General features: G+C 36.1%; 3 protein-coding genes and 1 pseudogene across 3 annotated transcripts; 2 read left to right on the top strand and 2 right to left on the bottom strand.

Annotated features, from left to right (window-relative positions):
- LOC133852607 (putative calcium-transporting ATPase 13, plasma membrane-type) overlaps positions 1-3546 on the top strand; it is a 4032-nt pseudogene extending 486 nt beyond the window's left edge.
- A 5111-nt stretch (positions 3547-8657) lies between these two features.
- On the bottom strand, positions 8658-12657 carry LOC133852020 (putative calcium-transporting ATPase 13, plasma membrane-type). Its single transcript, XM_062288682.1, has 2 exons — positions 11663-12657; positions 8658-10832 (listed from the first exon to the last, which is right to left on the bottom strand). Exons 1-2 carry the CDS (start codon positions 12509-12511, stop codon positions 8658-8660), a joined length of 3024 nt encoding a protein of 1007 aa, XP_062144666.1. The 5' UTR covers positions 12512-12657.
- A 10384-nt stretch (positions 12658-23041) lies between these two features.
- Positions 23042-29665, top strand: LOC133851018 (uncharacterized). The gene is made up of 2 exons (XM_062287307.1): positions 23042-23257; positions 29465-29665. The coding sequence occupies exons 1-2, from the start codon at positions 23101-23103 to the stop codon at positions 29617-29619; spliced, it is 312 nt and encodes a 103-aa protein (XP_062143291.1). The 5' UTR covers positions 23042-23100; the 3' UTR covers positions 29620-29665.
- A 25817-nt stretch (positions 29666-55482) lies between these two features.
- On the bottom strand, positions 55483-58825 carry LOC133851601 (calmodulin-like). The gene is made up of 4 exons (XM_062288089.1): positions 58597-58825; positions 56762-56919; positions 56513-56593; positions 55483-55685 (listed from the first exon to the last, which is right to left on the bottom strand). Exons 1-4 carry the CDS (start codon positions 58670-58672, stop codon positions 55551-55553), a joined length of 450 nt encoding a protein of 149 aa, XP_062144073.1. The 5' UTR covers positions 58673-58825; the 3' UTR covers positions 55483-55550.
- Between the last annotated feature and the right edge of the window lie 10141 nt (positions 58826-68966).

The following is a 68966-nucleotide window of genomic DNA, read 5'->3' as shown; positions in this document are numbered from 1 at the left end:
GATATAACTATAATCGTTCTTTTGTTAAATGCTATATCCCTTCTAGGCAGTGGTATCATCCAAGGTGGGTGGAAAGATGGGTGGTACGATGGTGGGAATATCCTTGTTGCTGTCATTTTGGTTGTTGCTGTGTCTGCTGTGAGCAACTGTAAGAAATCGAGGAAAATTGAGAAGCTTTTAACAAAGAGAAGTGATGTAAGAGTAGAAGTTGTGAGAGATGGTAGGAGCCAGCCTATATCCATCTTTGAAGTTGTTGTGGGTGATATTGTCTGCTTGAAGATCGGCGATCAGATTCCGGCAGATGGGTTGTTCTTGGAAGGGCATTCCTTGAAGGTGGATGATCAGTCTAACAACTCCGGTGGTGAAAGCAACCATGTTGAGATCCATGAAACAAGAAATCTCTTTTTGCTCTAGTTTAATCATATTTCTATAATATTAAACAAAGCCTTTTTTTTTCTTCTTTTTTTCTTTTTTTCTGGTCTGCCTGAAGTCTCTTTCAGAAGATGTCATATCAATCCAGCATTCACTGAAAGTTGGCATTTCCCTACTATGATTCTAATTTCTATCCGTCTCTCTACTATTTTGTTGCGATTGTCCCACATATCTCACACACTCAGCAGAAACGTACATAAATTTGGAAGCATTTGGAGGCATTCATGTGGCATATACAGTTTAATTAATTAATCCCAACCATTTAATAAATCGGCATGGTCTAGCTGTGTGTGTTTACTGTTTGTTTGTCATTTTTTTTTTAAATGGAGATTTAAGGGTATAACTTTTATTACAAGTTCCTTAATTAATTGCCAATCGATGTATATAGTATTCATGTAACATTTATTACGTCAATGACTAAACAATTAATTTTGATCGTGGCTGATGTACCTGATAGTACCATGTAGACTAACTAGCTAGCTATTACATGCATTAGTTTATAAATCTACATATATAACACTTATCGGGTCAGCTAGTACTAAATAATGCTACATAAAGTGTTAGGACGTTATACCATATTATAGCACTCTGCCCTTTATTTACAATGGAGAAAGTTAAAAAAATTATAAAAATTTTCAAGTAACGCTACTAGTATTACCTTAAATAAGATAGGCAGAATAATTTTTTGCTTTTACAATAACATCAATTTCATTACAAAATAAAACTTTTAATGTTTATTCGTACATAAGCATATATTAAAATAGGACACATGTGGCATATATATATATAAACAAATTAGTCAAATTGACTAGACCGATTCATCTCAAAGTCACTACTCTATAAGCTAGAGACTCTTGAGGTCCTCAATAAAAGACATCTCGGCTCGCAAGCAGATCTACATCAATTCTTAAAAGGCAATAACAATTGTGTTTATCCTAAAAATTTGAGCTTATAAAAATAAATAAATTTAATTATATAATTTATTTTCTACCAGGTGACGGATGGCTTTGGTTTCATGCTTGTCACTTCTGCGGGCATGAACACTGTGTGGGGCGAGATGATGAGCTCAAGAAAAGCCAATGAGAAGATACCAATATTGCCGGCAGGCAAGATAAATCTATATTATATATTGTGACGACTGGGTACTTTGTGGCTGCACAAGTTCTGGCAGTTCTGCTGATTCAATACTTCTAAGGAAAAACAGAAGATGGCTGGGGAAACAGGAAATTTAATGGCAGCAAGACGAAGTTTAGTGATGTGATGAATGCACTAGCGTTGGACATTGCTACTGTTGTTCTCCCCATCATGCTAGTGGCTATTCCGAAAGGCCTGCCTCTGGCTGTGACTCTAACTCTGGCTTATTCTATGAAGCGTATGATGGCTGATCATGCCATGGTCAGAAAACTCTCTGTTTGGGAGACGATGGGCTCCGCCACAACATTCTGCACGGACAAAACAGGCACCCTTACATTAAACGAAATGGAAGTAACAGAGTTTTGGCTTGGAAAGGAAGCAGTGACGGATGAATCATCTGTGGATATGCAAGGTAATGTTCTCAAACTACTTCAACAAGCCGTTGGTCTAAACACAACAGGCACAGTTTACAAGCCAAATTCTGCATCAGTTCCTGAAATTTCTGGTAGCCCAACAGAGAAAGCCATACTTTCTTGGGCTTTGTTTAATTTGGGTATGAATATGGAGGAAGTTCAGAATAATTATGAGATCATCCATGTAGAGGCTTTCAACTCTGCGAAAAAGAGAAGCGGTGTTTTGGTGAAGAGCAACAGGAAGAACACAATTCATACTCACTGGAAGGGAGCTGCTGAGATTATACTGACCTCCTGTTCATCTTATTATGACAAAGCGGGGATGCTGAAAGCAATGGACGCGGAAGAAAAACTGCAGCTTGAGACTATTGTTAAGAATATGGCAGCAAAAAGCCTCCGATGCATTGCCTTTGCTTACAAAGAAATGGGAGAAGAAAGCGGGCAGGTTCTTGATCCGAACCTTGAAGAAAACGGGCTGACATTATTAGGATTAGTTGTCATGAAGGACCCGTGTCGACCAGGTGCCAGAACATCTGTAGAATCCTGCAGAGCTGCTGGGGTGAACGTCAAAATGATCACCGGTGACAATGTGAACACAGCAAGAGCTATAGCTATTGAATGCGGGATTCTCAATCCTGATGGGGATTTGGATAATGAAGCTGTGTTAGAAGGGTACAGTTTAGAAACTACTCACCCGAAGAGAGAATGGAGAAGATCAGTAATATCCGTGCATGTAATGGCCAGGTCATCCCCTTCTGACAGACTTCTGATGGTGCAGTGTTTGAAGCAGGACGGCCATGTGGTCGCAGTACTCACAGGTGATGATGCACCTGCTCTAAAGGAAGCAGACATTGGGCTTTCCATGGGAATTCAAGGAACCGAAGTGGCGAAACAGAGCTCAGACGTAGTAATCCTGGACGATGATTTTACATCTGTGGTGGCAGTGTTGAAGTGGGGAAGGTGTATGTACACAAACATTCAAAAGTTCATTCAGTTTCAGCTCACAATGTTTGTCGTCGTCCTTGTCATCAACTATGCTGCAGCTGTTTTCTTTGGCAAGGCTCCACTGACTCCAGTCCAGCTATTGTGGGTGGACCTAATAACCACCACCTTGGGAGCTATAGCGTTGGCCACGGAGAAACCCACCAATGATCTCATGGCAAAGGCGCCTGTTGGCCGATCAGAGCCACTTATAACCAGAATCATGTGGAGGAATCTCACTGCTCAGGCTTTGTACCAGATAACCATCTTACTGGTTTTACAATTCAAAGGAAGGTCCATCTTTGGTGTAGACGAGATGGTTAACAGCACCCTGATTTTCAATACTTTTTCCCTCTGCCAAGTCTTCAACGAATTTAATGCAAGGAAGCTGAAGAAGAAGAACATATTCACGGGGTTGTTTGAGAACAAGATGTTTTTACGAATCATTGGAATTACCATACTTGTTCAATTGATAATGGTGGAGAGGCTGGAGTGGCGGCAATGGGGTGCTTGCATTGGGCTTGCGGCTTTGTCATGGCCAATTGGTTGGCTCGTCAAGTGCATTCCGGTTTCACGCAAGCTTTGAGGGTTTTATCATGTTTGATGATTTGACTTCTAAACTTAATTAATTAGTTTATTTACGTGTTTTATTTGGGGATTTTTAATTACTTTTGGATGTTTAAGTTGGCTTGTAATAGATATTATATTATTATATATGGTTTCTGAATTTTAATTTGGAGTATTAATATTTAGACACCTCGAGTTAATTAGTTTGATATATGTTGTTATTTGTTATTTTGAGTGTGTTGTGATTTTGATTTGCAGGCAGTTTGTGGAATATTGTCATCATTACAGTCGTTACAATGCATTTTGAGATTTGGGACGTATCATTTAATTTTAGAACAATGGTTGAATTTTTTTTTACCTCCTTCCCTTTTGATAAATTCAATTTTAATTTTTTTTACCCCTTTTTTTTTTTTTTTTTAATCTATCCTCATTTGTTTTAGGGTAAAATATTTTATGTCGGAATATTTTTTGAAATAAGTGGCTATTTTTTGTTGCTTGTTTTCAACCCAGAAAAATTGGTTGAATTTTTTTTTTAATATATTATTTTAATCGTCAATTATTTTAATACATTTTCATGTAATCTAAGGAGCTACTAGGAATAAAGAGAGACAGTAAAGAGGAGCTAAGAAGGAAGAGATTATGAGAATATAAGATCTTTGGGGGCAGAATTGAGATCCAATACAATTAATTAATTGCTTGCAAATTGGGTAGACAATGTGAGAGAGATTTTGTGAGGCCCACCTGCCGAAGCAAGTGTTTAGGCAGTTGAGACCTGCTTAGGCAGGTAAGTCTCATAAATGGTCATCTCACAATTATCTGACCAAAGTTTGTGGGAAAGTGGTAGAAAATTGTTTATGTAGATGAGAAGCGTAAACGATTTACGCCTCGTGAAGGTTATTTTCCTTGATCAACTTATAACAAAAAAAAAACATTGACCAATATTTTACGCTAAGCCAAACACTCAAGAATAGGAAAAACCTCTGTCATAAAATATTTTATGCCAAAACCAACGGGACATAATTAAACTTAAGAAGGACAAATAATTTACAAGCAATCCCTAAAAAATAAGATGACCTAAACATCAATGGAAATGGAGAACTTCACTTATAACTCGCGATCTTTCATCACTTTTGCAATTAAGTACTCAAACTTTAAAAAGTATCAATTTAGGGTATCCATCTTTCAATTTTTATTTTTTTTTTCAATTTCAACAAACCGTTAGAATTTCCATTAAATCCTGTTAAAATTCCCAAAGTACCTCTCCTTTTTTTTAGAAAAAATAAAGGAGAGAAAAGAATTGCGAGGATTTAAGTGTTGGTCAGAATTTAACAGAATTTGCAAAAATATCCATGCCTGAATCTTTAAAAAAAATTTATATAATTTTTTTTAATAAAAGAACACAGGGGTATTTTAGTAATTTTAATACGATTTAATAGAGGGTTGAAATTGAAAAAATTTTAAAAAATAAATATCCTAAATTGACACTTTTTAAATTTTAAATATTTAATTGTAAAAGTAATAAAATATCATAGATTATAAATAAAATTTTTCCTCAATAAGGTACACAAGTAAGTGCCTACAAAGGAGGCAAGCTCAGCAAGCAAAACTAAAAAGTTACATCTGAAAATTTTCAAAACCAAACCTGGTAACGATTAACAGGCAAATCGCGGACCGTCTTGAAAGAGTTGACATTCAAAATCTAACCCAAAACATAAATTGAGAAACAACGTAACAGGAATTTGGTGGGCAAAATCACTTATTCGATGAGATGAGGTGAATTTTATAAATAATTTTTTATAGTTATTTATTTAAATCTTTTTAAATTCGGACAAATAATTTCACATTGTGGCCGATTTTTCACGGCCAAAACAGTCCTGCCTGATACAGACTACAGTTAGTTTTCTTTCGAAAACAAAAAATTAGAAAAGTCATATTTATTTTTTCTGAACACTGCTTGATCAATCATCTATCTTTTCTTAAAGAGTGGGGGCTTCGGATTAGAAGTGTTATCTTTTTTCCTTTAAATTCTTTTCAGGTCGATTTCTGGTCTTCACTAATCACAATCACAAATAGGCAATAGATGAAAGAGAAAAAAGAAAACAAGGATTCACTGCATGCATGACATGAGAGCTTGGGTCCCCACCTCCAGAAAGATTGACTTCCGGGGCATTTTATATTGGCACCTCAAGCCATGAGTCCATGAGGTCAGTCCCATTCAAGTTCCTCTCTCTCTCTCTCTCTCTGAAGTTTCAATTTTTATTAACCCTTGTGGATGGATATAAGTATTAATCTGAATATATATGGATATCTGCAGAAAAAAATTGTCTAAATCCAGATCGTGTTTGTGTTGCGAAGAGAAATTCATCAGAAAGATCAAATCATGTCAATTCACTGTATAACTCATTGAAAATGACTTTTCATATTCTTAATTTCTTATGTAATGGACCCATTTGCACATTTTAGTCCTTTTGCTTCTGTATCATTAACAGATTAACAGGTCTCATTTGAAATGGTTATGTAATCTGCAATATCTGTTTATTTTAGAGTAAAATGTGGGATCGGATCTATATTATTTTCATACCCCAGATGTTAAAATGTTGAAGAACCTAAAGTCTTTTATCAATTGGGAGCTATAAGATCATAACCATATAAATTTAGGATTGATTTGTATTTGCCTAAAAAAAGTTGGAAAGAATAAAGAGCAATACTCCTCTTCACACCTATTTTACACAAACCGCTGATGCAACGTGCAGCTAGCATTACTCAAGAATAAATACCCGATATAATAGGCCATTATCCTAAGAAAGAGATTTAATTAGGTTGGGATATAGTTTATTAATGAACAATGTGATCGCTGAATTCTGTTAATGCAGCAGGGAATGGGAACTTAAGAAATGGAGCTTTCTGTTAATGCTTTGCTTTTCTTGTTCTCTTGTCATCTGCCTACTTGTATACCATACTAATGGTATACTTTTCTGAATCTAAAATGAAAAGAAAACAAAGTCCCTAGGTATAAGGAGAATCAATAATCCAACGTCCTACTTTGAGGATCTCTCTCCTGGAGATTTAATTATTGTTTGATAGGCTTGTATTATGTATATTACTATACGTAACCTGTGCAGTTTGTGTAGTTTATAATAGTTTAGGCTATTTTGCTTTTTATACAAAGTACTTTAGGCCCTTTTTTTTTTACTTGAAATGGGGTTCTGATTTATGCATCATCATTTTGATTAGCATTCAAGGAAGGCTAGAAAAAGGTGGGTTGTGCTTAATTCTCCTCAGTCTTAGTGAAATCAAGATCATCTGTCATGGGTTGTTTCTAGCCAAGCAGATTCTTAATTGGAATATGCAAAATGATGTGTCAAGCTTTAATGAAATGTACTTCCTATAATTTTTTTTATAATTGTTGGTATAATTTTCAGTATGGTGACGTGTCGCCTTGTGACTCATCTTTTGTCTTTCTAGATTGTACTTTCCTCGTACTTGCAACAACAACAAATAACTAGTCGGAGGTGTCGACTACACCACTCTGATGCTTAAGTCAGTTCAAACTCGTGACTTTCTATGGAGAATCAAAAATCTCAGAGCTTAGAGAATCTGTATGTAAATACCTGATGTTGTAGTCTTATTTATAGGCTCACAGTTACAGACTTATTGGAATTCTTGAAGCATAACCGGACTAAGTGTTTGAGTTCTAGATTGCATAGGTTTTAGCCTTATCTTCAGGTGGTAGAGTCCAGGTTGGGTAGTACTCTACCACTTCAATCTTGATTCCACATTATTAGAAGTCTTATCCCGCTGATTATGGGATAGAGAGTTATCCCGAAGTTCTCGTGATAAGGGCCTTATCACCTCATGTAGAGTCCTAGCTTCAGGGATAAACCCACACTAGTGTTTTGTTAATACTGAATTACTTGCTGAGTTTGAGAAGATACCTCCAAGAAGATTGTATTGTACTTCGACCAATCCTCCGAGGTGTAAATATCTGAGACATATTCACTCCAATCAGACTAGGAGATCTCAGGATATTCCAAGCCTTGTGGAGTCTTTAGGTCCGAAGTGATCAATCCCCGATATATGTCATGGTCCGAGGTGATTAGGCACCGAGATGATCTCTTCATGTAAGGTTGTGACAAACCTACGAGATGTTCTATCCGAGGTGATCCAGCCGAGTCAGGTCTGTGGGTTGAACCTCCGACTTGCTATGGGGTCTACGTGGCTTCAAAGTTGATTATTTTCCCAACAATAATCTTTATAATTGTACTTCCCTATAAAAACATAAGGCACCCTCAAGTACATAGAATGTATGCAAAACAAAACACCTTACTAGTATGGGTTTTTTTTTTTTTAAGTATATGTATATTCTTGGGGAAGCTTCATTTGTTATCTCTTAAATCACATTGTCTAATAATTTTGTAGATGGTCACATAATTAAACTGCTTTTACATGTTGAAGATAAAATTTCCTCTGAACTTTAGGTGGCGTGCTTATGAGATTTATTGTTTTTAGTGGCGGGCCAGATATGGGTTAGTTATGGCCGTGGCTCCCCATGGCCTTGAAAGTCAACTTTATCTAGCATCCCCACCTTTTCTTGAGCATCACTTTATCTGATCTCCTTTTCTCTAGGCTTGGAACCTTAGATTTCAACTTTTCAAATGATGTTCTCTGTGTGTGTGTGTGTGTAAAGGCAAAAAGAGTACTACCTTGCAACCTTGGTAATGGACATTTTTTTTGTAAAGGCAAAAAGACTAATTTTATCTTGAAACTTTGGTAGTGGACTTTTTTCTATCCTTTTCTAAAAGATAGTTGTTGATGGTTGTATCTTAAAGCCATTACTTTATCTCAAGTTGAGAGTATTATGAATGCAAAAATGAAAATAACTTCAAAATACCATAAGTATGTTTAACTTGTATATATATATTTGAATCTTCTACTCAAGGAAAATACCAGTCATTACATGAAGAGCTGATAGCTAGTAATTGTATTCAATATTTACTTAAATTTGAAATAAGAAACTCTTTCTTGTGATGAAAGCTGGATAACAAGGAACCTAAAACTTTCCTGTAACTTCTACAAAAGTAAAGAAAATTCGAAGTTTTTCAATGGTGAGAGCTGATCTTTGCTAGTCTTTCAGGATGCAGAAGCTCTTTGGTTTGCCAACAGCTTGGGTGAAACTGGAATGCACTTGACGAGCCAACCAATTGGCCATGACAAAGCTGCAAGTCCAATGCAAGCACCCCATTGCCCCCAGTCCAGCCTCTCAGTATTGGCAAACCTCTTCAGAATCTCCACCATTACCGATTGAAGAACTATGGTAATTCCAATGATTGCTAAAAACAACTTGTTCTCAAGTAACCCCGTAAATATATTCTTCCTCTCCAGCTTCCTGGCATTAAATTCGTTGAAAACTTGGCAGAAGACAAAAGTATTAAAAATCAGGGTGCTGTTAACCTTCTCGTCTACACCAAAGATGGACCTTCCTTTGAACTGTAAAACCAGTAAGATGGTTATCTGGTACAAAGCCTGAGCAGTGAGATTCCTCCACATGATTCTGGTTATAAGTGGCTCTGATCGGCCAACAGGCGGCTTTGCCATGAGATCATTACTGGGTTTCTCTGTTGCCAAGGCTAAAGCTCCCAAGGTGTCCATTATTAAGTTTACCCATAATAGCTGGACTGCAGTCAATGGAATCTTACCAGAGGAAACAGCTGCAACAAAGTTGATGACAAGGGCGGCGACATTCACTGTGAGTTGAAATTGAAGGAACTTTTGAATGTTGTTGTACACACACCTCCCCCACCTCAACACTGTCACCACAGATTCAAAATTATCGTCCAAGATTACTATATCTGAGCTCTCTTTTGCAACTTCGGTTCCTTGAATCCCCATGGAAAGCCCAATGTCTGCTTCCTTTAGAGCAGGTGCATCGTTGGTTCCATCACCTGTGACTGCGACCACATGGCCTTTCTGCTTCAAGCACTGCACCATCAGAAGCTTGTCAAAAGGGGATGACCTGGCCATTACACTGATTTTATTGATCTTTTCCATTCTCTCTTCCGGTGAGTAATTTCTAAATTGTACCCCTTCTAAAACAGCTTCATTACCCAAATCCCCATCAGGATTGAGAATCCCGCATTCAATAGCTATAGCTCTTGCAGTGTTCACATTGTCACCGGTGATCATTTTGATGTTCACGCCAGCAGCTCTGCAAGATTCTACAGCTGTTCTGACACCCTGTCGACACGGGTCCTTCATGCCAACTAATCCTAATAATATCAGTCCGTTTTCTTCAAGGTTCTCAAGAACCTGCCGGCTTTCTTCTCCCATTTCTTTGTATGCAAAGGCAATGCATCGGAGGCTTTTTGCTGCCATATTCTTAATAATACTCTCAAGCTGCAGTCTTTCTTCTGCGTCTATTGCTTTCAGCATCCCCGCTTTGTCATAATAAGATGAACAGGAGGTCAGTATCATCTCAGCAGCTCCCTTCCAGTGAGTACGAGTTGTATTCTCACTGTTGCTCTTCACCAAAACACCGCTTCTCTTTTTCACAGAGTTGAAAGCCTCTACATGGATGATCTCATGATTTTTCTGAACTTCCTCCATATTCATACCCAAATTAAAAAAAGCCCAAGAAAGTATTGCTTTCTCTGTTGGGCTACCAGAAATTTCAGGAACTGATGCAGAATTTGGTTTGTAAACTGTGCCTGTTGTGTTTAGACCAACGGCTTGCTGAAGTAGTTTGAGAACATTACCTTGCATATCCAAAGAAGATTCATCCTTCACTGCTTCCTTTCCAAGCCAAAACTCTGTTACTTTCATTTCGTTTAATGTAAGGGTTCCTGTTTTGTCTGTGCAGATTGTTGTAGCCGAGCCCATTGTCTCACAAGCAGATAGTTTTCTGACCATGGCATTATCAGCCATCATACGCTTCATAGAATAAGCCAGAGTTAGAGTCACAGCCAGAGGCAGGCCTTCCGGAATAGCCACCACTATGATAGTGACAGCAGCAGCAACAATGTTCACCACTGCATTCAGGACATCATCAAACTTTGTCTTGCTGCCATTAAACTCCCTGTTTCCCCTGTCATCTTGTGTGTTTCCTGTGAAGTACCGAATCAGCATAACAGCAAGAACGAGGGCAGCCACAGCCAGCCCAACCTTCCCAATATATGAAGCCAGCTTGTTCAGGCGTGCCTGCAGTGGCGTCTCCTCATCCAAGCCACCGTTTATTGAACCCATCATCTCGCCCCACACAGTGTTCATGCCCACAGAAGTCACAAGCATGAAACCACAGCCATCTGTTATCTGATAGAATATAAATTAAATGGTGAGATTCATCCTTTACTATTTTAGCTTAAAATTTTAGAATAAGTAGTAATTCTTTGGATGAAGATAATTAGTAGTAATTTAACATGGTATAAGAGCAAACACTCAGTTTGAACCTTAATTTTGTTCCTAAAATTATCACCTTATTGTCAATGTCACCCTAATTACTAATGGTGTCAACGTCTCTCTAAATTATTAAAAAATGTCAATGTTTCCCAAAAAAAATTAAAAAAAATTCCTAAAATTGTAACAAAAAACTGAAAAAAGAATTAAAAAAGAAAAAGAAAAGGAACAACAATTAAAAAAATAAATGAGTAAATGTGGTTTTTCAAATTTGTTTTTTTTTTCAGGTTTTTTCTTTTTGTTTTTTGTTTTTTTTTTTTCAAATTTATAAAGACATTTATATCTTATTAAGAAAATTTTGTAGTTTACTGGAGATATTGATACAATTGATAATTTGAAGAAAACATCGACAATGGGGAGCAATTTGAAGGGAGATACGTATATTTTATTCCTAAATATTATAGGGAAATGATAGCACAACTTGTGCACTACCCCAATGCGCATTGGGGTGACATTGGGTCCCACCCCAAAGCAATGTGCTTTGGGGTAGTGCACAAGTTATGCACTAATAGTGCACCAATTATCACCTTTATTCTCAAGGGGTAGTTTAATCGGCTGTGGACTACGCCTTATAAAATGGAGGTTACTAATTCGAATCTCGAATCCCTTATCCCCCTCTTGTGTGGACATGTAAAAAAAAAAAAAAAAAAACTTAAATGATTAATAAGTGCGTTATTTGACATCACCTTTGTGCCGGAGAGCAAAAAGGGATTTCTTGTTTCATGGATCTCAACGTGGTCGCTTTCACCAGTCATGCTAGACTCATCCACCTTCAAGGAATGCCCTTCCAAGAACAACCCATCTGCCGGAATCTGATCGCCAATCTTCAAGCAGACAATGTCGCCGACAACAACTTCAAAGATCGATATAGGCCAGCGCCTCCCACCTCTCACAACTTCTACTCTTATATCACTTCTCTTCGTTGAAAGCTTGTCAAATTGCCTCGATTGCTTAAAGTTGCTCACGGCAGACACCGCGACAACCAAAACGACAGCAACAATGATACTCCCACCGTCGTACCACCCATCTCTCCACCCATCTTGTTTGATACCAAAGGCTAGAGAGAGTACAGCACATGCCAAAAGAATGATTATTGTTGTATCTTTTAGTGCTTCAATGACGAAGCTAAGAAAGCTTTTTGCTGGTGGCTTTTGGTATTTATTGGCACCAAAAGCATTCTTCCTACGTATAACATCAGCCTGGCTACCATTAATGCCATCTTTTACAGCCGTTTCAAGAACTGAAACGAGTTCTTTAACCCCTCCAAAGTGAGTCAAAGAGTCGAAGTCTTTCTCCCTTACCATGTCACTTAATATTTTGGGATCAACGTTGAGAAACAAGGAGGAATATTGCTCGTGATCGGGTGGCTGCATATCAATGGCAACGAAAGAGAGGGTGCGCAAGAGAGGGCCATTCTTGTCAATTACTTTCTTGGACAAAGAGAGAAGAACCCTAGTGAAGTATATGGCTGTGAAAGCCGACCGACACCTCCGCTTGTGGGTCTTGGAGACTGAGCACTGTTCTTGACTGCACATGGCTAGATCGCTGGGCTTTCGACACCTCGGAGCAGCCACGACTATGTACGTTGCCCAATAATTAAGCAAAGAGATCGACTGAGAGAGAGAGAGAGAGAGAGAGAGAGAGAGAGAGAGTTTATAAAAGTGACGCTAGAGAATTTGGAATACTTGCGCAACAATTTGGTTGGTTCTTATAAGAATTATCAATTATATAAGGATTAGAAAGCGCGTTCAGAAATTTCAGCGTAATTTCTCAAAAGTTATTCATCCAAAAATATATATATATATATATATATATATATATATATATATATATTCTCAAAAGTTCGTAAGAAAATCTACTGTTATTTTTAATAAAAGAAAAAAAAAAAAATCTTCCTTAATAATCTTCCATCACTTTTACAAATAAGTATTCAAATTTTAAAAAGTGTTAATTTAAGATATTCATCATTCAATTTTTTTTTATTTTTTTTTTAATTTCAACCATCTGTTAGAATTTTTTGTTCAAATTCTCAAAATTCCCTTTATTTTTTTTAGGAAAAAAAAAATTGTAAGGATTTAGGTGTTGATAAGAATTTAATAGAATTTACAAAAATACCAATGCTTGAAAAAGTATATGGTAAAAGTATATGAATAGTAAAAGGATTTAGGGGGGAGGGGGTCGGTTAAAGGTTTCTCCTCTATCATTTCTCGAGAAAAAGTATATGAATAGTAAAAAAAATACTATTTTGGCATGACAAGCGACTTGCTAAACACGGCCTTTATTTTTTTATACATTTGAGATTGCGTGCAGCAAGTGCATATATGGTTCTTTGATTTGTTCTCTACTTCGAATTTTGATTTTGTCATTCATCTCTCATTTAAATTAAAGAATATACAATATTTTATGAAAATATGATTTTTTTTCATTCTCTTTTAATTTGAGAATTGGAAGTATTTTTTATTGGGTTAGTTCAAACTAAAGAAAAGGTTTTTATTTTTATTTTTTATTTTTTTATCTACCTTATTTTTATTTCGTGTTAGTGATTAATCACTCTTTAGGGTAAGCCACAAAAAATAAAAATAAAAATAAATAAATAAATAAATTGTCTCTACCATAAAAAAAAAAAATATCGAACACTAGTTATAAAACGACACATGTTCGGTTTGCTTAATTACTACCAAAAATGTACGTTAGACTTAATTGACAAGTTATCAATATTAAGTCACATATACTCGAGAAATAAATTTCAAACATGCATATGCCTCTTTCACACTTAATCTGGCGTACTTTTTTTCTTTTCTTTTTTTATCCACCAACTTCTAGTAACATGAGAAATGATATTTGTATATCTCTTTAATTATACAATTAGTTATATGGAGATGTACAAGAGATATACATAAAAGATGTAGAAAAATCATTTCTATGTATACTCACTCTTGACAAAAAGAAGAAGAAGAAGAAGAAGAAGAATAAAGTTAAGGGTACGTTAAATACATTTTAGCCTTCCAAACTATCACCATTTCTTTGGATGGTCCCCCAAACTACTAATGCTTAGATTCTGGTTCCCCAAACTACCACTTTCTGATTTGTTGGTCCCATCCGTCTATTTATGCCGTCAATTCTAACAGAAATTGGCAAAAAACTCGAAAATACCACTCCCTTAACCGTAGAAATTTCAAAGTGTAGGAGAAGTATTTTCGGATTTCTGTTTAGAATTGACGGCATAAATGGACGGATGTGGCCAAAAAATCAGAAAGTGGTAGTTTAGAGGGCTAGAATCTAAGCATTGGTAGTTTGAGGGGCCATTCAGAAAAAAGGGTAATAGTTTGAGAGGCTAAAATGTATTTAACCCTAAAGCTAAATAGTCCCATCGTTCATGGTCAATTAATTTCATTAGATGGAAGCTGAGTAATGCTATACACAATTACACATCAGTACCCCATTATTATATCTCTCTCTATTCTCTAAAGTCTATCTAAATGGTCATCACAATTTTACTTTTAACTTGATGAAGTCGATCCATCGTGTTTTTTTCTGTCGCTTTTGGGTTTGGAGACTTTTAACCCCTAGATGGAAGACTTTACAGCACTTAATTAACTACGCCTTTATAAAAGAGTCTTTGTTTTGTCGAAGCAGCCACATGCACGAGACAGCAAACTGGGAAAAAGACTCCAGTTAACCATAAAGTTCTTAGTACTACCAATGTTACCGATCCTTGAATTGAGAGATATATATTGCTATTTGTAATATATATATACATACATGACCAAACTTATATGTACGTAGTTAATAATCACTGATATTTATAAGTAGAATTAATCCCCAATTCAAATTGAGATGTATAATGATATAGTACATATCCCAGCATTCCTCAAAAATATTAAGATTAAACTTTATTTTGGTCTTTGAGTTTTGACAACTTTATTTTTTAGTTTTTGAATTTTAATTCGCATCACAGATGGTACCTCAATTTTGAAAAAAGACCAAATTAATACTTCAGTTAAGTTTTTCGTTCAAAAACTAACGGTCCACCACGTGTCAACATCTTAGGTTGACACGTAGCACTATATAAAAAAATTAAAAATTAAAAATCTTGAAAAATTAATTAAAAAAAAAGGGGGTGGCTGAGCCACCAACCACCCCATTGTTTTTTTATTTTTTCAATTTTTTTTAAATTTTTTTTTTAATTAATTTTTAAAGGTTTTTAATTTTTAATTTTTTATATAGTGTAACGTGTCAACCTCAGGCGAGCTGTTAGTTTTTAAACGAAAAACTTAACTGAGGTACTGATTCGGTCATTTCCCAAAACTGAAGTATTATCTGTGATGCGAATTGAAACTCAGAAACTAAAAAATAAAGTTTTCAAAACTCAAAGACCATAGGTTTATTTAACTCAAAATATTATATATAGTTAGGGAAAAATACATTTAACTCTCCTAAAATTATTCCTTTTTTTTTTTTTTTGTTTTTGTTTTTACAATGTTTAAAAATTGGCAATGTACTCCACTCCCTCCCCTATGAAATTTTTGAGATTGTCAATATTACCCATTCATTAATCATTTCTGTCCTCTATGACAGAAAATGACCCACGTGTGAGTCTGTGACATGCCATGGTTGGGGTGGTTTCGGCCACCTTCATTTGGCCAAAGAGGTGGCCAAACCACTCCTATTCGGCTGGCCTAAGTCCTTGGCCAAATAGAGGTAACCGAATCACCCCCAAATCGTTTAGCCAACCCCAACTCTTTTTCTTTAGGGGCATTTTTTAAAACAATTTCTCTTAAAAACTCACATGCATTTTTTGTTTGAAATTAAATGACTAACAGATGGGTAATATTGACAATCTTATAAACTTTGAGTGGGTACATTGTCAATTTTAAAAAGTGGAGGCAAGATCTAAATAAAATAAAAAGGAAAAAGACTAGAAATGACAATATAATAATCTTCCTTATGAATCGCGAAATAAAGACGTGGAAAACAATACAGGTGGGTCAAACGTTGTCAGCTTGCAGCTTCCATGACTGTACTTCATACGTTAAGGGAAAAGAAAGAATAAATTCGATTGCATTAATTGAAAAGCATTAAAAGTAAGACTAATGATCGATCGAGTTCTCAAATTTAATGAGCTCAGATTTTGAAATCAATTAAACTATTGTTTGTGATTTTAGACTTAAAATAAATTTTGTTCCTTTTCCCTTTCAATTTACAACGAAAGGAATAAAGTTTCAAGCATCTGCTTTATTTTAAAGCTACATATATAACGCAAGGAAAAAGAAAGATTCATCGATTAGAATCGAATGAAAACATGGAAATATTGATCAAACAGAAACTACGCAGGCAGTTTCCTTGAAAGCAACAAATTAATAGATTTTGTTAGAATATATTATATAGGAGATTCTATTACAATACATATGAGTTATATTTTTCAGGTTAATAATCACTGATTTATCCTCGTTTGGTAAGAGGAAGAATAATCAATGTATATATTAAAAAAATATATATTTTTCACATACAATATTAAGAAAATTTTGTGTTTCTAGGATATAGTAAGAGACACGTAACAAATTTATAAATTGAATTAAAAAAAATTCATCCAACCATTTTGGAGAAAATTTGTGAGTACGTACATGAATGTACGTCATGCATTCTTGGATCGGAGTGGAAGTACGAGTCTTCGTCTTCGTCTTCGTCTTCGATCCTTCCTCCTTTTCCCACTGGGTACGTGGAAATTGCACGAATAGTACTGCCAAAGAGGACGAAAAAGCAGGAAGCCAGGAACCAAATATAAATTAATTAGAGAAGATTAGCTTGAATATATCCTGAATTTGTTTATCTTAATCTTCACAAAAGCTCACAGTAATCTTGTCTTTAATTAATTAATCCCTTAGTAATTAGTTCCTTTATGCATGCGACGACTTCCTAGTACGCTCCTGCATGCAGCTTTATTCTGATCACCTTTAATTGGAGAGTCTTTTTTGATAAGATCGAATTATTTACCTCTGTTTTCACATTGAAATTAAAAAAAAAAAAAAAAAAAAAAAAAAAAAAAAAGCACAAATAAGTTCCTTCCTTTTATATTTTGTACGTACATTCAAAAGGAAATTAATTTGCTACAATATTATAGATTTTTTTTTTTTTGTAATTTTAATAATTAAGAGAATGAAATCCTACTCATTGATGCAGCTGTACGTGCTACGCGTTGCTTCAAGCTGGGACTAGTTAATTAATCGTCACATAATTTAACACCATTGAAATTGAAGCACCGACATCGATCGTGCCATATATGCATGATGGAACTTAATAATTATGATGTGTTTTTTTTTCCTAGCTAGTGGAGCTAATTATGATACGGTGCCGCTTAATTTGAATTGAAATGCATTAATGCCCCACATTATTGAAAACTTTGTGTTAAACATAAAATCACATGATCTACAATAAAAGATATCAAAACCGTTGGTATCACTTAGTATACGTTATGTCCGTTTAGATTACTATATGTGTTACATTTTTATGTATTAATTAGTAGCAATCAACTCAAAAGTCATTAAGTTTGTACATGAGACCCTTTCATGTAATCTACACTAATTTTTCCATTCAATGTAGAAAAGGGAATGGGAAAGGATCGAGAATGAATTTCCTTTGCTTGATCCCAAAGTAAGCTTTCCTTTTCCAAATTCAACTTTTTCCAAATTGAAAAGGGGGTGGACCTGGTGGGTCTACCTCCCCAATAATGAAACTTGTAGTGTAAGTGACTTGTATTTCACAAGCCTTACAGTGGGCTCCACTTGTTTTGACTTAATTTTGTCCACACACGTGGCCATGCATTGTGCAATGCTTCCTTTGGAAGCTAGAAGCTTGGTGTAGCTTCTTGTAAAAGCCTTGAAAAAGAGGAAAAAAAAAAAAAAAGAAAAAAAAAAGGGGGGTTTTTTGTTGGCTTGCTGCATCACTACAAAAAACACTGCAAATCGTCGCGTGTCTACAGTACCGGTTACTGTAGACACGCGGCCAGATGGCTGCGTGTTTTGCTGGCCACATGGCCATATGCGGCGTAGAAACAATTGGCCGCGTGTATTTATACACGTGGCCAACTGGTGTTTTTTGAAAAAATATTTTTGGAATTCTTTTTTTTTTTTAAAAAAAAAAAAAAACAAACAAATAGTATGTACATGATAATATTACTATGTACCCTATACCAAATTAGAGTTTATAAACTAATTAGTTTTGTACAGTACTTGTATTTAAATTTTTTTGAATTTATTTTTATAAAAAATTCTTATTATATACCCCAACAATAAATTTGTGCTATATTTAGTATGTATTATATATAGTATGTATTGTACTTATGGTTATGTTTTAGGGTTTACATGCAGGTTGAGTTTCTTGAATATGGTTTATGCGTTAGGACTTAATTTATTGTATGTGTAGTACATACTCTCAGGGTTAGGGTTCGTAGAACATCCATCTGAATGTGTTGGCCTTGTGGTCCCGATCATTATAGCATACCTTACACAAGTATAAAATTGCATGCCTCTATCATTTGATCCAGTTCAATGTTCAAAACTTGGTCGAACTATCATTTGATCCTAGAGTTAGGGTTTATAACTATATATATAATATATATATTTAGGGTTAGGGTTTATAGCTATATATAGTACATACACTTAAGATTAGGGTTAAGGTTAGGGTTTATGGCTTACATATAGTACATACACTTAAGATTAGGGTTAAGATTATGGGTTTTAGGGTTCAATTTTATGGTCAGGGTTTAGTATAGTATATATATATATATATATATATATATATATATATATATATATATATATATATATATATATATATATATATATATATATATAGTTAGGGTTAGGATTTAGTTTTAATTTATAGTTTACGGTTTAGTTTTATGGCTTAGGGTTTAGCAATTTGTACAGTACATACACTTAAGGTTGCATGTGTTTGTGTTTGTGTTTGTGTTTGTATTTGTATTTGTATTTCAAAACTATCTTGTCATATTTGTATATACATATATATAATATATGCATGCATGCATGCATGTAAACGGCGTGCCGAAACTATATACATTTATAGTTACTTGTATATACCCTAACATTGGGGTTTATGACTATATATATATATATATATATAGTATACTTATATAGCTATATACAATATAGCTATGTATAGTATATACACTTAGAGTTAGGGTTTATAGATATATATAATAGGTATATACACTTAGTGTTAAGGTTTATGTTTATATAGAGTACTAAATGCATAATTAAACCAAATTTGTGCTATATATATATATGCATAATTATACAGCGAGGAACAAAAAAAAAATATGCAACATAACAAAGTACATACACTTAGGGTTAGGGTTTATGGCTATATATAGTATATAGACATAGGGTTAGGGGTTATGGGCTATGTGCAATATGTTTATAGTATATTTACGTTTTACGTGTTGAGTACTTTACATATATATGGTATACTTATAAGTAAACCCTAACTCTAATTAGGATTTGCGTTAATAGAATACTAATCTAATAAAACCCTAACCCTATATATATATAGGACCTATATATATATATATATATATATATATATATATATATATATATATATATATATATGAACCTTAACACAGACTTAAGGTTTAAGAATTAGTTTTAGGGTTATCGTTTAGGGTTTAGTTTTATGGGTTAGAGTTTACGTAAACCTTAACACTATATATATTACATACACTTAGGGTCGGATTAGGGTTTGTGTTTGTGTTTGCGTTTACAAATACAAATATATATATATATATATATATATATATATAATTTTTCGTTTTTCAAAAAAAAAAAATTAAAATAACAGATAGATCGAGACGTGTATCAGTATACACGTCTCTAATTGGCCGCGTGGTATTACGCCACGCGGCCAATTTTTGGCCAGGTGACCTGCGTGGGACAATTCCCGCGCGCCACCTGGCCTATTTTTTAAATAAAAAAAATTTAATAATAAAAAAAAAAGGGTAGCTTCCTCTGGAAGCTACCCTTTTTTGATCAACTCTCTCACTCAGCTCACTCTCTCTCTCTCTCCCTCTCCGTCTCCGTCGATCACGCACGTCCGCACTGACCACCGCCCTCTGCTGTCTTCTCCGGCCAGCTCCCTCTCCGGCCGTCACTGCACCACGCGTGCACCAACCTATAGGTGCATGCTCTCTCTCTCTCTCTCTCTCTCTCTCTCTCTCTCTCTCTCTCTCTCTCTTTATCTCTCTGTCTCTCTCTCTAGCTCTCTCTCTCTCTCTCTAGCTCTCTCTCTCTCTCTCTCTCTCTATCTCTCTCTCTCTCTAACCGAACCACAGTAGGAACCCTAACCTTAGGTCCGGACCTCTCTCTCTCTACATTCGTCTCTCTGTCTCTATCTCTCTCTACATCTCTCTCTCTGAAACCTCTCCCGGTCTGTGTGTGTGTCTCTCTCTCTCTCTCTGCCTTGTACGTGATTGCTATTTTGGGACTTGTTTTGGGATATTGTTTTGGGACTAATATGTTTTAATGCAGGTACATTTTGGCTAAGGAGCATAAAATACACTCCAAAAAAATATTTGTGAGTAATTTTGGCATTAATTTTTTTTCTTTATTTTTGGCTATAATAAACTTGGTGCATTTAAATTAATTTGTTTAAAATCTGTTTCTAATTGTTTTAATAGTTTCATATAATAATTGTGGATTTAGCAATTAATAATGGTCCATGCAATGCTGTTAATTTTGTTGGGTTTGAATATCTATTGTTGTGTAATTTTATGTGTTTTGATGTGGTTGGTCGTTATGCATGGAAAATATTCGTACAGCTGTGTTATTTTTCTTTTTTGTAATATGTTTTACTGTACTACGAATTGGTGTGGGGATTATTATTTGTGGCAATTTATGCTAAAACATTTGAACAGATTAAACAATCTCGCCATTATTTTATTAACTTCATCATAAAATCAATGATGCAAACCAATAAAATATAAATAAGTATGCGGTACTATTTCAACAATTTTTGGGTTTTTTAAGAACAAAAAAAAAAAAAGTTTAATTGTTCATTTTCAGGTAATTTTTTTACAAACAAAAAAAAAACATTTCAAAGTAAACTCGCCATCATTTTATAATAAAATGATCGTATCCAACAATTATTGGATAGATACAGAAAATTAAATTTGGCCACCGTCTACCATTTATAATAATTTCTTTTATTATTCAATTTATAACAAAGGTCTAAATAATAAACCATATACCCTAAATCAAAACCAATACAAAAATCCCTATACTCTAATCTCAAAACCAAACCCCTAAACTTTATACTCTAAAAAACAAGCAAAAACCATAAACCCTAAACCCTAACCCTAAAACCGTACACCCTAAAAACCCTAAACCCTAGAAAAGAGTGAGATTTTTTTTTTTTTTTTTTTTTTTAAGTTAAACCCTAAACCCTAACCTTAAAACCCTAACCCTAAAAATTAAACCCTAAAAACCTAAACCCTAACCTTAACCCTAACCCTAAAAACTAAACTCTAACAACCGTAACCCTAACCTTAAAACCCTAACCCTAAAAACTAGAACCCTAAAAACCTAAACCCTAACCTGTTTAACCCTAACCCTAAAAACTAAACCCTAACAACCTGAACTCTAACCTTAAAACCCTAACCCTAACCCTAAAAACTAAACCCTAAAAACCTAAACCCTAACCTTAAAACCCTAACCCTAAAAACTAAACCCTAACAACCTAAACCCTAACCTTAAAACCCTAAACCCTAAACCCTAACCTTTAAACCCTAACCCTAAAAACTAAACCTTAAAAACCTAAACCCTAACCTTTTTAACCCTAAGCCTAAAAACTAAACCCTAACCTTAAAACCCTAACCCTAAAAACTAAACCCTAAAAACCTAAACCCTAACCTTTAAACCCTAAAACCTAAACCCTAAACCCTAAACCCTAACCTTAAAACCCTAACCCTAAAAACCTAAACCTTAACCTTTTTAACCCTAACCCTAAAAACTAAACCTTAAAAACCTAAACCCTAACCTTTCTAGCCCTAACCCTAAAAACTAAACCCTAACAACCTAAACCCTAACTTTAAAACCCTAACCCTAAAAACTAAACCCTAAAAACCTAAACCCTAACCTTAAAACCCTAAAACCTAAACCCTAAACCCTAAACCCTAACCTTAAAACCCTAACCCTAAAAACCTAAACCCTAACCTTTTTAACCCTAACCCTAAAAACTAAACCTTAAAAACCTAAACCCTAACCTTTTTAACCCTAACCCTAAAAACTAAATCCTAACAACCTAAACCCTATCTTTAAAACCCTAACCCTAAAAACTAAACCCTAAAAACCTAAACCCTAACCTTTTTAACCCTAACCCTAAAAACTAAACCTTAAAAACCTAAACCCTAACCTTTTTAACCCTAAACCCTAAAAAAAGAAACCTTAAAACCCTAAACCCTAAAAAAAGAAAGAAGAATATTAAAAAAGAAAAAAAATAAAAAAGAGAGAGATCTTTTTTTTTTTTTAATTACTTTTTTATGGTGAGGTAAACCCAAACCCTAACCCTACAAACTAAACCCTAAAAAAAAAAACCAAAAACCCTAAACCCTAAAAAAAGAAAGAAGAATATTAAAAAATATAAAAGAAAAAGGTTCGAGATCTCTTTTTTTTTTTTTTTTTTTTTTTTTATTACTATTTTATTTTAGTTAAACCCTAAACCCTAAAACCCTACACCCTAAAAACCCTAAACCCTACAAATATTAAAACCTAAACCCTAAACCCTAACCCTAAAAACTAAACCCTTAAAAACCTAAACCCTAAAAAAAATATGAAAAAACGATACTTTGAGTTAACTGTTTAAAACAAACATTAAACAAAAACAAGCACTTTATTTGCTGTAATCAAATAACATATTTCGTTTCAGACTGTTAACTCATGTACAGAGGAATATGGACAAGTCGTGGATGTCAGCACCTAGGGGTACGACACAGTATAACGACGGGTGTAGAGCGTTCGTGGCATTCGCGGTTCGTAATTGTAGGGACTGCCGGAATAACCAGCGGCACCCCCCAGATTACGTTCTTGCCCACCTGACAGGGGGGAAGGGAATGTCCACGGGATACAGTTTCTGGTATATACACGGTGAGACTACCCTAAACCCTGCTGCTCCTGTTCGGGGTCACGACCATCCCAGTGTCACAGATACGGCTGCCCGTGGCATTGAACATGTAGAAGTCACAGAACAAGGCGGAGACCTGGAACAAGGTGGTGACATGAACGCCATGTTGCATGACGCCTTCAGCGTGCACGAAGTAGGTGAAATCGATCATGTTGGCCAGCCCGGAGAAGTAAATGAAGGAACCTCTGCAAGGGACACATTGAAGTACCTTGAGTTGTTGAAGACTGCCGACAAGCCACTTCACCCCTGTACAAAGCACAGTAAATTGAGTGCTACTGTACATTTCTACAACTTGAAGTGCATTGGAGGTATTAGTAACAAGATTTTTTCTGATATTCTTGAGCTTGTCAGTCAGTTATTGCCTCTTTGCGATGAGGCCTTGCCGGTTAATACGTACGAGGCGAAGAAATTCCTCAGTTCCATGGGTCTCGGGTATGAGAAGATTCTGGCGTGCCATAATGACTGTATGTTATTCTGGAAAGACAATAAAGACCTAGATACCTGCACCGTATGTGGAGAATCTAAGTGGATGGCTGAAATACATTTAGATCATGATGGTGAGGTAATATCGCCGAGGAAAAAACGTCTAGTGAAGGTGTTGAGATGGTTTCCACTCATCCCACGGCTACAGAGGTTATTCATGTCGGAGCACACTGCGCACAATATGAGATGGCATGCAGAAGGCCGCACTAGGGACGACGTATTGAGGCACCCCGCGGATGGTGAGGCATGGAGATTGTTCAACACTCTACATTCGGATTTTATGGCAGACAATAGGAACGTGCGGCTTGGACTGACAGCAGATGCATTCAATCCATTTGGGAACATGAGTACATCCCACAGCACATGGCGCGTATTGCTTGTACCGTACAATTTGCCTCCTTGGATGTGCATGAAATAGACGTCGTTCATCCTGTCACTGGTTATCCTCGGACCGAGATCACCTAGTATGGATATCGACGTCTACCTTCAGCCACTGATTGATGAGCTGTTGGAGCTGTGGGATGTAGGGGTACGAACACTAGATGCTGCGAAGATGGAGAATTTCAATATGCGAGCTCAGTTGATGTGGACAATGAACGACTTCCCGGCGTATGCAGATTTGTCCGGTTGGCCTAACAAAGGTGTGAAGGCATGTCCTTGTTGCATGCATTCGACACGTTCTAAACATTTGAAGAACGGTTGTAAATTTTGTTACATGGGACACATGAGGTACTTGCCAACTGAACATCTGTGGCGGCTGAACAGAAGAACGTTTGATGGGACTGAGGAGTTAGAATGTGCTCCTGATGTGCCTTGTGGGGACGAGATCCTCCAACAGTTGGACGGAGTTGCGTTTGGGGATGAGAACGCGGGTAAGACGAGATGGAAGAAGCGGAAGACGGGTGCACGGGGTGCTGATGATGTTGTGTGGAAGAAGAAAAGTATTTTCTTTAGATTGCCATACTGGAAGGACAATTTGCTTCGGCACAATCTTGATGTCATGCACATAGAGAAAAATGTCATGGACAATATACTTGGCACTATTTTGGACATAAAAGGGAAAACGAAGGACAACTTAGCAGCTCGGTTGGATTTGCAGGAGATGGGGTTGAGACCTAAATTGCATCCGTTCACCGCCGCAAATGGTAAAACATATATACCCGTGGCTTGTCACACGATGTCCAGGGAGGATAAAGAAAGCTTTTTAAAGGTTCTTCGAAATGTGAGAGTTCCAGACGGATATGCCTCGAACATTTCACGGTGTGTTCGGATGAAGGACCGTACAATTTCAGGGTTAAAAAGTCATGACAGCCACATACTGATGCAGCAGCTTCTACCAATTGCATTGCGTCAGTCACTGCCAGACAAAGTGGTCAGACCTATCGTTGAGATGAAAGCATTTTTCAGAGGCATATGCTCGACTAAGCTAACTCAAGCTGAGATGGACCGATTGCAGGGTGATGTCTGTATCACACTATGCAAGCTGGAACAGGTATTTCCTCCTGGGTTTTTTACTAGCATGGTCCACTTGGTCGTGCATCTTGTGCGCGAGTATAGACTCGGCAGACCCGTTCAATATAGGTGGATGTACCCGACAGAGAGGTAAAATATATATATATATATATATATATATATATATATATATATATATATATATATATATATTCATGTAACTCGTGGCATTAAACGGGGACAAGCCCTTAATGTTTATGTGTGTGCACCAGGAGTCTTGGGGGTTTCAAGTCGAATGTGTGCAACAAAGCGGCTCCTGAGGGGTGTATTACGGAAGGTTACATAGCGGCCGAGCTAGTAACGTTCTGTTCGAGATATCTAGAAAATGCACCAACCTTCCACAACAGACCTTTGAGAAATCCTGATGGTTCCAAGGGGGCGGGAACGCGAGTTAGCTTGAACCGGTTGACGATGCATCAGATTCATCGTTATATTGTGTTCAACTCTGAAGAGTTTCTCAATTTGCGGATGTAAGTAATGTTTACATATTGAACCGGATTCAAATGATATAATTGATAATAATTAGTTTTTTAATTATATCCGCTGAATGTAGGATGCACAAAGACGCTATTAGGCGATCATGCGTTAGGGGTCGCATCACGGACGCTCTAATTGAAGCCCAACATCATGAGCAGTTCCGCGAGTGGTACCGCGCATATGTAAGGAAATAGTGATATTTTCGTATATAATATTTACCTATGTTCAGTGTCATTTTAAGATAGGGTTCGACAATATGCCGCTATTAACCGATGTATTCTTTTAATATATGAAATGATAACATAGGTTGATGGCCTTGACGATCAACGTAGGGAGGAATTGGGGCAGAAATTGGTTATGCGCAGTAGAGGGTTGAAGGAGACAGCAGTGAAGTATAACAGGTACGTGGTAAATGGAAAACTGTTCCGCACGCTAGCCCATGATGTGGGAAGGAGGACTCAGAACAGCGGCGTATGTGTGCCAACCGTTGAATGCGAAACCTACTACGGGCAATTAACCGATGTAGTTGAGGTCGAGTACTACGATAGGATTACGTACGTCCTATTTAAGTGCAATTGGGCGGACCCCACGATGGACAGAGGATTCAGAGTCAACGATTATGGCCTAGCGTTTGTCAACTTCACTCACCTCGTCCACAGGGGAGAACTGCTTACTGACGAGCCTTAAGTGCTTACATCTCAGGTAGACCAAGTGTTTTATGTCGAGGATGGAAGGAACCCAAAATGGGTTTGTGCCGTGAGGACTAAACCGCGCAATGTGTACGATGTTGGTCAGGGGGAAGGGAGTAGTGATGCAGATAATGCATATCACGAGTGTGTACCGCTCGTACTACCCACTGATGACCTGCATGATATGAATGATGAATTCGATCACGACAGGCCCGACATTGATCCGATTGAAGCTCCTGTTATACAATGATTGCTATATTTATTGTTGGTACAATTCGCTTAAACTCAAAATACTTTCTTATTTTGCATAGAGCTCATTGTATAATATGCATATTCTTTTTTAATATCAAAACTAATACGAATTTCAAATAATTTGTCTAACATTTGTTCGCAGGTTTCGATGGACCAGAGACCTTCTACTTGCACACATCGTGCACCACGCCTACCCGTGCCTTGCACAACTACATCCACACCGGCGATGTCAGCGGCACTACATACCACACCTTGGCCACACAACCCGAACGTCGTTTATAGACCATTGCCCCCGGGTACGGCGGGGATGAGCTCGTCAGATCCCGGGCAGACGAGCGCAGCTGGATATTCTCCTTCTCCATGCCCGCCTACGTCCACACCGGCGATGTTAGCAGCACTACATACTACACCGTGGCCACACCACCCGGACGCCGTTTATAGACCATTGCCTTCGGGTATGGCGGGGATGAGCAGGTCAGATCCCGGCCAGACGAGCTCAGCTGGATATTCTCCTTCAACATACCCGACGTTCTCGCAATTGGGGATCACCTCACCGGGTCATATTGATAGATGGTGGGCGCGAGAGTGTCATGATCCGAGCAGATTCCCGTTGTACTATCCATACCCCCTTACACCACCTATGCCAGTCAACCCTGATAGTGAGACTCAGGATGACAGATTCCCGCTGTCACAGCGGGGGGGGGGATGCCTATGCCGGCTATGCGGTCGGGACAGATGTCGGCACCGGCAGGGGGCCAAGGCCCGACACCTGGGGAGAGCCAGGTGCCTGTTTATGGACAGAGCCAGTTGCCGCTTTCTGGGGAGAGTCAGGACCCAGATGTGGGGGAGAGCCAAATGCCCTATGAGGGGGACGATGTGATGTTGGGTCTTGATCAGTTGGCCCATGATGTCTCCCAGGATATGCCTTCGGATGACGATCATCATGATGAGCCTCACCCGGCAGATGAGGTAAGCGAGGAGCATGCTGGCGACCCAGCAACCGAGCGCATAGCGATCGACCATATTCGGCTGATGGGTAAGTACATTTTTATACATCATTATATCTTAATTTAGTAAGTTCGTATAATATTTAAATTGAATTTTTAATTTATTAATATAATTAAGTTATTTAGTGTTAATATATTAACGTTTTATATTTATTGACTAGGGTATAACCCAGACGGGAGCATCTATTTTGAGGTGATTAAGGACCCAGAGAGAAATTGGGTGTTCCCGAGGGGGAAGAAAGTTGTGTTGCAGTACAATGCTGCAACACAACCCGTGGGACGAGCATCCAATCGTTATAGACAAGCTGCGGGCAAGCTTTTACGGAGCGGGTCCCACATTCACTTGCGGGACGAATGGGCAAAGGCAGATAAGCAGATTAAGCGGGCTATGTGGGATGCCATAATGGTATGTGTATGAAACTAATATATGTATTTAGTGAAATTAAAGTTAAGATTAAGTTTTTGTTGAACTGCTAAAATTAATCCTTAAATTGAATGTGCAGCAAGAATTTTATGTACCCGTATCCGTCGACCAGCGCCTGGCACAGAACAAATTCTGGGGTGATATGGGCGGTAAGAACCGTTCGTGGAAGTCGAAGTTGAGGACCCAGCTAAATATTCAAGACGGTGACACGCCATTGACAATACGTGCGAGAATGCCAGATACGTTTTTTGATAAGTATGACCAAACGGATGTGGAGGACGTACTGCACGAGTGGTGCACAAAAAGAAATCAGGTATGTAGGTCTTTGAATGTATTACTATAATGTTGTGTTTTTTTAATAAACAGTTCATTTAATCATAGCACATAAGTAATTAAGTGTGTCAATTCTTACATTTTTTTTCGGAATGTTCAATACAAAGGCGAGATCTGAACGAATGAAGCGGCTGTGGGAGCAGAATGACATCCCCCATAGTCTGGGGTCCAAAAGTTATGCCAGATTTAATCACGATGAGGTATGAAACAATATGTAAATGTTTTAATTCTTATTTGTGCGTAATTGTTCTTTCTTAACATTAAATGAATATCCAATGTTTGTTATATATTTATACTGTATGGCGACAGGCATCTACATCTGGCACGCCCCCCACTCGCGCCGAGTCGTTTGTGAAGACGCACACAAGGAAAGACGGCACTTATCTGAACGAGCGGACACGGGACCTATGCGTATGCTACTGTTCTATGTTATTAATATTTATTAGTTATGCGTGTGATAAAGTATTTATTAATTACCAGTGTATTGTATGTTGACGACGTACAGGAGCGGATGACACAGAGTTTGTCCACTGATCCTGCTGCCATGGATCCCGTTAAATCAGATACGGTGCGTTGGGCACCTGGCGAAGCGTACGAGCAGGCAGTTGGGCGACCCGAGTATAGGGGTAGGGTTCGGCAGGTTGGGCTGAACGTTACTCCTGTTCGCGGGACTTGTTTCTCGTATAGGGCCCACACACGGGGGGGACTGGCCGAGGGCACGTCTCAGGATTGGGCTGCCCACAAAATTGTGGAGATGGATATCATGTTACGGGGAGAGAGAGAGAGAGAGAGAGAGGAATGACGGGTTGGAGGGCATAGTGCGGGCCGAGAGAGAGCGGGCTGACAGCATGGAGCAGCGCATACGACAGTTTGATGCTATGGAGCAGCGCATGCGACAGATTGAGGCCTTCATGTCCTCTACAGGATTATCGTTCGTATGCCCTGGTGCTCAGCAGTCTTCACCTGCACATGTAGGTAGTACGTCGTCTGTTAGTAGTGCGCCTGCAGGTATGGTTCATATTATGTATACACTTAGGTTTATTTTTAATTTGTTCTCATTACTTGTTTAAATTTGCATATAATATTATATAGGTTAATTATTTTTATTACTTGTAGGTAATGCGACAACGATTGGTCCGTTGTCGCCTGTTGGACAATTGCTGAGCCAACAATCCCCTCTCGGGACTCCATCGCCCGTTACACCATCTCTTGCGGGACAATCGCCGGTTGGCGAGTTCACGCTCGGGACTGCACCTCATGATCCGCAGTGACGTCCTCCAGATTTGTAGATATTTTGTGTATTTTTTTTTTTTTGTTAGTAACAAATAACTTTATTAGATCAAGATTTTCAAATTTGTTGATATTGTTGTGTAAGTATTTGTTGTTAGTAACGAATACATTTATTAGTACATGGTATTCAAATTTTTAAATATTGTTGTTTTGATTAATTTGTGTAATTTGATTTTGTGATATTTTTGGATAAAATAAATTTGGAGAATTTTAGTAAAAAAAAAAAATATATATTAAATAAAAAGAAATTAAAAAACAGAATTAAATATTAAGAAAAAAATTTCACAGTTGGCCGCGTGTATTAATGTACGCGCGGCCAACAGTTAGCCGCGTGTATTATTATACACGCGGCCAATTGGCCGCGCATATTAAAATACACGTGGCCAATTGTGCAATTAGTGTCACTCGGATTCACCACGTGTATTTACGTGGTCACTTGCACGTGGCCAACAGTTCGCCACGTGTACAGTGACCGTACACGTGGCGAATTGCAAGTGGCAAAAAACAATTTTTTTTATAGTGCGTGAGGGCTGAAGCTTTTAGTTGGTCCCTTTTGTGCCTTTTTTTTGAAGACAATAAGAAGAAGCAGCCGAGTAGTAGTGAAGACAGTTGTTGGACCACAAAGGGTGCAAACCCAAGTGTAGGTTTTTGCAAGTAATAAATCACGGTAAGTTCGAGGTCGATCCAGAAGGAATGATTAGACACGAGAGAATAATTTTTATTATTATGCAGAAGAAAAAAAAATATGAATTTTGCTTATGGTTTTCACTCGAAAGTGGAGCAAAGGAATATAATTTAAATTAAAAAGTAAACTATGAAACTAAAATAAATAAATTTGATTTGGAAGACAATATTGGAAAAGATTAGGGTTTCGAGGATCCACCTAGTATTTTATTACGTATTCATGAGACATAAAAATATAAAATAGATCAAACATGGGTTGATTGAGAATTTGATTTCAAAAACATGAAACAATAAATTAAGCATTCCATATATTTTCGAATCATATCAAATCAAACAAAGTAAGCATTTGATATAAACAAAAATCATAAGGAATCAAAATAAACTTGTCTCATTAAATTACTCTCAAATAAAAATCATCTCCAGAATTTAATCATTCATCTATGAAGAACAAATAACATGGTCTTAAGAATACATAATAAAAATGCTAGGCTTCACCTCTAGCCCTAGCTAGAGGTTTAGCTGTAATAGTCTACCAACTAGAGCTCGTTACTGTTGACACGTGTAAGGGCAAGTGGACTTGAGGAAGTGACTTGGCAGCTACACAAGGCCATGCGTCATGCAGCATGTGCGCTTATAGTTAGTCATCCATTTCAGTAATTCTAGTATTACCGTTAAGACTCCTATTGATTATGTTAGTTCATTTCCGTTAACTCTGTTTGGATAGTGTTAGCTTCGGTTAGGGGGTATTGGGTTAGACTATAAAAGGGAAGCTAAGATGAGAAGGGAGGCATTGAAATTGATTGTAATCCTTTGGATTGTTTGGAGGTTCCTTGGCCCCTCGAAGTGCCAAGAACATGGAGAGTAGCAATCTCGAATTCTGCTATTTCAATATAGATTTACATTTGGAGACACATATCAGAAATTACAAATTCCAACATTAAATCCCGTTCCTATGAAGGTAGATGAGGTGTGTGACCGGAAAATCCAAGAAAACAAGAACGTAGGAAGCCTAGACAAAATCGAGGCAGGAGAAGAGGAGCAAAGAAACGGCGAAGCAAAATACACGTAGATTCAAGCAACAAATCTAGTTGCAAATACCTACCAACCGTTTGATGAAAGTCCTCAACCACACAATTCAGAATCCCTTGTGGAGAAGCAACTTCAAAATTGGGTTGCTTGTGATAATAATGAACAGCACTTATTTGATGAAAGGTCAGATGAAGTGGAATTAGTGGTCCAGAAGCACAAATGGCGTTGGAAACAAGTGGTTCAAGAAGGGGATGCGAAGGTTGAAGAGGAAGTGGCCAAAGCACATATTTATGGATTTGTTGGCCAGCTAAATGAAGGACACCATCTGAAACCCACTGAGTTTCGGGTCAACCAGGTCCTTCAGCCATTTGATGATTATAAATTCAATTTTACCAAAGTTGGCCAAGAAGTGTTGTTCAGGGTTGGTCATGCTTATAACGAAGAATTGATCATGCGAGCTTTTTTGCTGGCAGCAACATTTTTGGAAGGTTCTGGCAAGTTGTTTGAAGTAATGGAATTCTTGCTTTTCATGAGTATTGGAGATAGGATGGGACGCGGGCTAGCACAAGAGTTGTACCTGGACATCTCCACCGATGGGATTGCACTCTGTCTTATCTCTGTCTTTGAAAACACGGGCATGTTTGACCATGCCTACAAGGTGATCGAAGAAATGCTTGAGCTGAATTATGAGTGTACAACCAAGTCTTTCAACGCCCTTTTGATGGCTTGTGTGAATGCCACAAAATTTGATATTGTTGATGAGCTTTCCTGGGGACTACCTCAAAGGGTGTCAATAGAAGTGGATTTGGCCTCTTATAATATTGTTATCAATGCAGTTTGTGAACTGGATGAAGAAGGACTCAATGAATATCCTGTGATTGTAGCAAGAGAAATGGGCTTTGAGTTTTATGAGAGGACTCAAACAAGCATCTCGTTGTATGAATTTGATCCCATCTATGGTAGGAAACTTGAAAGATCTTGTAAACTATTGAATATCCTGGAGTTTAGTAGCTCAAGAAAGCGGATATTTGTGATTGTAAGAAATGAAGAGGGAAAGCTACTATTACTTTGCAAAGGTGCTGACAGTGTCATGTTTGAAAGACTTGCAAAGAATGGAAGGGAATTTGAAGAGCAGACTAAGGAGCACATTAATGAGTATGTTGATGCTGGGTTGAGGGCATTGGTACTTGCATACCGTGCACTGGATGAGGAAGAACACAATGAGCTCAACATGGAATTTACTAAGGCCAAGAAATCATTGAGTACCTGCAACATGGACTTGAACAGAGAAGAGGATGAGGCGGCTACACGTGAAGGTATTCTTGCTGGAACTGGTGAAGTTGGCGTTACTACACGTGATGAGCACACTGTGCTCTATTTTGAGCTTGTACGTGGTAGCGGGAGAATGAAGCATTTGACTGCTGAAGCATCATTTGACTGTTCCAAACAATTGTCGTCAGTGATTTTGTTGTCCTTCAGCATATGTGGCGTTGGAAACGAGTGGATGAAGAAGAAGAAATGAGAATGGTAGTAAAGATAGAAGCCGTTCTGCTACACTCTCGAAGCTTCAAGCATTCAGCTAACAACAGTTCAAAGGCTAGAACCCGGGCTTGGCAGCTGCGTAAGAAGAAGAACCTAGAAGCTGCATCAAGATTATAAGCACCCAGAAGATTCGGTTCCTTGTCCGCGAGTGACTGCAGTGAAAACTTGAAGCCCATTTGTGCGTTGTTGCAGGATGAAAGGAGGATTAAAGTCCCTGTTGGCAACAACTACAACATAAAATGGGCTTACTTTTGTTTTGTTCAACCGGCACCTTAAGGGCAAGGTGCTTAAAAAGGGGAAGGTATTGTAACAGTCTACCAACTGGAGCTCGTTACTGTTGACACGTGTAACGGCAAGTGGACTTGAGGAAGTGATTTGGCAGCTACACAAGGCCATGCGTCATGCAACATGTGCGCTTATAGTTAGTCATCCATTTCAGTAATTCTAGTATTACCGTTAAGACTCCTATTGATTCTGTTAGTTCATTTCCGTTAACTCTGTTTGGATAGTGTTAGCTTCGGTTAGGGGGTATTGGGTTAGACTATAAAAGGGAAGCTAAGATGAGAAGGGAGGCATCGAAATTGATTGTAATCCTTTGGATTGTTTGAAGGTTCCTTGGCCCCTCGAAGTGCCAAGAACATGGAGAGTTGCGATCTCGAATTCTGCTATTTCAATACAGATTTACATTTTCTTTGATCTTCCATTCATCTCTCTTTCCATTTTCTTCTATAATTCTCATTAAACACCTAAACAGTCAATTTGACTGTTACATTAACCACTCATGTTTATGAAAATAAATTCCATAATCAAAGTACTAAACATAAATTAAAAACAAAGAAAATAAAAATTCAAACTCTACGCCTCTATGCTCTTCTGTGCTCCTTCGCTCTTCTCTTCCTCTCCACATGATATATATATATATATATAGACTAATTTGCAAGGTCTTTTAGTGCCGCACGCATGATTTCTTGATTCTTTCCTTGTTAAGAATTTATTGCAAGTCTGGCCCTTCATGGAAACAAAATCATGTATCTCTCTAAATTAATGCAACACATGACTTCTCCATGTCTCAATACATGTGCCAGTGAGTTACATGGAAAGACTTGATTCAGCGCAAAGCAGTAATGGAAGGAATATCTTGGCAAATCATGGCTGAGTCTTGGTGCTCCAAGTTTGGAATATCACGTCTTAGTACACTGCCATTTATGGAAAATAACTGTTTCTCCTTCTTTTGTTTCTTTCTCTTTTTTTTTTTTTTTTTTTTTTTCTTTCTTGTTGCAGTGTCGTGCGGCACTCTTTCTTTCTTCTTTTATTTCCTACACAAAAATATAATTCATTGCATTTAAATCAATTTAAGCTCAAATTTAATAATTAAACAATACTCCACAATTAAATATAAAATGCAAGAATTAAAATAAAAAATAGTATGATAATGCTTATTTTAATAGAGAAAATATGCACTTTTAAGCCATTATCAACAGCAGCATATATATAGAGAGATAAGATCCCTTTTTGTCTCATTTTTGTATTCTCACTAAATCTATTTTGTGTGAGCATGAGATAAGGGTGTATTGGGGCTTTTGGGTTTCAGTGGTTATTCTTTGTAATGCACTTTGTACTCCTCATTTTTGATAATGAAATTATCCTGGATCGTCTCCGCCAGTGGATGTAGGTTTGATAAGCCGAACCACTTAAATCTTGGTGTCCCTTATTTTTGTGTTGTGGTTACTTGTTATTCTGCTATTTTTCTACTTCTTTGGTGATCTTGGAATATTAGTTTTGTCACAACAAACTGGTATCAAAGCTTGGATCTTTATTTTGCGGAATGGTTATTGCAAAATTTGAAGTAGAAAAAATTGATGGTCAGAATAGTTTCAGTCTATGGCGACTCAAGATGCGAGCTTTGTTACGACAACAAGGCTTGGTGAAGATTTTGGATGGCGAGGTGCCATCAACATCATCAACAGAGGAAATGAAGGGACTTGAAGAAAAGGCCCACAGTGCAATTTTGTTGTCTCTTTCAGATGGAGTTTTGAGAGAAGTTGCTGATGAAGAAATTGCTGCTGGACTTTGGAAAAAGCTGGAGAGCTTGTACATGAAGAAATCCCTTACGAACCGATTGTATTTGAAACAACAGTTATATACCCTCAAGATGAAGGAAGGTATGCCACTTTGTGATCATCTCGATGACTTTAATAGAATTATTTTGGATCTGAAAAATATTGATATTAAAGTAGATGATGAGGATCAAGCCTTAATTCTGTTGTGCTCACTACCGGATGTTTTTGATAATTTTGTTAATTCAATGTTGTACGGTAGAGATTCCATCTCCTTAGTGGATGTTAAATCTGCTTTGAATTCTTTGGAGTTGAGGACAAGGTTGAATGGAAAAGGTAGTGATAATCAGGCAGAGGGTTTATTTGTTAAGGGTCGTTCAGAAAATTCCTCTAATTTTAGAGGTAGATCCAGTGAGAGGGGTTCAAGAAAAGGAAAATCAAGAGGCCGATCGCAGTCTAAGTCAAAGAAGAAAGTCCAATGTTATTATTGTAAAAAATATGGGCATTATAAATCCGAGTGTCCGAAGCTTAAAAATAAAGAGGAAGGTGATACGTTAAGTTCCTCTTCTGTAGCTGGTGTTGTCGAAGCAAAATATGAGGGTTCAGACTTAGTCCTTGCTGTTACTATTTTTTATGGTGGTTTTAATGACAAGTGGGTCCTTGATTCTGCTTGTGCTTTTCATATGTCCCCAAAAAGGGATTGGTTTACTACCTATGAGTCAGTCAATGGTGGTTCAGTCTTGATTGGAAACGATGTCACTTGTATTGGTACAATCAGAATAAGGATGCATGATGTGATTGTGAGGACTTTGACAAATGTTTGACACATACCAAATTTGAAGAAAAATCTCATTTCTCTGGGCACTTTGGACTCCTTTGGATACAAGTATTCCGATGAAGGTAGAGTCATTCGGGTTTGCAAAGGCTCATTGGTTATGATGAAAGGCAACAAGGTTGATGGGCTCTACTTTCTTTAGGGCAGTGTAGTTACAGGTTCAGCTGCTATGTCTTCTTCAGATGACTCAGATTCAGAAACTACCAGATTATGGCATATGCGGTTGGGTCATATGAGTGAGAGGGGTATGACAATCCTGAGCAAACAAGGTTTGCTTTGTGACCAGAAAACAGGATCTCTGGACTTTTGTTAGCATTGTGTGTTTAGGAAACAGTGCAGAGTCAAGTTCAGTACAGGTATCCACAGAACAAGTGGTACAGTGGATTATATCCATTCAAATCTTTGGGGTCCCTCTCAAGTTCTATCAATGGGTGGTGCTCGATACTTTGTGACATTTATTGATGATTTTTCAAGAAAAGTCTGGGTGTATTTTTTGAAGAAGAAAAGTGATGTGTTTGTCATTTTCAAGCAATGGAAGACATTAATTGAGAATCAGACTAGAAAGAAAATCAAGCGACTCAGAATAGACAATGGCATGGAATTTTGTGGTAGTGAATTTAATAAATTCTGCAAGGATGAAGGCATTGCCAGACACCGAACAGTTAGTTATACTCCACAGCAGAATGGGGTTGCTGAACGGATGAATGGGACTCTCTTGGAGAGGTCACGTTGCATACTTTCAAATGCCAGGTTGTCTAAAGACTTTTGGGCTGAGGCGATCAATACTGCTTGCTATTTGATCAACCACTCTCCATCAACAACTATTGATTGTAAAACTCCTTATGAGGAATGGTCCGGTACTCCTGCTGATTATTCTTTTTTGAAAACTTTTGGTTGTCCTACTTATTGTCATGTGAATGATGGTAAACTTAAGACTAGATCAAAGAAGTATATATTTCTAGGCTATGCGAACGGGGTGAAAGGATACAGATTGTGGTGTTTTGATCCTAAATCACCTAAGTTTATAGTCAGTAGAGATGTTGTATTTGCTGAATCTACCATGCTTCACCCGAAAAAGGAGTCTGTTATTTTTACAGGAAATGAGCAGGGTTCTAGCAAGGAGGTGGAGCTTCAGGTGGAGGTTTCACAGAGGGTGCGAGATAGCACTCAAGATTATCCTGTTACAGATGTTCATGGTTCCACAAGAAGAGCAAGAGAGCAGTATTGCTGTTGGTAGACAGAGGAGGCAGATTAGGCCACCCTAGAGATATGGCTGTGCATATTTAGTAGCATATGCACTTACTGTGGCAGAGGATACTGCAGTTCAAGATCCTTCTACTTATTCAAAAGCTGTCACAAGTAGTGAGTCTGCACAATGGGTTGTTGCCATGAATGAGAAGATTGAGTCTCTTCATAAGAACCAGACTTGGGAATTGTTGAAATTACCTAAGGGCGCTAAGACTGTTGGCTGCAAATGGATCTTCAAGAAAAAGGAAGGGATCCCAGGTGTTGAAGATGCAAGGTTCAAAGCAAGTTTAGTGGCAAAGGGCTATAGTCAGAGAGAAGGTATGGACTTCAATGAAATTTTCTCCCCTATTGTAAAACATAGCTCTATTCGTGTGTTGCTTGCCATTGTTGCTCTATTTGATTTGGAGCTTGAACAACTTGATGTAAAAACTGCATTTCTACATGGTGAGCTTGAAGAAACCATATACATGCATTAGCCAGAGGGGTTTATTGTTGAAGGTAAAGAAGATCATGTTTGTCAATTGAGGAGATCTTTGTATGGTTTGAAACAATCTCCAAGACAGTGGTACAAGCGCTTTGACAGGTTTATGGTCAGGCATGGTCACACAAGAAGTAGCCATGACAGTTGTGTGTATTACAAGCAATTGTCAGATGGTTCTTTTGTTTATTTATTGCTCTATGTGGATGACATGCTTATTGTTGCTAAAAACAAGTTGGAGATTAAGAGATTGAAATCTCTGTTGAGTGATGAGTTTGAAATGAAGGATTTGGGTGCTGCAAAGAAAATCCTAGGGATGGAGATTCACAGGGATAGAAAAGCGGGAAAGTTGTACTTGTCACAGAAAAAGTACATTGAGAAAGTACTTGAACGCTTTGGTATGCAGAATTCTAAACCAGTGAGAACTTCACTTGCCTCTCATTTCAGACTTTCAACAACTTTAGCACCTCAGAGTGAGGAGGAGGAGCAATTCATGTCACACGTTCCTTACTCCAGTGTAGTTGGGAGCATTATGTATGCTATGGTGTGCACTCGTCCAGATATTTCACAGGCAGTCAGTGTTGTTAGTCGCTACATGGTGAATCCAGGCAAGGTTCATCGACAAGCTGTGAAATGGATACTCCGTTATTTACGGGGAACTACAGACGTTGGTTTAGTCTATGACAAAGGCAGTGGTTTCAATTCTAATGTCATTGGTTATGTTGATTCAGATTATGCTGGTGATCTGGATAAGAGAAGATCTCTGACAGGTTTTGTTTTCACTCTCTCAAGATGTGCATTAGTTGGAAAGCGACTCTACAGTCGACGGTTGCTTTATCCACTACAGAGGTAGAGTATATGGCAGCAGCAGAGGCAGTGAAAGAAGCAATTTGGCTGAGAGGTTTGGTTAGTGATCTGGGTTTGCAACAGGATGAGACTGTTGTGTTTTGTGATAGCCAAAGTGCAATACATTTGACCAAAAATCAAATGTATCATGAGAGAACCAAGCACATTGATGTTAGATATCATTTTCTTTGGGAGGTTGTGACACAAGGTGGCATCACAGCGAAAAAAATTGGTACAACAAAAAATCCAGCAAACATGTTGACTAAGCCAGTTCCAGTCTCAAGTTCAAGCATTGTTTGGACTTGATTGGTGTTTGTAACTTGTAATTACCCTTCAGGGTGTTGGAGTCGACGTCATGAGGAGATTTATGTTGAGGACTTGATGAAATTCAAGTCAAGGTGGAGATTTGTAGTGTAAGTGACTTGTATTTCACAAGCCTTACTATGGGCCCCACTTGTTTTGACTTATTTTTGTCCACACACGTGGCCATGCATTGTGGAATGCTTCCTTTGGAAGCTAGAAGCTTGGTGAAGCTTCTTGTAGAAGCCTTGAAAAAGAAAAAAGGGGGGGGGGGGGGGGGGGTTGTTGGCTTGCTGCATGAGGGCTAAAGCTTTTAGTTGGTCCCTTTTGTGCGTTTTTTTGAAGACAAGAAGAAGAAGCAGCCGAGCTGCAGTGAAGACAGCAGCGTATATATAGAGAGATAAATTCCCTTTTTGTCTCATTTTTGTATTCTCACTAAATCTATTTTGTGTGAGCATGAGATAAGGGTGTATTGGGGCTTTTGGGTTTCAGTGGTTATTCTTTGTAATGCACTTTGTACTCCACCTTTTTGATAGTGAAATTCTCATGGATCGTGTCTGCCAGTGAATGTAGGCTTGATAAGCCAAACCACTTAAATCTTGGTGTCCCTTATTTTTGTGTTGTGGTTACTTGTTATTCTGCTATTTTTCTACTTCTTTGGTGATCCTGGAATATTAGTTTTGTCACAACAAAACTCATAGCTTGGAATTGTCGAGGCTTAGCCCAAGCCTCTACAATTCACAGTTTACGGGCTAAGGTTAGGAAATACTCTCATGATATTTTGTATCTCTCTGAAACTAAAATTCCACCATCTTCTGCTTGTACTATTTTGAATGGCCTGAGTTTTTTTATTTATTTATTTTTTTTTATGATGGTTCATGCCCCTCCTATCGGTTCCAAAGGAGGCCTTGTGTTAGTATGGAAACCAAGAGTTGATTTAGAGTGTTTTCAAACTAATGCAAATACTATAAGTGCTTGGTACTGTTTTGATCCTCCTAACCACCCTTGGATGCTCTCATGTATATATGGTTCTCCTTTCGCTTTTAATAAACCTCAATTCTGGAATAATATGATGAAATATGGTGAAAACTTTAATGGACCATGACTTTGTATTGGTGATTTTAACATGATTCTCTCTTAGCAAGACAATATAGGGGGTTTGCCTTATGCCTCTTCCTCTACGGATTATTTTCATGAATTTGTCAATTCTTATGGCTTGGTTGACTTAAGGTTTACAATGAATCCTTTCACTTGGTCTAACCATCGGGATGGACATAATTTAATTCGCCAACGTCTAGATCGTGGTATGGCCTCCCCCCAATGGGTCCATTTATTTCCATCCTTCTCCATCTTGCATCTCCCAGCTTCGGGTTCTGATCACAACCCTCTTTTGCTTGACACTGCTCAATTTAATGCCTCCCTGTCATGGCCATTTAAATTTGAGGAATTTTGGACTCATCATCCAGACTGCTACTCTACTATTGCTCTTGCTTGGTCTCCAAATTGTATTGGTTTCTCGGGATTTATTCTAAATAAGAAATTACGTTCTACAAAAGTGGCCCTCAAACTATGGAATCATCTCTATTTTAGTAATATACAGCATCAACTTATCTCTTTGATCTCTCAGCTTGATGCTCTGCAACAGTCTCTAATTTGTCTAACTTTTCTTTTAAAGACAATGGACTACAGAGGACTATAGATGACCTAATGCGGCAAGAGGAAATACTTTGGAGAACTAAATCCCATGAACAATGGCTTACATGCAAGGATTTGAATACGAAATTCTTTCATCTTTCTACTCTCGTCAATCATACACGGAATGCCATTGATTCCTTAAATTATCCAACGGAGCCTGGGTTTCTGATAGACAGACTATAGGGAACACAATGTGTACTCATTTTGCAGATCTCTTTGCCACTTCCCAACTGAGTCTTCCAGACGAGTTACTTAATATTTTCGACAATACTATTATTACCTTGGAAGAGAACTTTTCCATTTGCTCCATGCCTTCTGAGCAGGAAATTCATGATTCAGTATTTAGTATTGGTGCTACAAAAGCCCCTAGGCCGGATGGGTTTATTGGCCGTTTTTATCAGAAATATTGGACCCTTGTTAAACCGGTGATTCTCAGCTGTGTTTGGAATATCTTTAATAAGCATCACCTTCTGAAAGAGTACAATCATACTTTCATTGCTCTTGTTAAAAAGCAGATTGGGCCTTCTATGGTTTATCATTTCCGCCCGATTAGTTTGTGCAATATTATTTACAAGATGATTTCCAAAATTTTGGCAAATAGACTCAAAGGCCAATTCTATTATGGCTCATGAACTTCTCCACACCCTCAAGTCCAAATGAGGACGCAGAGGACTTATAGCTGTAAAAATATACATGGAAAAAGCCTTTAATCGAATGGAATGGGATTTCTTGTTAACCGTTATGCTTAAATTGGGTTTCCACCCTACCTGGCTCAATTGGATACGGATTTGTGTTTCCTCTGCTTCCTTTTCGATCCTGATTAATAGATCCCCTTTTGGCCTTTTCACACCAACCCGAGGATTACGTCAAGGTGATCCCCTTTCTCATTTCCTATTTATCTAGGTACAGAAGTTCTCTCCAGACTTTTCCACCAACAGGAATCCATTGGACCTCTAAAAGGAATCAAGATTGCAAATCTTTTCCGCCGATTAATCATTTATCGTTTGCGGATGATTTGATTATTTTTGCAAAGGAAACTTCCATTGAGGCGACAGTGATCACCTCTTGCCTCAATAAATATTGCAGTTGATCAGACAAAAAGTCAATAATGGGAAATCTTCCATTCTTTTTAGCAAGAACACCTCTTCTGCCAGTATTTCAAGTATCCTAGGGATTATTCCGTATCGAATGACGACCTCTGCCCCTTTTTATTTGGGTTTGCCTTTGATGTTTGGTCTCTCGGAAGGAGGTTTTCCAACCCCTGATTAATAAAGTCCTTTCAAAAATCAATGGATGGCGAGCGAAGACTCTATTTCAAGCTAAAAGGACCGTCCTCATTAAATCCACGACAACGGCAATTCCTACTTATGCCATGAGTACATTCATTTTGCCTTCATCCCTATACAAAACTCTAGATCGACAATTCAAAGATTTTTTGTGGGGATTTCCACTAGATAAATCATGAAATATGAGTCTTAAAACATGGGATTCAATTTGTCTTCCACAGAATCAAGGTGGCCTTGGTCTCCAGAAAATGACAACCACAAATCTGGCGCTCATTACTAAACTTGGCTAGAAATTCCTAAATACCATTCTTTATAGGTTCAGCACTTGCATAAAAAAATATATACAGTATGGTTCTCTCTTTTCTGCTCCCCCTACCCCAACAGCATCATGGCTCTGGAAAGGAATTAAAAAATGCAAGCAATTTCTTATTGCGGGTTCTTGTCTGAATATCTCTACATCTAGCTTTGAGTCCATTTGGAGCACGGCCTGGGTTCCTTCCCTACCATCCTATCGGCCTTCTCCAAGAAGTCCCAATAACAAGAATCTTCCACCTTTCTCTATCTCTGATTTAATTCTTCCAGGTACAAGGCAGTGGAATGAGCATCTTCTCTATGCTATTTTTGATCATTTCTCTGCTGATGCAATTAGCCGTTTGCCTATATCACAAGCAGCCAATCCAAGTTATCTTTGGACTCCCTCTCTCTTTGGTAGATTCACCACAAACTCAGCATATCTTGCAATTTTGAATAATGACTTTACTAGGACCTCTCTCCATTCTCAATCTTCTTTCTGGAAGAAAATTTGGAAATTAGAGCTTACAAATCGCCTCAGACTTTTTCTTTGGAAATAGCTTGGGATATTCTACCAATTACATTGCAGTTACAGTCTATTATTCCAACCTATAGACCTGATACTCCCTGTCCGCTTTGTAAGACTGGCCCAGATTCAATCAGGCATATTTTCTTTCATTGTCATTATGCAAGAGTTATTTGGCGTCTTTCGCCTTGGCCGCTTGATTCTACCACTCTGGATTCGCCCAATTTATGCAACTGGATAAGAATTATTTTATCCCTTGGGGCCAATCTGCACATCCCCAGATTCGTGCACCATCAATTTCAAGTTTTTGCTGTTGTTACTTGCGACCTCCTTTGGTTTCATCGTAATAAAACATTCCACGATGGTCTTTCCTTTGATGCTCGTATCCTTGCCAAGCTCATCATCAAAAATTATCATCAACATTGTGATGCCTGGTCACGCAAGTTAGACCCTACTCCGGAGAAGTGGATCCAGCCACCCCCTAATTGGTACAAGATAAATTTTGATACTGCTATTCGAGACACTTTTTCAAGCCAAGCAGCTATTTGTAGAAACCATAGGGTCAATTGATCAAGTTTACTTCCCAAATGTTCTCCTAATAAAGGCAAGGCATTAGCTGCACAACTCACTATTTCTCTAGCTTCCTCCTTTCGCCTCAACCGTTTCATCCTTGAAAGTGATTCTCAAGTAGTTATTCCTGCTCTTCAGCAGCCAATAATTGTTCAGGATTGGCGTATCACTGACATCATCCGCAACACATTAGACTCTATTCCTCCTGATTCTTCATGGTCAGCACGGAAAGTCAATAGAAGCGCAAACTTCGATGCCCATTATGTGGCACACTAGGCCGCAGCTAGATTTAGTTCCAGTAGCATTCCCACATCATCCCCTTTCCATTCTTTTCCCGTTCCTTTTGTTAGTGGAATCGATTCACATAGCAATGTTGCTCTTGCTTTAGATCTTTAATTGTTGTAATTTTTAACTGGTACATTTCGGTATTGGTTTGTTTGTTGTTCCTTTTGTAACGTATCTATAAAATAAAAAATTAAAAACTTTTTCCCAAATTCAATTGCTTCCTTAGATTGAACTGTCTGAACAATAGGTTTGCTTGTCCGGACAGAAACTCTAGCAAGTGCTTAGGGGCCAAGCCTGTTCAGACAGGAGTTCCAGAAAGTGTCAGTTTTTAGGCTTGTCCGGACAGCGTGTTGGTGTGTCCGGGTCTAAACACACGGGGCATAGAGCTACGAAACCTTAGTCGCGTCCAGACACAGCCACCTAGAAACTCCGATTTTCTATTTGAAGACATGTTTTGAGACTCTGTTGTTATGAGAAAAGTGTGGAAACACTAAGAGGTCTTTTCTAGGTTTTCTATAGGGGGTTTAAGAGTCAAATAGTTTAATCAACATCTCCAAATTGTAAAAGTCTCTTTTATTATTTCTCCATCATAGTGAAATCTATTGCAACTTTGTAGACGTAACCCTAAAAGGTGAACCATGTAAATCTTGTGTTCTTGTGTAATTGCCTGAAAGTCTCTCATTCAGCTTTCTTCTTAATTTTTTCGTTCTCACGGGTCTTAGAAATATGATTAATTTCCTAACAATTACCTACACTTTGAAACCATGATTTTTTATTATTTATTTTTAGTTCGTTTTAAGGTGTCATTTTTTTAAAAAAAATGCACTCGCAAACAAAATGCTTTCCATGATTTTCTTTAAAAACATGCATTTGGCCTACATAATTGTGGAACTAAATGAACTTTGAACCTAGAAATTAAGGATCAACCAACAAAAAAAAAAAAAACAAAATCAAACAAACAAACAAACAAAAAGCTAAAGCGTGCAACAAAGATTAGGCGTCATTTGAGAATACTTTTAAGAAATGGTTTTTTGCTTTTTAACAAATAAAAATAAAAATATTAACAAACGATTTAAAACATAAAATATTTTAAATTACTTTTAACTTTATGTCACATTAAAACAAGGCCGACATAATAGATTTTGAGGCATACATCGACAAACTTAGGTGTGGCCTTTTTTATACTTAAATATTTAATTAAATAATTATTTTTGCTTTTAATTTTTTTTTTCCAAAAGATTTGCAAAATTCATCTTTGTTAGAAGATATTTAATTTCAACAGAAGTCATGTTTTTATTTAATTTGCATAAAACAAAATTTACTTTATTCTAAAAATTATTTTAATAAACAAACTTAGTCAATATGTTGGTTTTACGTTCATGTGAAATTATGAGTTAGTAACTGTTTTAAGGGTGCAATTAATATAACTTTTCATTTTTTTTCTCTCTCCTTAATATCTTAGAATTCAATTCCTTGTATTTATTTTTTACTGTAATTGAGGCCTTAATTAAAAATCAATGACTAAATTTTTTTTCATAATATTATTTTTTACCATAATTGGGGCTTAATTAAAGAGCATTGGCTAACTTCTTCTTTTTTGGTCATACATGGGGCTTTAACCCTTTTTTTTAAAAAAAAAAAAAAATTTAATAAATTTTTATATAGAAGGAAACTTAGTTATACTATCTTTATTTATGGCCTTATTTAATTGAGAGCCTTTGACGATTGACTAATTTGTCTAGGCATTGAGCCGGCACTACATTAAAATATATATTTTTTCAATCAAAAGTAAAAAGCACCATCTAATGCTCCGTTTGTTTGGGCGGAAAATATTTTCAGTATTTTCCTATGTTTCGTACAACAGAAAATTATGGTCAACAGAATCAAATGTAAAGCCAAATTCGAACCTCTTATGTCCAAAGCGTGTTCGAAGGGTATTTGATCTAATTTTATTAAGTGTTAGGCCCTAGTTATGTTGGGTCAAGTTGGCTAAGGGCCAGCTAGGGATTGCGTTGACAAATCAAGATTTTACCTGTAGAAAAAAGCATAAAAAAGCTTTTTAAAAAAAGCATCATTTTCAAACTTCTTCCAAAACGCAGTTTGGAACATTTTTAAATCAAAAAAAATGTTTTTTTTTTAAGTTTTTTACTAGATGAACCAATTTTTACTTGGCACAATTTTTTATCTACTAAAAGTATTTTAGGCTCCTTAATGCAATCTCACACGTGCTCTAATTGTAGTATGCTAGTTTGGGCCTATAAAGTGAGTTATGGGCCTTAGATGATAAACCTAACTAGGAGGAGGTGCAAATGAGTTATTTCTTATCTAAGTCCTTATAAAAATGTTTTTAAGATTTTTAAAAATGAAAGCTAAGTTATTTCCTAAGTAAAATCTCAAGTTTAACTTTAATTAATTACAATGTTTTAAAATTTATGAAAGTTATAATAAAATAAAATAACTTATAAGGAAAGAAAATCTTATTTTCATACATAAGTCTCATGATAAGTGAATGTAGTAATTAAACAGCTTGTCAAAGTGTATATATCTATGGCCATGCATGGGTGTTGTTAGATCTACGGAAGTTGGATTACACAACCTTATACATATAGAGCATAATAGTATGCGAGGCCATAATTAATAAGTGAAAATATAAGCTTTTACTTGTCTAGAAATTAGGATTTATGTCAAGTTTAATGAAATCTTTTTTCTAAACTTATGTTTTTATTAAGGGTTAAATACCTTTTCGCTTCTTATGGTTTAAAACTTTTATTTTTTGCTTCCTCAGTTTTGCTTCTTTTCATAGATGGTATCTGTGCTATGGGAAAAGATGAAGATAGTACCTCCGTTTATTTTTCCATCCAAAATTGACAGATTTTCACGTCAACGACATGTGGCACCTTTAAAATTGCAACACGTGGCTGCCATTTATTTTTTTATTTTGAGTCTTTATATATATATACACACCACTCCCATGTGGCCTATAGGGATGGCTGAGCCATCTCTACATTTTTTTTTAAAAAAAAAAAAAAAACAAAGCCTCAAAATTAAAAAAATGGCAGCCACGTGTCGCAATTTTAATGGCAGTCACGTGTCGTAATTTTAATGGTGCAATGTGTCGCTGACATAGAAATTCTTCAGTTTTGAACAAAAGTACTATCTCTATCTTTTCCTATAACATAAGTACCACTTATGAAAAAAAGCAAAACTGAATGGACAAAAAATAAAGGTTGTAAACCACAGGTGGTGTAAGGTATTTAACCCTTTTATTAATAAAGATTAAGGGAAATGTCTTATGTTCACCAAGAAAAGCTTATGTTATATGTTATGCCTTGTCTGAACTCCTAACTCTTCGCTTTAAATGATTTTTTAAACCAACAGTTTTAAATTAGTTGGGAATATTACTTGTTGATGAGCCTTTTGCTCACTAAGATCACTCACAATGGCTTATGTATTTTCACCTTTAGGCTATAATAAATAACCAAAGTGCTAAAAACAGACTCCATTAGCTTATCTATTCAAACTCTAAAATAGATTTTACTTAATTCCTTAAATAGTGCAACTGTACATATAGGGTTGCACTATTCACATATCTATATTTTTTTCCTCCACGTTCTTTTGTTTTTTTTTCTTTTTTTCTTTTTTTTTTTTTGTCACTCCACGTTCCACATGAAGCATACTGCCAAATTGTGCCAATGAGATCCCATAAATATCTCAATTAGTTGTGATATTTTACTTGCACAAGTGAGAATATTCCAAGTTGCTTTAAGATTATTCATTTGTTTAATCACTAGTAATAATAAAAGGATAATCTTTTTCTTTAAATTGGTATGACCGTTTAAAAATTATTGCATTAGAAAAATGACAGATTTAACAAAACAATTGTTAAAAAATGAATGTCAGAAAAATGGTGAAAATGATCGTAAACAATTTGCATTAGAGAAATGACCGTTTTAACAAAATGACCGTTGACAAATATGACTAAATATGACTATTTTTTATTAAAAAAAAAAAAAGGACAAAATAAGATAATGAAAAAAGTAATAACAAAGAATAAAGAAATAATATAAAGTTAAGAATAGATAATCGGATGTATGATACATTTTAAAACCCATTAGCTAAACTAACTAGATAAAGTGAATTTTGGTATATTTTATTATAGATTAAAATATACATAAGTCATTGGGAGTGCTCTAAGTCGGAAATCTTTTAATTATGATATTTCATTGTGATTCTGCCACTACTCACTAGTGATGTTTGACGAGCTAAATAATCAACAAATTAGCACTGGTCAAATGTCACAATATTAGTGGGCATAAGAATCACCATAGTTGGTGACTTTTTTCAATTCCCCTTGCTCGAGGGATCCTATAATTGTCAAATTAATATCGTGCTTTTAACCACAACCGTTCAAATAGGATCTTAGAACCAAGAATTGAAGCAAAGAAAAATGTCCTTTGTTTTTTTGGGATAAGTAAAACAAAATCAAAATCAAAGAATACAAAAGAAGCATGGCAAAGCAAAACAAATTAACCTCTCCAAAGAGCAAAAAAAAAAAAAAAAACACCCCATTTTGAAATACGGGTATATATGCGAGTGGATATTAACAATCCGTATTTGTTATCAGTAATTATTTTCTATCTCCACATACAAATGCGGTTAAGAAAAACTACTATCTGCATCCGCATATAGTAGTTTTAAGGTATGCCGCATACCCTTTATATATAATATATATTTTCTATATTTTTTTATATTTAATAAGTTCTCCAAAACGACGTTATTTTGGTGTTTGATACAAAGATGATGCCATTTTAAATTAGGTATAGGTTATGCTTACATTTATTTGGTTGGTTGTGTTGTTTTTTTCATGTAACAACTTTGAAAAAATATAAAAAATAATGTGAAATCAATATATTTTAAAAAGATTATGGCTTAAAAAAATTAAAACAAGCTCAAAACACTAAAACCGGTTTAAATTATTTTCAAAATCAAATAAAATAGGTCCTAATAAAGATTCAAAGAAGGTTCAAAAGACTAAAATAAACCCAAAAGACACATTACCTAATATGCGGATATATAGCGAAAAATAACCGCAATAATCGCACATATGCCGTTCGTAAAAACATAATGAAGATACAGATGCGGATATCTAAAAGTGATATTCGTAATTCGTAAATACGACTAAAGATATTGCAAATAATCGCATCCGCATGTACAGTACCCCTATTTTAAGAATTTTTTTTTTCCCCCTGGATGCTGCCTAATTAAAAAGTTTTAAGCATTCTCACGTTCCTTGTGTTAGAAATATTCAACATATTGTTTAAACTAACATGCGCAGCGGAAATAAATAAGATAGGATTCAGGCTTACCTCTAGCCATATTTGCTCAAGCGTTTCCACGATCCATCTGAAGAACAAAAAAAAGATTATTTGTGGGATCTTCTAACCTATGCCTATGACTGTATTGCCGTACTGATGGTGTACACAGGCTATTAATTTATAAGCTAAGTCAGGGACCCTCAAATATGGTAAATACCGTATTGTTCCTCCCATCAAGGAAACAATATTATTAATTGATTTTAAATCAATTAATCGATTCCATTACGGTAATTTAATTAATTAAATTACCTAACCGTAATACCGTATATACTATTTATTTATTAAATATAATAAACACCATATATGTGTCATATAGGCCATATATGGAGATAATATCTTACATTCTCCCACTTGGCCTTTATGACACATAACCTTATGGTATTAGGTTCCTTAGTTTGGCCAATCACTTATGGAATCCTCCCACTTAGATAAGAAATGTTTCACACGAATCATGGCGGTAAAACCATTATAAAATTAGGTCGTCCCTTCCATGTATCACAATATAAAACACTCCTTATATGAGTACCTTATGGATAATCAAGCTTTATGAATGAACTTCCTATAAGTCATTCGGGTCCAACTTTATTTATCCTCATGGATAAAATAACAAATGTGCACAAAATTTTTATTATAATAACTTTATGTCTATAAAATAAAAAGAGACAAACCAAGCAAAAAAATGAATTAATGAGTTTCATATACTCCGCATGACTTTATTCTTTCTTTACCGGTAAACTTTAAGTCATGGGATCCGCAATCATTAATTCAGTACTTATATGCTCAATAGACCCTTAATGTTACCTCTCGTACTGAGATACTTTATGTCGATTTACTTCTGCTTCCACTCTTTATTCTTATAAAAGAAGATTATAGTATAATTACCGCAGGGTATCATTATGGTCTAACTGTAAAATTGACAATATTGAGACTTTCAACAAAATGTCTCATCCATCATGCCTGTGTACTAAATTCATAGCACGCTAGACTTTTAGCTTTCATGGTAGACGTAGCAACTATAGTCTGCATACTGCATCTTTAAGATATATCTTTCAAAAAAAAATATATACCCTAAAGTAGATTTTCTACTATCTACACAATTAGCTAAACTCAAATCTGAACAACTAACCACCTTCAAATGGAAAGTGTATCCTTAGGTTAAGTTGTACTTCTTGGTTCCTTGCATATACCGCAAGACTTTATTTGCAGCACTTTATTGACCTAATATTCTTATTGTCAGTCATATGGTTATGCATAATGCAGACGCTTAAAACTTTTCATCTGCCCTTATTCCAATACCTTTTGGGACATTAATCTGTATTTAATTGGTCCCTCTTAATTGCTACTGAAGGTGCATAATCCTTCATTCTAAATCTTCCCAAAACTTTTTCAATGTAGGCCTTCCGAGACAATGTTAATGTTCTTTATGTCTCTGTGAATCTCTATGTCAAAAGACATAAGAGGTTTCACCCAAATCCTTCATTTCAAAGTTTTTGTGAAATGAACTTTATGTAGCAAACCTAAATCACCACTTGCAAAAATAATATCTACATATAGGACTAGAAAGATTACTGTACTCCCACTAACGTTAAGATATATATACTAATTAACAAGGTTTTCAATAAACAATAAAACAATTACCTTGTAAAAAGTATATCACCGATGAGAGATCTATCACAGCCCATAAATAGAATTCTTTAATTTGCAAGTATTCTAACTGTTATTTTATAAAACATTTAGATTGTGTCATGTAAACCTCATCTTTAAGATCCTCATTCAGAAAGGTTGTTTTCGCATCCATTTGATGTAGCTCTGGATCAAAATGAGCTACTAATGCTATGATCATCTTGATGAACCATTCTTAGACACTGGAGAGAATGTTTCACGATAATCAATGCCTTCCTTATGAGTAAAACCATTGGCTACGAGTCTAGCTTGACTTTTGAGCAATGGATTTATCTCTTACTTCATGGCACTGAATCTCAATGTGGAATTTTCTCCACTCATAGCAAATGAAAACAAAATTTGGATCATTTTTATGTCCAATGTCAACATCAGACTCCGTGAGATATACAACATGATCACTAAGAATTGTTGATCTCCTTATTCTATAGGATTTTCTTAATTCTACTTCCTCTGCATTTTGCAATGGGAGAATAGACTTTTGAACCTGTTCTGTATGAGTTGGTTGTTCTAGAAGTGATTGTGGCTCAAGATAATCAATCTGATTTTCCCTGAATACAATCAATCATCCTCTATGAGGAGGAGATTTGGCCAACTCTAGTGCTTCCTCAAATTCTAATTTATGTGAATGAGCACTCCCACTAGGTTCCACATCCTCTAGAAATTTTACAATCAACAACTCTAGGCTTATATGAAGGATAATAAAACATTAAAATCCCTTAAGGTTTACTAGATAGCTTATAAAAGATCCGCTGGTTGTCCTTGAATCTAATTTCCTTAGGCGAGGATTTATAAATCCTCTCTTTACCAAGGCAACCCTATATGTGTAAATAATTTAAACTTGGCTTCCATTTATTTCATAAAAAGTGTCTTAAGGACAACCTTAAATGGAATCCTGTTTAACATATACACAACGGTCTTCAAAGCTTTACTCTATGAGGGTAATAACATATTAGTATTACTAATCATTTCCCCTTTTGTATGTACCTACCTTAATACTCTATGCCTATATTAGATCTTATGATCTTCATATTGTTTCTCTTCTTCTTTCTTATAGGTATTGAAAGCATTCAATACCCCAGCTTTAATATTTAGAAGATAGAGATACATAAACTTTATATGGTCATCACTAAAAGAGATAAAAAATGTCTCTGACCATTTAGGCAATGAGTATGAAAAGGTCAACACCTTTCAATGTACATGATCTCAAGAATCTCAAAAGGCTCTCTTTGGCACCTCTAATGGTCTTGTTGGTATGCTTTCTCTTATGCAGTCCACACAAGTACTAAAGTCAGTAAATTACCGACTTTTATTTTCTGTATGGAGATATATTTCAATCTCCAAAACCATAACAAGAGCATTTTTAAATTCTCAAAGACTCTACTTTACGTCAACATCAGTATGCAGAAATAAACAAATAATTTTGTTTCAAAAATTGGGACGTAGGTCAATTTTAAATAGGCTTTTAATAAACCCCAACCAATATTCCACCAAAAATAAGAAAAATTTCAAGTTTAAAATAAAATTGAAATTTTTAACAAGTCAAACCAGAAAATAAATTTCTAAAAGATTATGGAATATAAATCATTTTTTAGATAAAAAATATAACTGAATTTCAAAATTAACCTATAGATCCCAACAACCTCAAATTATAAACACGTGTTATTCATTTTAAAAAGACTCTGCATTTGTGTTGACATACTATATATTTGAATGAGTCACTAAAAGAGATTCATGACATACTAGATATATGAGATTATCTTTATTTTAAGTCATTTCTTATACTTCATGCAATCTTTCTTTATATGCCCTTAATTTTTCTTATCGCATGAGAAATAGGTATCTTGATTGCCATAATACTTTATTGGCACCTTATTCTCATGCTTTTAAGTGTTAGACATGATTGCATTTATTGGTTTTTCCCTTAACATGAGTAATCATGTGAACACTTTATGAATTCTCTCATATCCTTGAACACACATGGTTAGAAGTTTACTTACTAACCATTTATCCTTATGTGTATTACAAGATAAAATTCTACACTTAGAAGAGAGAATTCAAAAAATAAAATGACCAATAATGACTCAAAAAATCTCAATCTTTAGGGACTTAAGCTAAACTACAATATCCTTCATTCCCATAATGGAATTAGAAACACTCAAATGAAAAGACATATTAATCCTTTTCCAGTTAGAAAAATATTACCATAATGTATTGGAATATAAAATTACCAAAAGGTAGAGTAACATGAATAGCTGCAATCACCAAGAATATTAAAATAATAATACTTTAATGCTATGAAGTAACTTTATTTTAAATTAGTCAATGCCAATTTAAATAGTAAATTTCAACCTACCTGTGGGCAAAGGTTGCATCACGCATGAAATTTACTCTTTATTAATAAGACTAAAGCAAATTTAAATATTAATAAATAAAATTCTCCGTACCTGTGGGCAACCGAGAAAAATTTTATTTTCAATACTAAATTTGTTATCTTATTCTAATTAAGTCATAAAAATAAAAACTTCCGTGTGGGGATAAGTAATTAAATTTATGAATTAATTACAAGACAATGTTAACTTTATTTTAAATTAGCCAATGCCAATTTAAATAGTAAATTTCAACCTACCTGTGGGTAAAAGTTGCATCATGCATGAAATTTACTCTTATCAATAAGACTAATAAATTTAAATATTGATGAATAAAATTCTTCGTACCTGTGGGCAACCGAGAGAAATTTTACTTTCAATACTAAATTTGTTATCTTATTCTAATTAAGTCATAAAAATCAAAACTTCCCTGAGGGGATAAATAATTAAATTTATGAATTAATTACAAGACGATGTTAATTTTTCTATATGAAGTTTATGTGTATAATCTTTAGGCAATTATTATAAAATCGAGAAGCTGTGGCTCTCCCAAAATCATAATAATCACGCTACAATTCATGAACATCTAATAAAATTCTTTATGAGGTTCATGCGTGTAATCCTGATGTAATTATCATTAAAATTTGGGATGCTGTGGCTCCCCAAAATCATTATGATAATTGCGACTTCATTAACATCTAACAACTTTATAGATGTCCCCTTAATAGCCCCAGGAATATAATAAACCAATACCTAAATTGGCTAAACAGCATTTTCCAAGGTGCAACCAGGTGAGTTCCCAGGAAAGTGAGGGGGGTCACTTGGACACACTTAAATCCCAAGACTTTCCGAACCAGAACTTTTCTAGACATTGCATTCTTGGATATTACTGTAAGCACACCAGCATATATGGTATTGTTAATTATTCTTAGGTTTAGGCATCAAACAATTTATATTTAAACAATATAAATTCAACAATTAAAAAAATATATTCCTCAATTCATGTATTAAAGAAACAGTAATTTTAATACATAGTACTGTAAATAATAAAGGGAATAAAATCTTAATAAGAAAACATAAAACCAAGCATAGCTGAATGGTTTAAAACTTGGCACTTTATGGACATGAAGGTTCCAAGTTCTAACCCCATATGAGCCTACTATTTTATTTAATTCTTGATGGGCTACTAAAATGAGTTGTTGTATTGGGCTGACCCAATTGGGCCAACCCACCTAATCGGGTCGGGTCTCTGTATAGGGCTGGCCCAAACCGAGTCAACCCACTTAAATGGTTTTTTTTTTTTTTTTTAAGCTTGAATCAGGCTGGGTCTCCGTATTGGGCTGGCCCGAATGGGTCAAATCATTTAATCATTATGGTTTAAGATCCTGATGGCCCAAAAAAAAAATTGGTATGGCCCAAAACCGAATGACCCATGACCTGTGACCCAAAAAAAACAAATGGGTTTGAAACCCTACCTGTAATCCGACCCATTGAACCGACACCCTTAACTTCTGAAACCCTAACCGCCGCCGCCCATCCTTTTTCTACCTCATGCGCCACCGTCAATCCCACTGTTTCCTCATACGGCGGCCACGAGGGCCGCCGCTCAGCAGGTCACGACGACCCACAAGGGTCGCCGTTCACCCAAGTACCAGGCGGCCCATGAAGGGCCTCCGATACTATCACGGGTGACCCTTGGGGGCCGCCCGTCATAGTGAAGGGTAGAGGCCGCTTGGAAGTGGCCTCTCCTCTTTGGGCAACGAAGCCGCTGTACCCAGCGGCCAGCACGTCTCTGTATGGCATCCGTGACGGGAAGAGGCTGCCTTACATGGACTACGCCAGCCACCTTCCTTAGCCGGAAACTTATGCGGTGGCCAAGAGAGGCCGCCGCTCGGCGACGAACAGCAACCCACAGGGGTCGCCGTTTTCCAAGATAGCAGTGCCCCGCAAGGACCACCTACAGTGGTCTCTTCCCGTGTGGTGATGACGCCGCTGTCTCCGCGTGTGGCGACTACCCTGCATACACATGAAGGAAGAATGGAGAGCAGATTCTGCCGATGGTCTCCCAAGGTGGGTTTCACGGCAGTGGCAGTGGTTTGTTGAATATTCAGTAGGCTTCACAAGGGCAAAACAGTAAATACGAATAGAAAATACCCATATCAATGTTTCATGCTTTTCAATAGGATGCGAACAATAAGACATAATTTCAAATAAATTATGTTCACAAAAAATCTACTGAATTCAACAATGATAATGCATAGCAAAATTTAATGCTAAGCAAAACGGCATAAAGGTGGCTCTAATACCACATGTTAGAAATATTCAACATATTGTTTAAACTAACATGCGCAGCGGAAATAAATAAGACAGGATTCAGGTTTACCTCTAGCCATATTTGCTCAAGCGTTTCTACGATCCATTTGAAGAACAAAAAAAAAGATTATTTAAGGGATCTTCTAACCTATGCCTATGACTGTATTGCCGTACTGATGGTGTACACAGGCGCTATTAATTTATAGGCTAGGTCAGGGACCCTCAAATATGGTAAATACTGTATTGTTCCTCCCATCAAGGAAACAATATTATTAATTGATTTTAAATCAATTAATCGATTCCATTACGGTAATTTAATTAATTAAATTACCTAACCGTAATACCGTATATACTATTTATTTATTAAATATAATAAACATCATATATATGGCATATAGGCCATATATGGAGATATATTTCTGGTTCTTGCCACCGTATTTATATATAATCTCTGTTTTGGTTACATTGATCAATAGAGAGACAAATTAAATAAGAAATTTTGATCAAACAGCCAACATCATTCTCACGAATTCCTCGTAATTAACAAGACCATCGCCGTCCAAATCAGCTTCTCTTATCATTTGATCCACCTCTTCATCTGTCAGTTTCTCTCCTAGATTTATCATTACATGCCTTAACTGCAATTACACGCGGCAATAGAAAATGTATGTCAATATATATATATATATATAGAGAGAGAGAGAGAGAGAGAGAAAAAAAAGCACATGCAACAAGGAGAAGACAATTATGTGATTCTATTTCGCAATGAAAAAGAAGTCAAACACTATTTTTATTAGGTGGGGGCAATCAAAGCAATTGGAGAAATAAGAGAAACTAGACCGATATCATAAATTTGGTTCGTTGAATCTTCCACTCAATTTGTTGGATGGATATCAGACACTGAAGTTTGAATGTTGAATGCAACCTGAGTAATGCTTGTAATTTTCATATTCATTTCATCCGACTGACATGACGTGTTTTAATTAATTTTTTTTTTTTTTTTTGTTACGTAGCTAATATAAAAAAATCACTTAATTAAAATACATCATATCAATCAGTGTGATAAATGGAAGTGAATATATAGTAACATTATATTACTCATGCAATATTTTATAATTTGAATGCTGAATTGACAAAATGAAATTTGAAATAATTAGATCTGGTTTCCTTAAGATTTTTACAAAGTATTTGTCATATTTTTCATTTTGTGATCCCAGTGAAATATTTTTCTTTTGGACATGCTTAGAATTAACGAAGCAATAGTACTATCAAACCAATTTTCTATTTTTATTTAGTAGATTCAATAGTCAAATGTCAAACATTTAACAAGAATAGACGTAATGACATGCATGAACTCCATGTAGCTAGGCTAGGATTATTTGACTTTTAATTCTTTTGATGGCACTGAAATTTAATTTGCAGCTATTGTACGTGGAGATCGAAAGATGATGGAAAAGTATTCAACCTCATTAGGTGAGATGTAACCATCTTGGTCTTTATCAAACACTTTAAAAGCTTCTTTCAATTCCTCTTCCACTTCATTTTCCTATAACCAAACACCGAAACAAGTTAATTTTAATCAATATTATATTTTCCGAAAGCAAGAATAAAAGAAAGAAAGAAAAAAAACAAAAGAAGAGTAAACGAGGAAAAGAAATTTGGGAAGATTAACGAATTGTTTAGTGCTACTTCTTTAATTTGCTACACATCCTACCTTCATTTTCCTTACAATTAGATTCAAGAACTCCCCAAATTCTATGGTTCCGTTGCCATCAATGTCCACTTCATTGATCATGCTTTGCAATTCTTCCACGGTAGGATTTTGATCCAATGATTTGATCGCAATCCCCAATTCTTCAATGGTGATGCAGCCTGCCATTTTTATCAATGAAGTATATATAGTATGAGACGTACAAGCCACACATAATCTCAGTCAAACTTTTGAACCTCCTCCAACGTAACCCGAAGTTTTTAGGAAAAAAAGTACCCAAACTTTAAAAATATCAATGTAGGGTATCCATCTCTCAATTTTTTCAATTTCAACTATCCGTTAGAATTTTCTGTTAATTTCTATTAAAATTTTCAAAATATATACCTTGGGGGTTTTTTTTTTTTTGTTAAAAAAAATTATACAAAATTTTCAAACATTCAGACATTGGCATTTTTGCAAATTTCGTTAAATTCTGAACAACTCATCCTTTCAATATTTTTTTTAAAACATTTAAATATGGGTATTTTTGCAAATTCCGTAAAATTCTGACCAACACCTAAATCTTTGCATTTTTTTTTCTTTTTTTTCCTAAAAAAATGATGGGTATTTTGAAAATTTTGATAGGATTTAACGGAAAATTCCAACATATGGTTAAAATTGAAAGATGGATACTCCAAATTGACACTTTTTAAAGTTTAATTTAGGTACATTCTTATTTCAAAAGTGATGAAAGATCAGATATAATAAGTGAAGTTTTTTGAAATTTTTATGAGTCGAGAGAGTTGAAAACTTTATTTATTTATTTATTTTTCTACGTTTTCTTATAAATGCAAGAAGTTTAATTATGAAGAAGTAATAATAACAATAATAATAAAGGGAGTCAATAATTGCGGAAAAATAATACTCGTCATCAACACGTAAACATTTAAGTTTGGTTATCAAAAAAAGGTCTAATTCGTGGTTCTATGTACACATGCAGTACGTACTGCATACGAATAGTAAGACATCAGAATGAGGGCTTCGACTACATCAATTTTTTTTAAAGAAAACAAAATTTAACTTGCTTTAAGGAGACTACTTGTCGTTTTTCTCGAGGGTTGTCGGGAACATTTTAGCTAAAAAAAAAACAGTACCCAATTGAAAGATGTTTTGGTCGTCATACACTTTATTATCCGTTGCAAACGACCTTTCTATACATTAAACAAAAGCATGCAAACAATTTATCCAGACAAGCAGGAAACTCGAATACTTTTCTTTTACGATCCTAGACTTATTTGCTGGGAACCACCTTTCTAAATAATATGTCACTTTGTTTTGCGTACCTTTTGAACTCTAAGACTTTTCATGCTTATTGTCCAGCACTGACTTGACTCCAAGGCCAACAAGAGAGACAGAGAGACAGAGAAAGGCAAGGCTGTAATGGTATTAAGAGGAACAAATTCTGAGGCAAGTTCTCTGGCATGGGAGGTAGGTCTGTTCCAGGATCATGGGCAAAGAAAAAGTCAGAATTAAGGAAGGATGAACACCTGGTTTTGTACTGTAACTGGAACCTTAAAACAGAGTTGTTTTGAAGGTTTTGCTTGTTTGTTTAGTGTTTAGAAGTCTGGTTTTTGCCTTGCCTTTTGTAGCTCTTGCTCTCGTGTTAAGACATTTGGTTTTGTTGTTGGATGCCTTGTAGCCCCTGTTTCAGCTGTTTTGTTGTACGTTCTGGTGTAGTTTTTCTTTTGGTAATGAAATTCTTATTCATCAATAAATAAATAAATAAAATACAAGGCTGGCTCATCAATTAGGCTAAAAAAATGTAAAATAAAAATAAAAATAAAAATCAAGAAACATACCATCTCCATCCTTATCAAGGAGACAAAAAGCTTCTTGAAACTCAGCAACCTGTTCTTCAGTCAGGACATCTCCCATACTTGCGTTCGGCCTTTTATCTATGGATCTCGATCAACAACTTCACCTTTGCACTTGACTACACACGCAAGCGCGAGCACAGAGAGCACTTCAAAATGGTTAGCGCGAACACACAAACAGAGAGAGAGAGAGAGAGAGAGAGAGAGAGAGAGAGAGAGAAGCACTTGGGAATGCTAGTTAAGATCATCGCTACTTAATTATATATGAAAAGGTCTCCTGAAATTAAGGTGAGAAAAAGTAGTCCATTCCTTACGCATAGTTTGATTAAGACTTGCGCAGTCAAAAGTCTTATTTCTTTAGTCAAACATGCTCAATTGAAATTGGGAAATGCTAGTGTTCCCATTGAAATTTTGCGAGTAAATTAAGTTTCTAGATATTGCGTGCAGAGATCTTGTACGGAGAAGATGGAAAATTTCCAAAATTTTGGCAAATAGACTCAAAGGCTTTCTACGTCACTTCATTTTTCCATATCAATCGGCTTTTGTTCCTTTTAGAACGATACAAGATAATTCTATTATGGCTCATGAACTTCTCCACACCCTCAAGTCCAAACGAGGATGCAGATGACTTATAGCTGTAAAAATAGACATGAAAAAAGCCTTTAATCGAATGGAATGGGATTTCTTGTTAACTGTTACGCTTAAATTGGGTTTCAACCCTACCTGGCTCAATTGGATACGGATTTGTGTTTCCACTGCTTCCTTTTTGATCCTGAGTAATAGATCCCCTTTTGGCCTTTTCACACCATCCCGAGGATTACGTCAAGGTGATCCCCTTTCTTATTTCCTATTTATCTAGGTACAGAAGTTCTCTCCAAACTTTTCCACCAAGAGGAATCCATTGGACCTCTAAAAGAAATCCAGATTGCAAAATCTTTTCCGCCGATTAATCATTTATTGTTTGCGGATGATTTGATTATTTTTGCAAAGGCAACTTTCATTGTGGCGACAGTGATCACCTCTTGCCTCAATAAATATTGCAGTTGATCAGACAAAAAGTCAATAATGGGAAATCTTCCATTCTTTTTAGCAAGAACACCTCTTCTGCCAGTATTTCAAGTATCCTAGGGATTATTCCTTATCGAATGACGACCTCTGCCCCTTTTTATTTGAGTTTGCCTTTGATGTTTGGTCTCTCGTAAGGAGGCTTTCCAACCCCTGATTGATAAAGTCCTTTCAAAAATCAATGGATGGCGGACGAAGACTCTATCTCAAGCTAAAAGGACCGTCCTCATTAAATCCACGACAACTGCAATTCTTACTTATGCCATAAGTACATTCATTTTGCCTTCATCCCTATACAAAACTCTAGATCGACAATTCAAAGATTTTGTGTGGGGATTTCCACTAGATAAATCACGAAATCTGAGTCTTAAATCATGAGATTCAATTTGTCTTCCACAGAATCAAGGTGGCCTTGGTCTCCAGAAAATGACAACCACAAATCTGGCGCTCATTACTAAGCTTGGCTAGAAATTCCTAAATACCAATTCTTTATGGGTTCAGCACTTGCATAAAAAATATATACAGTATGGTTCTCTCTTTTCTGCTCCCCCTACCCCAACAGGATCATGGCTCTGGAAAGGAATTAAAAAATGCAAGCAATTTCTTATTGCGGGTTCTTGTCTGAATATCTCTACATCTAGCTTTGAGTCCATTTGGAGCATGGTCTGGGTTCCTTCCCTACCATCCTCTCGGCTTTCTCCAAGAAGTCCCAATAGCAAGAATCTTCCACCTTTCTCTATCTCTGATTTAATTCTTCCAGGTACAAGGCAGTGGAATGAGCATCTTCTCTATGCTATTTTTGATCATTTCTCTGCTGATGCAATTAGCCGTTTGCCTATATCACAAGCAGCCAATCCAAGTTATCTTTGGACTCCCTCTCTCTTTGGTAGATTCACCACAAACTCAGCATATCTTGCAATTTTGAATAATGACTTTACTGGGACCTCTCTCCATTCTCAATCTTCTTTCTGGAAGAAAATTTGGAAATTAGAGCTTACAAATCGCCTCAGACTTTTTCTTTGGAAATAGCTTGGGATATTCTACCAATTACATTGCAGTTACAGTCTATTATTCCAACCTATAGACCTGATACTCCCTGTCCGCTTTGTAAGACTGGCCCAGATTCAATTAGGCATATTTTCTTTCATTGTCATTATGCAAGAGTTATTTGGCGTCTTTCGCCTTGGCCGCTTGATTCTACCACTCTGGATTCGCCCAATTTATGCAACTGGATAAGAATTATTTTATCCCTTGGGGCCAATCTGCACATCCCCAGATTCGTGCACCATCAATTTCAAGTTTTTGCTGTTGTTACTTGCGACCTCCTTTGGTTTCATCGTAATAAAACATTCCACGATGGTCTTTCCTTTGATGCTCGTATCCTTGCCAAGCTCATCATCAAAAATTATCATCAACATTGTGATGCCTGGTCACGCAAGTTAGACCCTACTCCGGAGAAGTGGATCCAGCCACCCCCTAATTGGTACAAGATAAATTATGATACTACTATTCGAGACACTTTTTCAAGCCAAGCAGCTATTTGTAGAAACCATAGGGTCAATTGATCAAGTTTACTTCCCAAATGCAGTCCAAATGTTCTCCTAATAAAGGCAAGCCATTAGCTGCACAACTCACTATTTCTCTAGCTTCCTTCTTTCGCCTCAACCGTTTCATCCTTGAAGGTGATTTTCAAGTAGTTATTCTTGCTCTTCAGCAGCCAACAATTGTTCAGGATTAGCGTATCACTAACATCATCCGCAACACATTAGACTTTATTCCTCCTGATTCTTTATGGCCAGCACGAAAAGTCAATAGAAGCGCAAACTTCGATGCCCATTATGTGGCACACTAGGCCGCAGCTAGATTTAGTTCCAGTAGCATTCCCACATCATCCCCTTTCCATTCTTTTCCTGTTCCTCTTGTCAGTGGAATCGATTCACATAGCAATGTTGCTCTTGCTTTAGATCTTTAATTGTTGTAATTTTCAACTGGTACATTTTGGTATTGGTTTGTTTGTTGTTCCTTTTGTAACGTATCTATAAAATAAAAAAATAAAAACTTTTCCCAAATTCAATTGCTTCTTTAGACTGATCTGTCTGAACAATAGGTTTGCTTGTCCAGACAGAAACTCTAGCAAGTGCTTAGGGGCCAAGCCTGTTCAAACAAGAGTTCCAGAAAGTGTCAGTTTTTAGGCCTGTCCGGACAGCGTGTTGGTGTGTCCAGGACAAAACACACGGGGCATAGAGCTACGAAACCCTAGTCGCGTCCAGACACAGCCACCTAGAAACTCCAATTTTCTATTTGAAGACCTGTTTTGAGACTCTGTTATTATGAGAAAAGTGTGGAAACACTAAGAGGTCTTTTCTAGGTTTTCTATAGGGGGTTTAAGAGTCGAATAGTTTAATCAACGTCTCTAGATTGTAAAAGTCTCTTTTATTATTTCTCCATCATAGTGAAATCTATTGCAACTTTGTAGACGTAACCCTAAAAGGTGAACCACGCAAATCTTGTGTAATTGCCTGAAAGTCTCTCATTCAGCTTTCTTCTTCATTTTTCGTTCTCATAGGTCTTAGAAATATGATTAATTTCCTAACAATTACCTACACTTTGGAACCATGATTTTTTATTATTTATTTTTAGTTCGTTTTAAGGTGTCATTTTTTTTAAAATGCACTCGCAAACAAAATGCTTTCCATGATTTTTTTTAAAAACATGCATTTGGCCTACATAATTGTGGAACTAAATGAACTTTGAACCTAGAAATTAAGGATCAACCAACCAAAAAAAAAAACAAAATCAAACAAAAAACAAAAACAAAATCAAACAAACAAACAAACAAAAGCTAAAGCGTGCAACAAAGATTAGGCGTCATTTGAGAATACTTTTAAGAAATAGTTGTTTTGCTTTTTAACAAAAAAAAAATAAAAATATGGAACAAACGATTTAAAACATAAAATATTTTAAATTACTTTTAACTTTATGTCACATTAAAACAAGGCCGACATAATAGATTTTGAGGCATACAGCGACAAACTTAGGTGTGGCCTTTTTTATACTTAAATATTTAATTAAATAATAATTTTAAATCATTATTTTTGCTTTTTAATTTTTTTTTTCCAAAAGATTTGCAAAATTCATCTTTGTTAGGAAATATTTAATTTCAACAGAAGTCATGTTTTTATTTAATTTGCATAAAACAAAATTTACTTTATTCTAAAAATTATTTTAATAAACAAACTTAGTCAATATGTTGGTTTTAAGTTCACGTGAAATTATGAGTTAGTAACTGTTTTAAGGGTGCAATTAATATAACTTTTCATTTTTTTTCTCTCTCCTTAATATGTTAGAATTCAATTCCTTGTATTTATTTTTTACTGTAATTGAGGCCTTAATTAAAAATCAATGACTAAATTTTTTGTCATAATATTATTTTTTACCATAATTGGGGCTTAATTAAAGAGCATTGGCTAACTTCTTTTTCTTTGGTCATACATGGGGCTTTAACCCTTTTTAAAAATAAAAAATTAATTAATTAATTTTTATATAGAAGGAAACTTAGTTATACTATCTTTATTTATGGCCTTATTTAATTTAGAGCCTTTGACGATTGACTAATTTGTCTAGGCATTGAGCCGGCACTACATTAAAATATATATTTTTTCAATCAAAAGTAAAAAGCACCATCTAATGCTCCGTTTGTTTGGGCGGAAAATATTTTCAGTATTTTCCTATGTTTCGTGCAACAAAAAATTATGGTCAACATAATCAAATGTTAAGCCAAATTCGAACCTCTTATGTCCAAAGCGTGTTTCGAAGGGTATTTGATCTAATTTTATTAAGTGTTAGGCCCTAGTTATGTTGGGTCAAGTTGGCTAAGGGCCAGCTAGGGATTGCGTTGACAAATCAAGATTTTTCCCATAGAAAAAAGCATAAAAAAGCTTTTTAAAAAAAGCATCATTTTCAAACTTCTTCCAAAACGCAGTTTGGAACATTTTTAAATCAAAAAAGATGTTTTTTTAAGTTTTTTACTAGATAAACCAATTTTTACTTGGCACAATTTTTTATCTACTAAAAGTATTTTAGGCTCCTTAATGCAATCTCACACATGCTCTAATTGTACGTAGTATGCTAGTTTGGGCCTATAAAGTGAGTTATGGGCCTTAGGTGATAAACCTAACTAGGAGGTGCAAATGAGTTATTTCTTATCTAAGTCCCTATAAAAATGTTTTTACGATTTTTAAAAATGAAAGCTAAGTTATTTCCTAAGTAAAATCTCAAGTTTAACTTTAATTAATTACAATGTTTAAAAATTTATGAAAGTTATAATAAAATAAAATAACTTATAAGGAAATAAAATCTTATTTTCATACATAAGTCTCATGATATATAAGTGAACGTAGTAATTAAACAGCTTGTCAGAGTGTATATATCTATGGCCATACATGGGTGTTGTTAGATTTACGGAAGTTGGATTACACAACCTTATTCATATAGAGCATAATAGTATGCGAGGCCATATGTAATAAGTGAAAATATAAGCTTTTACTTGTCTAGAAATTAGGATTTATGTCAAGTTTAATGAAATCTTTTTTCTAAACTTATGTTTTTATTAAGGGTTAAATACCCTTTTGCTTCTTATGGTTTAAAACTTTTATTTTTTGCTTCCTCAGTTTTGCTTCTTTTCATAGATGGTATCTATGCTATGGGAAAAGACGAAGATAGTACCTCCGTTTATTTTTCCATCCAAAATTGACAGATTTTCATGTCAACGACATGTGGCACCATTAAAATTGCAACATGTGGCTACCATTTCTTTTTTTATATTGAGTCTTTATATATATATATATACACGCCACTCCCATGTGGCCTATAGGGGTGGCAGAGCCATCTCTACATTTTTTTTAAAAAAAAAAAAAAAAAACAAAGCCTCAAAATTAAAAAAAAAAATGGCAGCCACATGTCGCAATTTTAATGGCAGCCACATGTCGCAATTTTAATGGCAGTCACGTGTCGTAAGTTTAATGGTGCAATGTGTCGCTGGCACGGAAATTCTTCAGTTTTGAATGAAAGTACTATTTCTGTCTTTTCCTATAGCACAAGTACCACTTAAAAAAAAACAAAATTGAATGGACAAAAAATTAAATAAAGGTTGTAAACTACATGTTGTGTAAGGTATTTAACCCTTTTATTAATAAAGATTAAGGGAAATGTCTTATGTTCACCAAGAAAAGCTTATTGTTGTGCAAATTTTAATACTCGCAAGCGCACGAATCGTTTGCAATATAGTGTATGTGCAAGTGCGAGATCGTATCCACAGGGAATTGCGTTGCAAAAATTAATTTCTATTTAAACTAATCCTATTTTAACCTAGTTCCAAATTTAGGGGTTTTTGATAAAAGAAAACATAAACAAAAATAATGAAAATAAAGGGTCTAGGGTTTTGGAATCCACACTCACCAAATCACAACAACCTAATCTCATGCTCATCACACATATTTTGAGGTTCTCACATACAAATCTTAGGTATGCTCTACATTGCTTCAAAAATCATTTAAATCATTCAATGAATCCGTTCATTGCACAAATCACAAAAGATATTAGGATTAAACCAAATCATCAAATGTATTAGTCGAACGAAACACAATGAATATCCAATGTTTTGATAGATGAAAAACCAAGCCATCAATTTAATGAAACTTATTCCACATAATCACTTGTATCCGGAAACCACAAGAGATATCAAAACATCATCTCAAAAAATCGAAGTAGAACAATGAGAAATCAAGACCCATAAACTCAAATAGCATAAACAAGCATGAAACTCAGTTTCTCTTCAATGGTGAGGTTTCATCCTCAGCCCTAAACGAAAATATTAGCTACCCATAACAAAAGAAAGCATAAATAAACACCAAGGATGCATTAAAATCAAAGAAACTTACAAGGATTTGAAGTTCTAAGACAAAATCAACACTAGAAGCCCTAAACTACAGTGAGAACAACGCCTAGGGCGCTCCCAAGCGGCCTCTTCTTCTAAAAATGAGAAAAGAATGGTATTTATAGAGTTAGCTAGGGTTTCTGAAATTCCAGCTCCGCATAAATTCGATCGATCGACTTTAAATTCGATCGATCTACTTTAAATTCGATCGATCTACTTTCGATCGATCTACTTTTTCAGCACTTCAGAAAATCCAGCTTTTCTATGTATTTTTGCCTTGAAAATTGTCATTCTACTCTTATTGCCCTGCAAAAACGCAAAAACGCAAAAACACTAAAACTAACCAAAACATTAGAAAGTAACAAAGCTAAAGGTTTAACTAATGTAAATTAAGGGGTCCAAATATACACTTTTTGGCACTCATCAAATACCCCCAAACTTACATTTTGCTAGTCCCTTAGCAAAACAAAATGAAAAAGAAAATCAAAGCATGAAGCGTAAGTCCTCTTTCGTGGGAGACACGATTGCATTTAGCGTATGCAACAAGCCTTTTAAACCCCTAGGACTCCCTAGTGGACGAGTGAAGTCTCGTGAGGGTTTGCCAGAAATGATACCCACAAACATTCAAACACTATGCTGTCAACAAGAAAGAGTTTTACCCAAACCATGGTTCATACGTCATTGGCATGCTTAAAAAGACAAACCCCATCATAAACATCAACAGGGGATCCAATCATCAAGTCACTCATAAATGGACAGTTAAGACATCACATTTCCTCAAAAGTGTAGAGTGAAATCAACATGCAATTATGAGGTTTCATTTTAATCTCAAGATAAGTACTTCAAAAATCATTGGAATCCCTATCAAATGAAACAACCAAGGCAAGATATGCAAATTATTTTATTTTATTTATATATATATTTTTTTGTTTTTTTTTGTTTTTTTTTTTTTTATATGTTGGCTGTGCAATGCTCGGCTCCCTTAAGCTTTCTAATTGACCCATGTAACGAGTGTTGGGCCAGTGGCTCCCAAACCAAATGGTCTTAGGGCACTAGATGTAGAAACATCCCTAAGGGCTTAATTACTCAAGTCAAAAAGGCTACGAAACCAAACTAGCCATACAATTAACCAAATTGAAATTCTCACCTTTTGACGCGAACACTCAATGCTTAGTGAGGCAAGAGGCCCGGTTACTCAGTGAAAAACTCAAAATGATCTTTTTTTTTTCTTTTTTTTTCTTTTTTTTAATATATATATATATATATATATATATATATATATATATATATATATATATATATATATATATATATATATATATATATATATATCTTGCAAGCCAAGGTTATTTATCAATAAGTCATCCAACAATTCTCAAAATACACAATTAAGCACAAATTCATACTCCACAGTTTACATGCTAATGTGCTCGTGATAATTCAACTCAAACAAGTGAAGTCTCACTAGCCCAAAAATAAGTCAAAAGGTTCAGATTCCCAAAGACATGATGTGTTCAAAACTTTAAGCAAGCCGATGAAATGCAAACCACAGCTATGGCTTAACTCAAACTTGACAACATAATTTTTTTTTTTTTTTTTTTTTAATTAAAACATTTTAAGAACAAAAAGACAACTACAAATAACTAAACAAACAGAAAAATTAAACAAACAAACAAATGGACAGAATGTTTTTCCATTAAAACATTTTAAGAACAAAAAGACAACTAAAAATAACTAAACAAACAGAAAAATTAAACAAACAAACAAATGGACAGAATGTTTTTCATACCCCCAAACTTGAATTACACATTGTCCGCAATGTGTAGTGTAGAAATACATTACCAGAAATACGGAAACATCGAGGTGTGAAAGGTCAAGGCGTCCCCCAAACTTAAACACCAAAACACCTGTCAACAAAAACTAACAGCAACATTTCTCATAGAAACAAACATCAAAAGGTTAATTGCTGTTAGAAATAAAAGTAAAATGAAAAGAAATAAAAATGAAAGAAATCAACTGTACAAAAAGGTAAAAGAAAATTTACAGCGCCTTCCCCGATCATGTGGATGTCCAACCAATCCCTTCCACCCTTTCTTCTTTAAGAATTGATGTCCCTCGGGAGGAATGTTTCGCCATCTTATGTAGCCAACTTGCTTGTTTCGAAGGATCTTCTTAGGACGATGGTTCCTAGATTTGCGCGGTTGTGTGCATAGATCCTTGACAGTTTTGGCATAAGATGGCTCTTTGAGACATTTAAGAATTGAAGCTTGGAGTTCATGAAATGTCTCAAGAGAGATTGTGATGAAGGATTGAGCTTCAGTACTCATTTCCTTATTATTGGATGTATTTGGATTTGGCGGGGGCGCTGCTTGCTCAAGGTGCTCCTCCTTTTCTTCCTCATTGCTATCCACAATTTCCTCATTCTCAAACATGGTGATGGTAGGGACATGCTCATGACAAGAATGACTAGCATCATCCTCATCAATCATGTAGTGCCCTGCAACCATCGACCGACTCTGAAGCTCTTCTTCCTCTATTCTGGTGACTTCAGCAACCAGATATTCAAGCTTTCCTTCTATCCTGATAATCGCCTGAGTGTTTTCCATAGTAGCATTCTTCACGTCACTAATAGCCTGGCCTGTGAGCTCCATGAAGACCTTGAGAGTGTCTTCCAAAGTGGACTGTGAAGAAGAGGCTGGATAAACGTAGGATGAAGGATGGGAAGATTGGTTATCAAACTATGGATAATCAGGATAGTGCAGTTCCTGAAATTGGGGAGCACAATTTCCCATGGCTTGAGCTTGCCACGAGAAATCAGGATGGTCGCTCCAGTCCGGGTTGTAAAAATTAGAATTTGAATCAAATCCCGGACTAGAGAGATTGGTGTTCATTTGCTCATAAGACAGATTGCAGAATTGTTCCCAGGAGGGACAACTACTAGCACTATGATAAGGATCAAAGCAATATGAACATGGTTCATGTGGGTTGAAACTGTAAGGGTAGTTGGTTGGAGCAAGTGTCCTACCACTAGGTGAAACATGTTGTGCAGAAGAATCACAATAATTATCAAAGTAAGAATTCATGCTTCACTTGCACCCTATAGCATGCAAATATCCCACAAAAGAAATGAACCAAGTGGTTTTTTTTTTCTTTTTTTTCTTTTTTTGAAAACTTAAAAATAAACTAACAAACAAAAACAAACAACAAAATAAGGTAAAACAGAAACAAAATATTTAACAAAAATGAACTAAAAACAAGCTGATTTTTTTTTTTTTTTTTTTTTTTTTTTTTTTTTGGTTTTGTGGTGGTTAGAAAATTCGCACAATCGAAGTAAGGTTCGATCGATCGAGTTTCG

Source organism: Alnus glutinosa, chromosome 12 (assembly GCF_958979055.1).
Source record: "Alnus glutinosa chromosome 12, dhAlnGlut1.1, whole genome shotgun sequence".
Taxonomy (NCBI): Eukaryota; Viridiplantae; Streptophyta; class Magnoliopsida; order Fagales; family Betulaceae; genus Alnus; species Alnus glutinosa.
This window is presented reverse-complemented; position numbering and strand designations above follow the sequence as displayed.

Excerpts from the sequence above, each read along its gene's own strand:
- LOC133852020 (XM_062288682.1), bottom strand. The coding sequence starts at position 12,511 with ATGTGCAGTCAAGAACAGTGCTCAGTCTCCAAGACCCACAAGCGGAGG. Across the intron at positions 10,833-11,662 it reads TTTTGCTCTCCGGCACAAAG|ATAACAGATGGCTGTGGTTT; the intron begins GTGATGTCAAAT and ends ATATTCTATCAG.
- LOC133851018 (XM_062287307.1), top strand. The coding sequence starts at position 23,101 with ATGTCCACGGGATACAGTTTCTGGTATATACACGGTGAGACTACCCTA. Across the intron at positions 23,258-29,464 it reads AGGCGGAGACCTGGAACAAG|GTAATGCGACAACGATTGGT; the intron begins GTGGTGACATGA and ends TATTACTTGTAG.
- LOC133851601 (XM_062288089.1), bottom strand. The coding sequence starts at position 58,672 with ATGGGAGATGTCCTGACTGAAGAACAGGTTGCTGAGTTTCAAGAAGCT. Across the intron at positions 56,920-58,596 it reads CCTTGATAAGGATGGAGATG|GCTGCATCACCATTGAAGAA; the intron begins GTATGTTTCTTG and ends TAAAAATGGCAG. Across the intron at positions 55,686-56,512 it reads GTTACATCTCACCTAATGAG|TTAAGGCATGTAATGATAAA; the intron begins GTTGAATACTTT and ends GTGTAATTGCAG.